We start from the raw sequence: 72089 nt of genomic DNA, 5'->3' as shown, positions 1-72089 counted from the left end.
GAGCTCCCCAGGGGTTCGTGCTCAGTTCCCTCCTGTACTCCCTGTTCACCCACGACTGCATGGCCAGGCATGACTCCAACACCATCATTAAGTTTGCAGACGACACAACACTGGTAGGTCTGATCACAAACAACGACGAGACAGCCTATAGGGAGGAGGACCGAGCACGCCCCCATTCTCATCGACGGGGCTGTAGTGGAGCAGGTTGAGAGCTTCAAGTTCCTTGGTGTCCACATCAACAACAAACTAGAATGGTCCAAACACATCAAGACAGTCGTGAAGAGGGCACGACAAAGCCTATTCCCCCTCAGGAAACTACATTTTTTTGGCATGGATCCTGAGATCATCAAAAGGTTCTACAGCTGCAACATCGAGAGCATCCTGACTGGTTGCATCACTGCCTGGTACGGCAATTGCTCGGCCTCTGACTGCAAGGCACTACAGAGGGTAGTGCGTATGGCCCAGTACATCACTGGGGCTAAGCTGCCTGCCATCCAGGACCTTTACACCAGGCGGTGTCAGAGGAAGGCCCTAAAAATTGTCAAAGACCCCAGCCACCCCAGTCATAGACTGTTCTCGCTACAACTGCATGGCAAGCGGTACCAGAGTGCCAAGTCTAGGACAAAAAGGCTTCTCAACAGTTTTTACCCCCAAGCCATAAGACTCCTGAACAGGTAATCAAATGGCTACCCGGACTATTTGCATTGTGTGCCCCCCCAACCCCTCTTTTTACGCTGCTGCTGCTCTCTGTTTATCATATATGCATAGTAACTTTAACTATACATTCATGTACATACTACCTCAATCAGCCTGACTAACCGGTGTATGTATGTAGCCTCGCTACTTTTATAGCCTCACTACTGTATATAGCCTGTCTTTTTACTATTGTTTTATTTCTTTACCTACCTATTGTTCACCTAATACCTTTTTTGCACTATTGGTTACAGCCTGTAGGTAAGCATTTCACTGTAAGGTCTACACCTGGTGTATTCTGCGCACAGTGACATATACACTTTGATTTGATTACCGGCACACTGGGAGTTAGGAGTCATGACCACATTCAAATTCCATGTGACCTTTGAGTCACGGTAACTAGGCTTCTCCAAAACTGTGCTCTGATGCCGCTGATCGTCATTAGTAGGCTATCAAACTTGCTAACAGCCAGTAGCTAATGGCCTGCTACTCAGCCCTCTCTTGTCCCTCTAAACATTCTGACATCAATGCAAATGCAATCAAAAATCAAACACTTCATGGACCCTCTTGCGCAGCGAGAGACAGCTCCTCATAGCTGGTTGACGCATTGAATGAAGTGCAACATTTCTATAGGCTATGCTATTAAAAAGAGGATCTGTTGATGACACAAGTTTACTGGAGAACTGAGACGAAGTAGAGACTCTGGACAGGGTGGATATTCGTATAATAAAAAGCAGTTTTATTCAGAGGTAAAGATATCTGACACAAGCATGCTTGGACTCGTTCATTCAGCTCGTAAGGAACCTGCAGACAGAGCCCAGATAACAGAAATACATAGTCATTTTATACAGCACAGAAAGTAGGTAGAGTCTGGTAGATCTGGTTTTCTGGTTGGTCCTGATCAGGTTGTTGTCTTCTCAGATTGGTCCTGATGAGCTGTGCGTCATCCTTCTGAGTCTTGTAGCAAAAGTTCTTTGTTACCAAATGTTCAGCTAAAACAGGAGATTAGGTGTGTGCGCAGATGTTCCTATTTAATCAGTGTTTATGAAAGGTTTATGTCAGCCCTCTGTCCTTGGTTATGTGTGTGTCTCATTATTTCGTGAAATGCAGACCCAAGCACTCTTTTCTTATCAGTGTTTATGGAAGGTCTGTGCCAGCCCTCTGTCCTTGGGTGTGTGTGGGTCTCAGGTTCTGCTCATGAGTTTGTAAGAAACCCTGCTTAGAAAGAAGTTAGTTATAACAACGTAATAGCAATATGCTTGTGTTATTTTAAATGGTATTTATTACAAATCCCCCTCTTCACGTCTCATAAGAGACCAGGGACCAGTCCACTCTCCTCCACACCTGCAAGACCCTTCATCTCCACTGATAACCTTGCCAACCCACTCAGAGCTTTTGAAATGCTCCCATCCGAACTAGTATTGTTAGGGACAAACGTGCAACACTGTTCTCCAAACATTTTACATACGCCTCCCTGGATGGCCAGAATCATGTCCAGTGCTAGTCTATTTTGTCTACTGGTTTGAGAGGTAGCATCCAATTGTTCAGCCATTCCCGTAAGTGCTGTGTGGGTGTATTTAACAAATCATTATTAATTATAGTAGATATAATTGATCCAGGCATTATGCTTAGCATCAACAATAGCTGGGCCAATGATGGGCATCAGATGCCACAGGCCATCATTCCTGTTTAATGTCTGGAATTCGTGGGGGACCCCTATTGGGACCCCCAACAGGTTGGTGTGAATGTTATCTGTTCCCTCGGACCAAGGAGCGTCACGTTTCTGCCGTCTCCTGGGTTGGTCCCAAGCCTCTGTCATGTGCAGCTCCCAAAAGTTGGTTAGCTGTAACCTCAATAATAGGCAATGGTGTTTATCAGACTGGCCAAAACACATGTTCCCTGACAATCTCCTTTCCAAATGGGGTCAACCGCCTGGCAGGTCCACACATCCACCATACATCAGCAACACCTCTAGTTAATAGTGACATTAGTGATGCAGGCAGTAGTAGGGAACCCCCCATAGTCTATACCTCTACCTATACCAGTGCTACAGCTGTAATATCCCCCATATGCCTTAACCCCCCATGGTGTCTTCTGGGGACGGACTTCTGGGAACACAAGACTCAGAGTTTTACACAGGGTTGAATTTGGCTTAAACTTTCCAATATGCACATCCAACCTTCCCCCTTACTTAGGGCAAATGGGTGAGCAGCCAGAATAGGTCTGGCATGTCCACATACGACACAGTCCTTTCTATTAAGTGTTTTATAGGCCAACCACATATTCTCCCTTCCCTCATAACCAGGATCAGTCCCCAATTGGTCACTATCTGAGATGTCTTTTACATTTATTACCTATACCAGATTGTAGAGTTTAGGTGATGGCGTGGGACTTGGTCTTGAAGTGGTGGAGGAGGCCGGCTGAACCTGGTCTGTTGGAACTGGTGGTGGTTCTGGCAGTACTGTGATGGTAACATCCCCATCGTATCCTAAACAGACAACTCAGGACCACAAGCAGTCCTGTAAAGCCCCATCCTCTCCCAGAGAACACATCATCAGCCAGAGACCAAGCAACACTTTCACTTCTATGAACAAACACAGTGAGGAAAGGTCGGGGGCAGGGAATTCTTCATTAAGGAGTTGATCCCCGAACTCTATTAGCAACGGTTCTTCTCCTTAACTCTGTGATCATTCGACAGTGTCAGTGTGTCTCACCCTCCAAGTGCGATATGCCCCCAGATCTAGTGAATCACCTTCTCCTTTAATTCACCTGCAATGCATAAAATCTTGGACATACAGGTTTGTTTAACAAACAGTTTCTAATTTGTTCTATCTGATTATATATTTAACTTCTATGCCTATTTTTTAGCTAGAATTTTTAATTTTAAATTCGTTTATTATCCAATAGGCCCCATCCTATCCTAGACCACAATGTACCCCTCCCCCGTTTGATACCTGGCTCTGCCCAGGTATCAACCTTACCTATTCTAAATAATGACTTAGTAAAATATTCTTATGTTCTACATTATTATGTAGGAGCGCCCCTTTCATTTTCCACATGTCCAATTCTCCCTTTTGTCTCCATTCCGTAACTGTTATCTACTCATTCTGTTATCTCTGTCCTGGCGCCCCTTCCAAAACTCCCTTCTCTGCTCTCAAACCTTCAAGGTCTCAGCAGTGCGGGGAGGGCCACTCTGTCTGCCCTTTCCCTTATCTGTCTGTAGCTTGGTCCCAAACATTAACTAAGTGTCTCACTGTTTTGACTTTATCTAAAATCATGGATTTAAAATTAACAACATGTCTTATAGTGTCAATCTCTAAAGTCCTTACATAACCTTAATAAACCTATCTCTATCTTCTTATGGCCAAAACAAATGCTAACCATATAAATTCCTTTCTTTACTAATAAGCTCTCTATCACTTTTATTTCCATGCCCTATAGGCTTAAAATATCTCCTGTTCAAACCAATTCAATAACAGCCCATTCAAAACCGTCATAGCCAATGTTTAAAAACAGAATCCTGACTCCTCTGTGGTTAAAACTACAATTATGGTCAAGAGTTATAAACTCTATTATATCAATTTACCTCAAAACTAGTATTCCCAAATGACCACAATTTCATTATTCTCACTACATCCCCCCGTGATTGATCCCCCCGTGATTGACAGGAAAATGCAACGAAAAGAGGTCAAAAAGGTTACACCTACATTCGTGTTCCATATCTAGACATACCAAAAGAACCCTTTATCTTAACAAAGTCCCTTGTCTAAATAAAACTCAGAAAGTAAAACACCTAATATTATCTTGTCTCTCGGAACACGGAAAACCCCTTAACCCAAAACGTTTACCACAAAAACAAAACCTAATAATTATGATAATACCCTTAAATCATTCGTTTTAAATTTCCCCGATGTTTCATGTACTAACCATACAACTGTGATAAACGTACACTGTCCCTTTAAAAACTCTCATGCCTGCCATACCAGGTTGCGAGTCGTTCTTTGTTCCCCATAATGAAAACAGATCACGTTTAGAATACGTTTACTTATTGTTCGAATTCTCTGGTGTTACCTAAACCAAAAACCAATAACTTTCAGCAACTTTTGAAAAGTATCTCAAAGCTATAATGTACACATTTTCCCTCTAAATGACACAACCAATTTTCTCTAGCATAATTTAATACGGCCACACCCGGTAAATCATTATCAAATGTTAAATATACAGGTTTAGTACTTTTATCAAATAGATTAGTATAGTTCAAATAAAGATATGCGTTTACTAGCGCTCAACCTGTATTCAGAACGCAGCAACTAGCCAATATAATACCAAAAATGACTGTCTTATTCATGCCTCTAGGCAAAACATCTAGTTACTCCAACTAAGTTTAGCAGCAAAACTATCGTATAAGTAAAATCAACTTCTCAACTCTTTCCATTCCAAAGTGTAAACTTACCATATACTTCGCTAAATTTATATCGCATGTCAGCCAATCCATAACAATAATATCATTAGTCTGTAAATTTAACCTAAATAAGTTATTAAATGTATTCTCTCTACTCCGAATTGGTTCTAAGTTTTTTCTGTCACCAGCATTCAAACAGGCTCTCCGTTTGCTGGGAGACCGTTGAGTGCTGCAATACTGCCATCTTCTGTCCATTCTCTGTACAGCTCTAAGAGTTATGAGTGTGTGAAGGAATATCACAAATAAGGGGCCAGATATCCCTAGCCTTGCCCAGGGAGGGAGAAATGTCCCTCTAACTGGGAGAGGTTCCTTCTTCAGGGGAGGCGAAGTTTGATGCCGCATCACCTGAATCAGGAGTGTCTTAATTTGGAATCGAATTTAGGCCGCTTAAATCAGCTCTGACTTCTGTCAGTGTTCTAGAAGGGATTGGGGCTGGAGTGCAATGTGTAAGGTGGTGCCAAGGTGCACCTGATTTACCTTTGACCTGGACTGAGTGTGAAGTAACCTCCTTCACTTCGTACGGTCCAGTCCACCTGGGTTCTAGCCACTTTCTCTTGTGGACTCTTACCCCACCCAGTCACCATTTTACATTCCGTGGTGGCGTGCCTCCTGGCAGCTTCCCCTCTCGGACCTTGCGAACCTGGGTAGAGAGTGCTACAGAGAGTTCCGTCAGTTGTTTCACATAATTACATCAAGAGCGGGCATATGACCTCCCTCTCTTGGTGGACCAGTCATTATCTCATGAGGAGAGAGATGGGTGCCTGCCCCTGGAGAGGCTCTCATGGCCATCAACGCCAGAGGCAGGGCTTCAACCCATATCAACTTCGAACCTGCACATACCTTAGCTATCTTAGCCTTAAGGGTTTGATTGGCGCGTTACACGAGACCCTCTCTGTCTTATAAATTAAGTACTATGTGTGTGTAATCTATCCACTATCTTTGTATACTTAGCCCGTCTCTGAGTATAAAACCCGAGATGAATTCTCGGTGCAAGTGCAGACTTATCTCTTGCACTTCACCCTCGCACACAAAGAATTATTTACAGCAGTTATTACTGTTAATCAGTTTTTCGATTTGTTATATATTTTCCCAGAAGGTGTCGGAATCGCCCTTCCGGAACAATATATTAACAAACCCAAGCGCTTCTGAACCAATTGTCAATTCAATTTTAAGAATTATTTTGCAATAGTTATTATCGCTTTTCAGTTTTTCGATTTGTTATATATTTTCCCAGAAGGTGTCGGAATCGCCCTTCCGGAACAATATATTAACAAATCCAAGCGCTTCTAAACCAATTGTCAATTCAATTTTAAGAATTATTTTGCAATAGTTATTATCGCTCTTCAGTTTTTCGATTTGTCATATATTTTCCCAGAAGGTGTCGGAATCGCCCTTCCGGAACAATATATTAACAAATCCAAGCGCTTCTAAACCAATTGTCAATTCAATTTTAAGAATTATTTTGCAATAGTTATTATCGCTTTTCAGTTTTTCGATTTGTTATATATTTTCCCAGAAGGTGTCGGAATCGCCCTTCCGGAACAATATATTAACAAACCCAAGCGCTTCTAAACCAATTATCAATTCAATTTTAGGAATTATGGAAATACCAACATCACAATAGAGGAAAAATACAAGTCAGTTTTCAGCTCGGCGGCTGTACCACGGGCCAAAAGAAGACTCAGCTGTCCTCCCAAAAGTTATCAACTAGTGAGTCTTGTGAAAAGGCCAATCTTACACAGCATTCAAATTAACATTTCCACATTTGTATTTTATTACATAACAACATTAATACATTGATCGCAAGTTAAGTTCTTCACAGTGCATCTAGTTAAGTGCCAAGTCAACCATTGCCCGCTATCTGAACTCGTATTTTTATTTTGTTGATTCCCCCTAGGTAACTTCCAAGTGTTTTAACCAATCAAATGTTGTTAAGTCTGGGGAACCTTTTCTAGACTTGGATTCTCACGGAATTCTCACTCAACCCGACTATCTGAATCTTTTTATCAAGTCAGTTACAATTATAACACAATTTCTTGGATTCTCACGGCTTCTACCCGACTATGAGAATCTTTTTACAACACACATTTACTTAGATTCTCACGGCTTCTACCCGACTATGTGAATCTGAGTCTCACGGCTTCTACCCGACTATGTGACTCTCTATAAGTTATTTGGATTCTCACGGCTTCTACCCGACTATGAGAATCTTTTTACAACACACATTTACTTAGATTCTCACGGCTTCTACCCGACTATGTGAATCTGAGTCTCACGGCTTCTACCCGACTATGTGACTCTCTATAAGTTATTTGGATTCTCACGGCTTCTATCCGACTATGTGAATCTCTTTTTAATTACTTTAGAGTCTCACGGCTTCTACCCGACTATGTGACTCTGAGTCTCACGGCTTCTACCCGACTATGTGACTCTCTATATCTCAGATATCTTTACATGTTTGCTTTTACATTTACAATAGACATTTATCATAAATTTAACAGTAATCCATACTCCACCTCAGTACTTCTGATCTTTAAATTTGGATTTTCCTATTATACAATATGCAGATTTTTGATTTAACAGGTACTGCTTACCTTTGTTTTGACGGCCGTCTAGATCAGTTTCCTGAGGCGAGCTGGATTCCCGGCTGCTCCGTCGGACCGGTCACCCTTCCTTTCTGATCCGTCTCTCACTTGTTTCTTTTCTCTGTCAACTTTGATGGATCGAATTCAGAGAAGAAAACCATCCTCTGCTACCATTTTGTTGATGACACAAGTTTACTGGAGAACTGAGACGAAGTAGAGACTCTGGACAGGGTGGATATTCGTATAATAAAAAGCAGTTTTATTCAGAGGTAAAGATATCTGACACAAGCATGCTTGGACTCGTTCATTCAGCTCGTAAGGAACCTGCAGACAGAGCCCAGATAACAGAAATACATAGTCATTTTATACAGCACAGAAAGTAGGTAGAGTCTGGTAGATCTGGTTTTCTGGTTGGTCCTGATCAGGTTGTTGTCTTCTCAGATTGGTCCTGATGAGCTGTGCGTCATCCTTCTGAGTCTTGTAGCAAAAGTTCTTTGTTACCAAATGTTCAGCTAAAACAGGAGATTAGGTGTGTGCGCAGATGTTCCTATTTAATCAGTGTTTATGAAAGGTTTATGTCAGCCCTCTGTCCTTGGTTATGTGTGTGTCTCATTATTTCGTGAAATGCAGACCCAAGCACTCTTTTCTTATCAGTGTTTATGGAAGGTCTGTGCCAGCCCTCTGTCCTTGGGTGTGTGTGGGTCTCAGGTTCTGATCATGAGTTTGTAAGAAACCCTGCTTAGAAAGAAGTTAGTTATAACAACGTAATAGCAATATGCTTGTGTTATTTTAAATGGTATTTATTACAAATCCCCCTCTTCACGTCTCATAAGAGACCAGGGACCAGTCCACTCTCCTCCACACCTGCAAGACCCTTCATCTCCACTGATAACCTTGCCAACCCACTCAGAGCTTTTGAAATGCTCCCATCCGAACTAGTATTGTTAGGGACAAACGTGCAACACTGTTCTCCAAACATTTTACATACGCCTCCCTGGATGGCCAGAATCATGTCCAGTGCTAGTCTATTTTGTCTACTGGTTTGAGAGGTAGCATCCAATTGTTCAGCCATTCCCGTAAGTGCTGTGTGGGTGTATTTAACAAATCATTATTAATTATAGTAGATATAATTGATCCAGGCATTATGCTTAGCATCAACAATAGCTGGGCCAATGATGGGCATCAGATGCCACAGGCCATCATTCCTGTTTAATGTCTGGAATTCGTGGGGGACCCCTATTGGGACCCCCAACAGGTTGGTGTGAATGTTATCTGTTCCCTCGGACCAAGGAGCGTCACGTTTCTGCCGTCTCCTGGGTTGGTCCCAAGCCTCTGTCATGTGCAGCTCCCAAAAGTTGGTTAGCTGTAACCTCAATAATAGGCAATGGTGTTTATCAGACTGGCCAAAACACATGTTCCCTGACAATCTCCTTTCCAAATGGGGTCAACCGCCTGGCAGGTCCACACATCCACCATACATCAGCAACACCTCTAGTTAATAGTGACATTAGTGATGCAGGCAGTAGTAGGGAACCCCCCATAGTCTATACCTCTACCTATACCAGTGCTACAGCTGTAATATCCCCCATATGCCTTAACCCCCCATGGTGTCTTCTGGGGACGGACTTCTGGGAACACAAGACTCAGAGTTTTACACAGGGTTGAATTTGGCTTAAACTTTCCAATATGCACATCCAACCTTCCCCCTTACTTAGGGCAAATGGGTGAGCAGCCAGAATAGGTCTGGCATGTCCACATACGACACAGTCCTTTCTATTAAGTGTTTTATAGGCCAACCACATATTCTCCCTTCCCTCATAACCAGAATCAGTCCCCAATTGGTCACTATCTGAGATGTCTTTTACATTTATTACCTATACCAGATTGTAGAGTTTAGGTGATGGCGTGGGACTTGGTCTTGAAGTGGTGGAGGAGGCCGGCTGAACCTGGTCTGTTGGAACTGGTGGTGGTTCTGGCAGTACTGTGATGGTAACATCCCCATCGTATCCTAAACAGACAACTCAGGACCACAAGCAGTCCTGTAAAGCCCCATCCTCTCCCAGAGAACACATCATCAGCCAGAGACCAAGCAACACTTTCACTTCTATGAACAAACACAGTGAGGAAAGGTCGGGGGCAGGGAATTCTTCATTAAGGAGTTGATCCCCGAACTCTATTAGCAACGGTTCTTCTCCTTAACTCTGTGATCATTCGACAGTGTCAGTGTGTCTCACCCTCCAAGTGCGATATGCCCCCAGATCTAGTGAATCACCTTCTCCTTTAATTCACCTGCAATGCATAAAATCTTGGACATACAGGTTTGTTTAACAAACAGTTTCTAATTTGTTCTATCTGATTATATATTTAACTTCTATGCCTATTTTTTAGCTAGAATTTTTAATTTTAAATTCGTTTATTATCCAATAGGCCCCATCCTATCCTAGACCACAATGTACCCCTCCCCCGTTTGATACCTGGCTCTGCCCAGGTATCAACCTTACCTATTCTAAATAATGACTTAGTAAAATATTCTTATGTTCTACATTATTATGTAGGAGCGCCCCTTTCATTTTCCACATGTCCAATTCTCCCTTTTGTCTCCATTCCGTAACTGTTATCTACTCATTCTGTTATCTCTGTCCTGGCGCCCCTTCCAAAACTCCCTTCTCTGCTCTCAAACCTTCAAGGTCTCAGCAGTGCGGGGAGGGCCACTCTGTCTGCCCTTTCCCTTATCTGTCTGTAGCTTGGTCCCAAACATTAACTAAGTGTCTCACTGTTTTGACTTTATCTAAAATCATGGATTTAAAATTAACAACATGTCTTATAGTGTCAATCTCTAAAGTCCTTACATAACCTTAATAAACCTATCTCTATCTTCTTATGGCCAAAACAAATGCTAACCATATAAATTCCTTTCTTTACTAATAAGCTCTCTATCACTTTTATTTCCATGCCCTATAGGCTTAAAATATCTCCTGTTCAAACCAATTCAATAACAGCCCATTCAAAACCGTCATAGCCAATGTTTAAAAACAGAATCCTGACTCCTCTGTGGTTAAAACTACAATTATGGTCAAGAGTTATAAACTCTATTATATCAATTTACCTCAAAACTAGTATTCCCAAATGACCACAATTTCATTATTCTCACTACATCCCCCCGTGATTGATCCCCCCGTGATTGACAGGAAAATGCAACGAAAAGAGGTCAAAAAGGTTACACCTACATTCGTGTTCCATATCTAGACATACCAAAAGAACCCTTTATCTTAACAAAGTCCCTTGTCTAAATAAAACTCAGAAAGTAAAACACCTAATATTATCTTGTCTCTCGGAACACGGAAAACCCCTTAACCCAAAACGTTTACCACAAAAACAAAACCTAATAATTATGATAATACCCTTAAATCATTCGTTTTAAATTTCCCCGATGTTTCATGTACTAACCATACAACTGTGATAAACGTACACTGTCCCTTTAAAAACTCTCATGCCTGCCATACCAGGTTGCGAGTCGTTCTTTGTTCCCCATAATGAAAACAGATCACGTTTAGAATACGTTTACTTATTGTTCGAATTCTCTGGTGTTACCTAAACCAAAAACCAATAACTTTCAGCAACTTTTGAAAAGTATCTCAAAGCTATAATGTACACATTTTCCCTCTAAATGACACAACCAATTTTCTCTAGCATAATTTAATACGGCCACACCCGGTAAATCATTATCAAATGTTAAATATACAGGTTTAGTACTTTTATCAAATAGATTAGTATAGTTCAAATAAAGATATGCGTTTACTAGCGCTCAACCTGTATTCAGAACGCAGCAACTAGCCAATATAATACCAAAAATGACTGTCTTATTCATGCCTCTAGGCAAAACATCTAGTTACTCCAACTAAGTTTAGCAGCAAAACTATCGTATAAGTAAAATCAACTTCTCAACTCTTTCCATTCCAAAGTGTAAACTTACCATATACTTCGCTAAATTTATATCGCATGTCAGCCAATCCATAACAATAATATCATTAGTCTGTAAATTTAACCTAAATAAGTTATTAAATGTATTCTCTCTACTCCGAATTGGTTCTAAGTTTTTTCTGTCACCAGCATTCAAACAGGCTCTCCGTTTGCTGGGAGACCGTTGAGTGCTGCAATACTGCCATCTTCTGTCCATTCTCTGTACAGCTCTAAGAGTTATGAGTGTGTGAAGGAATATCACAAATAAGGGGCCAGATATCCCTAGCCTTGCCCAGGGAGGGAGAAATGTCCCTCTAACTGGGAGAGGTTCCTTCTTCAGGGGAGGCGAAGTTTGATGCCGCATCACCTGAATCAGGAGTGTCTTAATTTGGAATCGAATTTAGGCCGCTTAAATCAGCTCTGACTTCTGTCAGTGTTCTAGAAGGGATTGGGGCTGGAGTGCAATGTGTAAGGTGGTGCCAAGGTGCGCCTGATTTACCTTTGACCTGGACTGAGTGTGAAGTAACCTCCTTCACTTCGTACGGTCCAGTCCACCTGGGTTCTAGCCACTTTCTCTTGTGGACTCTTACCCCACCCAGTCACCATTTTACATTCTGTGGTGGCGTGCCTCCTGGCAGCTTCCCCTCTCGGACCTTGCGAACCTGGGTAGAGAGTGCTACAGAGAGTTCCGTCAGTTGTTTCACATAATTACATCAAGAGCGGGCATATGACCTCCCTCTCTTGGTGGACCAGTCATTATCTCATGAGGAGAGAGATGGGTGCCTGCCCCTGGAGAGGCTCTCATGGCCATCAACGCCAGAGGCAGGGCTTCAACCCATATCAACTTCGAACCTGCACATACCTTAGCTATCTTAGCCTTAAGGGTTTGATTGGCGCGTTACACGAGACCCTCTCTGTCTTATAAATTAAGTACTATGTGTGTGTAATCTATCCACTATCTTTGTATACTTAGCCCGTCTCTGAGTATAAAACCCGAGATGAATTCTCGGTGCAAGTGCAGACTTATCTCTTGCACTTCACCCTCGCACACAAAGAATTATTTACAGCAGTTATTACTGTTAATCAGTTTTTCGATTTGTTATATATTTTCCCAGAAGGTGTCGGAATCGCCCTTCCGGAACAATATATTAACAAACCCAAGCGCTTCTGAACCAATTGTCAATTCAATTTTAAGAATTATTTTGCAATAGTTATTATCGCTTTTCAGTTTTTCGATTTGTTATATATTTTCCCAGAAGGTGTCGGAATCGCCCTTCCGGAACAATATATTAACAAATCCAAGCGCTTCTAAACCAATTGTCAATTCAATTTTAAGAATTATTTTGCAATAGTTATTATCGCTCTTCAGTTTTTCGATTTGTCATATATTTTCCCAGAAGGTGTCGGAATCGCCCTTCCGGAACAATATATTAACAAATCCAAGCGCTTCTAAACCAATTGTCAATTCAATTTTAAGAATTATTTTGCAATAGTTATTATCGCTTTTCAGTTTTTCGATTTGTTATATATTTTCCCAGAAGGTGTCGGAATCGCCCTTCCGGAACAATATATTAACAAACCCAAGCGCTTCTAAACCAATTATCAATTCAATTTTAGGAATTATGGAAATACCAACATCACAATAGAGGAAAAATACAAGTCAGTTTTCAGCTCGGCGGCTGTACCACGGGCCAAAAGAAGACTCAGCTGTCCTCCCAAAAGTTATCAACTAGTGAGTCTTGTGAAAAGGCCAATCTTACACAGCATTCAAATTAACATTTCCACATTTGTATTTTATTACATAACAACATTAATACATTGATCGCAAGTTAAGTTCTTCACAGTGCATCTAGTTAAGTGCCAAGTCAACCATTGCCCGCTATCTGAACTCGTATTTTTATTTTTATTTTGTTGATTCCCCCTAGGTAACTTCCAAGTGTTTTAACCAATCAAATGTTGTTAAGTCTGGGGAACCTTTTCTAGACTTGGATTCTCACGGAATTCTCACTCAACCCGACTATCTGAATCTTTTTATCAAGTCAGTTACAATTATAACACAATTTCTTGGATTCTCACGGCTTCTACCCGACTATGAGAATCTTTTTACAACACACATTTACTTAGATTCTCACGGCTTCTACCCGACTATGTGAATCTGAGTCTCACGGCTTCTACCCGACTATGTGACTCTCTATAAGTTATTTGGATTCTCACGGCTTCTACCCGACTATGAGAATCTTTTTACAACACACATTTACTTAGATTCTCACGGCTTCTACCCGACTATGTGAATCTGAGTCTCACGGCTTCTACCCGACTATGTGACTCTCTATAAGTTATTTGGATTCTCACGGCTTCTATCCGACTATGTGAATCTCTTTTTAATTACTTTAGAGTCTCACGGCTTCTACCCGACTATGTGACTCTGAGTCTCACGGCTTCTACCCGACTATGTGACTCTCTATATCTCAGATATCTTTACATGTTTGCTTTTACATTTACAATAGACATTTATCATAAATTTAACAGTAATCCATACTCCACCTCAGTACTTCTGATCTTTAAATTTGGATTTTCCTATTATACAATATGCAGATTTTTGATTTAACAGGTACTGCTTACCTTTGTTTTGACGGCCGTCTAGATCAGTTTCCTGAGGCGAGCTGGATTCCCGGCTGCTCCGTCGGACCGGTCACCCTTCCTTTCTGATCCGTCTCTCACTTGTTTCTTTTCTCTGTCAACTTTGATGGATCGAATTCAGAGAAGAAAACCATCCTCTGCTACCATTTTGTTGATGACACAAGTTTACTGGAGAACTGAGACGAAGTAGAGACTCTGGACAGGGTGGATATTCGTATAATAAAAAGCAGTTTTATTCAGAGGTAAAGATATCTGACACAAGCATGCTTGGACTCGTTCATTCAGCTCGTAAGGAACCTGCAGACAGAGCCCAGATAACAGAAATACATAGTCATTTTATACAGCACAGAAAGTAGGTAGAGTCTGGTAGATCTGGTTTTCTGGTTGGTCCTGATCAGGTTGTTGTCTTCTCAGATTGGTCCTGATGAGCTGTGCGTCATCCTTCTGAGTCTTGTAGCAAAAGTTCTTTGTTACCAAATGTTCAGCTAAAACAGGAGATTAGGTGTGTGCGCAGATGTTCCTATTTAATCAGTGTTTATGAAAGGTTTATGTCAGCCCTCTGTCCTTGGTTATGTGTGTGTCTCATTATTTCGTGAAATGCAGACCCAAGCACTCTTTTCTTATCAGTGTTTATGGAAGGTCTGTGCCAGCCCTCTGTCCTTGGGTGTGTGTGGGTCTCAGGTTCTGCTCATGAGTTTGTAAGAAACCCTGCTTAGAAAGAAGTTAGTTATAACAACGTAATAGCAATATGCTTGTGTTATTTTAAATGGTATTTATTACAGATCTCATCAACTTTTTATAGGCTAGGCCTACTATATTTATTTCTCAACTTTCCTAATATTAAGCACATTGCTATGCTTTACAACTGGAGTAGCCTACCTGGCTGGCATGAAAATGAACAACAGAAAAGTGTCCTCCATTCTCTGTTCAAGTGCGTACAGATCACGTCTTTTTTCCCCCTGCCCCGACAAGTGCATGATAATGGCCCATTCTAAATCAAAACTAATTTCACACATATTATTTAGTATATGTAAAGACAAAATCAAATTTAGAACAGTCTGATGAGGGAGAATGATGCCCAGCCTGTGCAGTATAAGGCAAAAAATAGCGCATACATTTTTTGCTACTTTTTCAAATCATAGTCACATGCATCATGTAGCCTGCCTAGACCATAGGCCTATATGTTTTAATAGGGTTTGTATAACAACTAAAGTGGCCAAATAACTCTAAAAGTAGCCTATAGACCTAGGGCTTTTGGAACTGGGTTGGAGAGCCCATAACCCAAAGAGCTTATAGTGAAACATCTGTTCTTATAAGCGCATTCGCGTGTGAAAACAAAGTTTTGACTGGCCACTATTTAAAAGAGGATCCCAGCTTTTCTCTGCTGTATTTATTGCTCAATTCTTAAAAATGAAGCACATTCACATTAATCTGCTTTACAGCCAGTGTAGCCTAACTGGCATATTAAAAACATAACCGCAGGAAGAGCTTCCTCCATTTACCTCCTCCATTAGCTATTCGAGTGCAGGCTACTGATAACGTTTTTTTTGTGGACCATTTTAAATAAAAAATAATTCCACACATACAGTACCAGTCAAAAGTTTGGACACACCTACTCAATCAAGGGTTTTTCTTAATTTTACTATTTTCTACATTGTAGAATAATAGTGAAGACATCAAAACTATGAAATAACACATATGGAATCATGTACTAACCAAAAAAGTGTTAACCTTTTCATACGTGAGTTCCAAATATCTCTAACGGTCGCTCCAGCATGAGTTGTTTTATGCACGTGATGTTAGAATGTTCTCTCCATTCCAGAATGGGATTGTTACGCAACAGTACATTTAATCCGCGCTTCCCTCAAACCAAGGCACGCAGCCTGTTTTTATTTATAGGCTGTTTCAACTGGTCAATTTAAATGATTTTCAAACAAGTTTTTATTTTCAATTAACAGTTTGAATTGAGGTGTGTTCCTCCTCCTCATTCATTCACATAAAAATTGTAATTTTTACTTTTTTTAGTTTTGCGGACAATTCCTTTTCTTGACATTTCTGAACCGAACAAAATTCCCCAAGCATTTCCCAATTGTTTGTGCAGTTCAAGTCTGCAGACATATGCACATCTCCAGTCAGAACAGGATCTGCAAACACGTGTTCATATTTTCCATCTGTTGCCCGCATCGCAGTCATTGTTGTTTTCATCAATAACAATAACTTTGGAAATGTGTGCATTTCTATCAAAGTAAGTGTCTTATTACGTTATATTACTTTATTTATGTCGTTTCTACTGTAGCTTACTGTATGTATGGAGCATAATATATTTGTGTATATTCCTTATAACCGCGGACACACGAGTTAACGTTACTTATTTCATAACCTTTATGGTGTTATATTCAATCATGCTTAGGTAGCTAGCTACATTCTTCTATTAGCTCTGTATAACAAAGCTAATTGTGGCAGAGAAGTATTAGCTTGTGTTGTATTTTGAAGCTACCCTGGCCTTGTGGCGCAGCGGTCTACGGCACTGCATCTCAGTGCTAGAGGCATCACTGCAGACACCCTGGTTTGAATCCAGGCTGTTTCACAACCGGCCATGATTGGGAGTCCCATAGGGCAGCGCACAATTGGCCTAGCGTTGTCCGAGTTTGACCGGTGTAGGCCATCGTTGTAAATAATAATTTGATGTTAATTGACTTGCCTAGTTAAATAATGGTTAAATAAATAAAAAATATATGACCGTGGTTTGTTTACATTTGGCCTATTTAGCATAGCTCTGTTCTGCCCTGCCCTGCCCCCTTGTGGAGCTCAAAAGTTACTTTTTCTTACGGTTAGAACTAAAATTTGTGATTTTGTCAATGCAGAGTTTATTATGTTATTGCTATATCCTTATTGTATTCTAATTACTAATAATTCCTCTTTATTCTGTACTTTCAGAATCCACAAACAGTATTTGCCAATATCATAACTGGAACTGGAGCTGGACATCTTTCGAGCTGAAGATTGAGGCCAGATTTTGTATGCTAGCGTACACTCCTTAAAGACAACCTGAGGATTGATTATAAAAAACATTTGAAATGTTTCTACGACCATTTCGGATACTTTTTGGGATTTGTCGAACGGAACACGGCTTTTGTTTTCTCAAAATAATGCACAACCCAAATGGCGTTTTTTGTGATAAAAGTAATATTTATCGAACAAAAAGAACATTTGTTGTGTAACTGGGAGTCTCGTGAGTGGAAACACCCGAAGATTATCAAAGGTAAGCGATTAATTGTATTGCTTTTCTTACTTTCGTGACCAAGCTAACCAAGCTAATATAAGGCTAAGCTGTTGTAGCATTGAAAGCTACACTCACAAAAGCTTGGATTTCTTTCGCTGTAAAATATATTTTCAAAATCTGACACGATAAGTGGATTAACAACAAGCTAAGCTGTGTTTTGGTATATTTCACTTGTGATTGCATGATTATAAATATTTTTTGTAATATTTTTTAATTTTGCGCCCTGCAATTCAGTGGTTGTTTAGGAAAGTGAACCCATATTCGGTATCCGTAGCGCAGTGAAGTTAACAGTTTTACTGGATGAAAACACATAGGCCAATATATAATAGTTGTCTATTTTTTTGCAGTTTTGGTGGTGGTTGGTTGAACAACAACAACAAAAACTTGTTTTACTAGAGGAAAAAAAATGAATATGCATAACCCATATTTCATATTCATGCAGTGACTGAACAACAACTGCATTTCCACCCCCACCTCTGAAAGGCATAGTATCATGGCAGGTCACCTGTTAAGTCACCTGTCAGTTCAGTCAGTCACTAATTGCTGCAGATGTGCTCAATGGTGCTTGAGCATATGATACTCCCCAAAGCATGGTGAAATACATAGAGGTGTATCACAAACTAAACACATGTATTTTGTCAACTTCCTCTGCTTACTTCTCCTGGTGCCAGACAGGCAGACATTGCAGTGCCTCCGTGTGCGAATACCTTGAGCAGCAGTTTGAGGGACTTTCCTGGGAAAAATGCCGTGCAGTGAAGCGTATGGGGATTGTTTGCAGCAGGACGACCCCCAGTGGATGGGCGCCGAGGGGTGTGGTGCTCTTCCAACAGCTCTCTCATGAGGTTCTCTCTGTACATTTGGTAGGTAATTACTTTACCTATGAGGGAGTGGGGAGGATGAGGGAAGGGATAGGATGATGAGGCAGTGGGTAGGTGGGTGAGATAGTCATTATAAATGCATAATGGAACTGTATGTGATGTGTGTGAGCTTTACGTCCAATTACAAAAAATACCTTATCAGTAATCACCTCACCTGTTAGTGGGCGGTGAACTATGTGGCCATTGAGGGCAGCAGTGTCGATCAGATGGAAAAATATCTTCTTACGTCACTTTGTCGTTTTCCAAGTGTATTCCACAAAGCTGTTCATCATGTCCGCCTTATCCACTGCCCCCATTTTGAGGTTATAGTCAAGCACACAGTCTGGTTTGATTTTTTTTCTCTCTCCTGTCAGGTGGTCCACTTTCCCTGTGGCTGACATGGTTGCTGTATGGACAGTGGAGAGGACATGGAAGTCTCGTTTGTCATGCCACTTTACTGCCAGCTGTTGACCGTTCTCCTTGAACTCCACCCCCCTCTCTGCATCTTCTTGCATCCGAATGCCGGCATCCCCTTCCTGTTCGACCTAACTGTGCCACAGGCCCCTGTGCTGTTGGAGAGCAGATGCTGGAAGAGTTTGGGACTGCTGTACCAATTGTCCACATACAAAGTGTGTCCCTTGCCGAGATGAGGAGCCAGCATGGTCATAACCACGGACCCGGACACCCCAAGCCCCTTATAATGTTGGATGTCAGTGGTGGACCTTGTGTAAACTATCTTCACGTCGCACATGAATGACAAAGAACTTGACCCCAATCCTGTGCCTTTTGGAGGGAATATATTGATGGAACACCAGCCTACCTTTGCATAACATCAGGGTCTCATCAATGCATAGGTCCTTGTATTGCACAAAGACCCGATCAAATGCTGATGTCAAGCTGGTAAGAACATTTCTTATTTTGTATAACGGGTCATTTAGGATGGCAGTAGCATTGTTGACGAAATGCAGGCATCGCAGCAGAACTATGAAGTGGTCTTGGGAAAAGAGGGTGGCAAAGAAGGGAGTTGCAAACATAGGATCTGTGCTCCAGTATTCTCTTAGGGAGTTCTTCTTTACTATCCCCATGAGAAGGACTGTCACCAGGAAGGTATACATTTCACTAATTGTGGTTTTCACCTATTTAGCGAGTTTCCCCCCACTCCTGTCTCTCTCTTCTCCTGTAGCTCCAAGGCATAGTTATTAGTCTCCTCTACTATGTCTCCCACCAGCTCCTCTGTCAGAAACAACTTGAAGCACTCTGCCTCAGATGGAAATGGCAAGGGGCGTTGCACTCCAGACTGGGACTCATCAAAGCAAACAGCAGGGCCAGGAGGAGTGAGATGGCTAGCGGCCTTCCAGCTACCACAGAACTCCTGTACTTCATCTTTTGTCGGTTTGCCTCCATCACATCAGCATCTTCAAAGGGACCTGGGACTTTGTCAGAGATCAAGGGGTCATCAGATTCAGGGTTCTCAATGGCTACAAGGTTGGGGGGCAGCTCCTCACTGTCACTTTCACTGTCAGAATTTTAAAAAATCTTCAGAACTTCCGCATTTGTGAGTTGTCTCCTTTTGAAAGACATTGCTAATGCTACAGCTTAGCTCACTTGCTACATACATGAACAACAACACTGAATGGCTCAGAGTGGGATTGAGAGGTTACATGATTGACTGCCGGCACGTGCTACTTGTATAAATAAATCACTATCAGAAAATGTTTTGTGTGGTAATTATTTACACATGTACTGTTTTATTTACATGTTTTCAAGTACTGGTCACAAATCATGCATTCCGATTCTTGCATAGATTGTAATGGGCACATATTATGTGTGTAAAATACTTTTTTGAAGGTTGTACTGATTATGATGAGCTAAGCTAATTCCAGCTGTGTGTGGAGCCATGTTTGTTGACATGCAATACATTCTGGGTTTCACGTAATCGTCTGTCAGACCGAAGATGTTATAACAAAATGAGGTGAGTAAGGGTTCACTCATTTTTTGAGAACTTCCGGAAGTGAATGGTGGGATGTGAACAATGATAGACGACATACCCCCTTCAACATGCATACTATAAACAGACCAAACTCATCTTGTCTTCTCTCATAATCTTTGGTTTCTGTGAGAAAAAAAGCATGGCAGCACGTAGAAACTACCCATCGTTGGATTACTTTCGATTTCTAGAGAATGTTTAACTCAATTATTTCGATCAATGGTGAGCTCACCCGTGATGTGATTAATTATAAATAGTAATAGCTAATTCATATTGTAGTTTCTGTCAGCCGAGAGTTATAAAAATAGGACTACTTGTGTTAGCCTCAGTTAGCGTTATGCTGTAGATACTTCTGTGAATGTCTGAACATTGCATCCAAAAATTATCTGTTCACATTCTGTACATAACTTTGTAAGGACTGTGTTTGTGCAAAATGTTTCTGATAAAACTGTGTGGCCAGCTCAAATGCTGATTGTTGCGTCATTCGAGTCTGGCCGTTTGTCACGGCCGTTAAAAGAAGAGGACCAAGGTGCAGCATGGTGAGCGTACATTTTATTTTATTAATAAAAATGACAAAACAATAAACACGACAAAAACAAACCGTGAAGCTAAAGGCTATGTGCCCTAAACAAAAGTCAACTTCCCACCAGGACAGCTGCCTCTGATTGAGAACCACACCCGGCCAAACACAAAGTAATAGAAAACATAGAAATAAAGAAACTAGAATGCCCACACTAGTCACACCCTGGCCTAAACAGAATAGAGAATAAAAGCCTCTCTATGGCCAGGGCGTGACAGTAACCCCCCCCCAAAGGTGCGGACTCCGGCCGCAAAACCTGACTCTAAAGGGGAGGGTCCGGATGGGCTTCCTTTACGGCGGCGGCTCTGGTGCGGGACGTAGACCCCCCTCCGCCTCTGGCTCCCCGCACTTTGGTGGCGCCTCTGGTGCGGGGACCCTCGCCGCCGACCCCGGGACCCTCGCCGGACTGTGGACCCTCGTTGGAGGCTCCGGACTGGAGGCCGTCGCTGGAGGCTCCGGACTGGAGGCCGTCGCTGGAGGCTCCGGACTGGAGGCCGTCGCTGGAGGCTCCGGACTGGAGGACGTCGCTGGAGACTCCGGACTGGAGGCCGTCGCTGGAGACTCCGGACTGGAGGCCGTCGCTGGAGACTCCGGACTGGAGGCCGTCGCTGGAGGCTCCGGACTGGAGAACGTCGCTGGAGGCTCCGGACTGGAGAACGACGCTGGAGGCTCCGGACTGGAGAACGTCGCTGGAGGCTCCGGACTGGAGAACGTCGCTGGAGGCTCCGGACTGGAGAACGTCGCAGAAGGCTCCGGACTGGAGGCCTTCGTTCCATGACTCCTCACTGGAGGCTTCGTGCCATGGATCACCACTGGAGGCTTCTTGCCATGGATCATCACTGGAGGCTTCGTGCCATGATCATCACTGAAGGCTTCTTGCCATGGATCATCACTGGAGGCTTCTTGCCATGAATCATCACTGGAGCCTTCGTGCCATGGATCATCACTGGAGGCTTCGTGCCATGGATCATCACTGGAGGCTCGTGCCATGGATCATCACTGGAGGCTTCTTGCCATGGATCATCACTGGAGGCTTCTTGCCATGGATCATCACAGGAGGCTTCGTGCCATGGATCACCACTGGAGGCTTCTTGCCATGGATCATCACTGGAGGCTTCGTGCCATGATCATCACTGAAGGCTTCTTGCCATGGATCATCACTGGAGGCTTCGTGCCATGGATCATCACTGAAGGCTTCGTGCCATGGATCATCACTGAAGGCTTCTAGCCATGGATCATCACTGGAGGCTTCTTGCCATGGATCATCACTGGAGGCTTCGTGCCATGGATCATTACTGGAGGCAAATTATAATTAGCAACAGAGCAATCAGTAATATTAGACCATAGATGCACCCGACGCTGGAGGCTCCGGACTGGAGAACGTCGCAGAAGGCTCCGGACTGGAGGCCTTCGTTCCATGACTCCTCACTGGATGCTTCGTGCCATGGATCACCACTGGAGGCTTCTTGCCATGGATCATCACTGGAGGCTTCTTGCCATGAATCATCACTGGAGCCTTCGTGCCATGGATCATCACTGGAGGCTTCGTGCCATGGATCATCACTGGAGGCTTCGTGCCATGGATCATCACTGGAGGCTTCTTGCCATGGATCATCACTGGAGGCTTCGTGCCATGATCATCACTGAAGGCTTCTTGCCATGGATCATCACTGGAGGCTTCTTGCCATGAATCATCACTGGAGCCTTCGTGCCATGGATCATCACTGGAGGCTTCGTGCCATGGATCATCACTGGAGGCTTCGTGCCATGGATCATCACTGGAGGCTTCTTGCCATGGATCATCACTGGAGGCTTCGTGCCATGATCATCACTGAAGGCTTCTTGCCATGGATCATCACTGGAGGCTTCTTGCCATGGATCATCACAGGAGGCTTTGTGCCATGGATCACCACTGGAGGCTTCTTGCCATGGATCATCACTGGAGGCTTCGTGCCATGATCATCACTGAAGGCTTCTTGCCATGGATCATCACTGGAGGCTTCGTGCCATGGATCATCACTGAAGGCTTCGTGCCATGGATCATCACTGAAGGCTTCTAGCCATGGATCATCACTGGAGGCTTCTTGCCATGGATCATCACTGGAGGCTTCGTGCCATGGATCATTACTGGAGGCAAATTATAATTAGCAACAGAGCAATCAGTAATATTAGACCATAGATGCACCCGACGCTGGAGGCTCCGGACTGGAGAACGTCGCTGGAGGCTCCGGACTGGAGAACGTCGCAGAAGGCTCCGGACTGGAGGCCTTCGTTCCATGACTCCTCACTGGAGGCTTCGTGCCACGGATCACCACTGGAGGCTTCGTGCCATGGATCATCACTGGAGGCTTCTTGCCATGGATCATCACTGGAGGCTTCTTGCCATGAATCATCACTGGAGCCTTCGTGCCACGGATCATCACTGGAGGCTTCGTGCCATGGATCATCACTGGAGGCTTCGTGCCATGGATCATCACTGGAGGCTTCTTGCCATGGATCATCACTGGAGGCTTCTTGCCATGGATCATCACTGGAGGCTTCTTGCCATGGATCATCACTGGAGGCTTCGTGCCATGGATCATTACTGGAGACAAATTATAATTAGCAACAGAGCAATCAGTAATATTAGACCATAGATGCACCCATCCTAACGGATTCCAGTCGATGTCAGGCTGGTGTTCCCTTTTGAGAACACCACTAAGCTCTTTCAAATGTTCCACTACAATAGTCAAATTGTCATCTCCCTGGGGTATGAATGTACAACAGTGATCTCCTATCATTTGACACACCCCTCCTTCACGTGCTAGCAACATGTCAAGTGCCACCCTATTTTGTGTTGCCATGAGTCGAGTGGCTTGCAACTCTGGTCTTATCATAGAAAACCCTGCAGTGGTCAAATTTACCAGGGATTCCAGATGATATCCTAGCCTATCCAACTCATGTGCATTCTCCGATGCCCCATACCAGGGGAATAAACCACGCCAGAACTTTTCCAATTTCGAGGATCGTCGCGAGTCACTGGGGACATAATTGGATTGCGAGATGTCCCTCTTAATTAGTCTTAACCTGCTTGGAATGGAGGAAATCTTTTTTTGCATTACCACAAGGGATATGTTTAGTTTACCAAAAATACAGCACCCTGTCCAATTTGTGGGTAGATAGAGATAGGCTTTATCACCACAAATCCAATAATGATCAGTAAATGTTGCCGAGCCAAATTGATGAGGAGAACAATCGTCAGTTTCCGCATCAATAATGGTGTGCCCCACCCTCAGTCTAATGGGGTATCCAGAGCTGCATGTTCCCTTCTTCCAGCTACATCCTATTGGGAAAACACTATAATTGACACATGTTGACATTCCCAGATAGGATTCATTAAATTGTGGTATGGAAATATTGCTTGGGTTGTGACAATGACAGGTCCTAAATGGGGTTCGCCGGGGTTGTACTTGAATAGGTTCTGGTACACGGGATCTAGGTTCTAAGATGATTCTACTGCACCAATGTGAACAATCAAATCCCCCTCTTAAATCTTTTGTTGATGACAAATTACCATTAATAACCTCTCTGGGATATGTGGGACGGTAGCGTCCCACTTGGCCAATAGCCAGGGGAAATGTAGAGCGCCAAATTCAAAAAAAAATTATAAAATCAAACTTTCATTAAATCACACATGTAAGATACCAAATTAAAGCTAGACTCGTTGTGAATCCAGCCGACCTGTCAGATTTCAAAAAGGCTTTTCGGCGAAAGCATAAGATGCTATTATCTGATGATAGCACAACAGTAAACAAAGAGAGTGTAGCATATTTCAACCCTGCAGGCACGACACAGAATGCAGAAATAAAATATAAATCATGCCTTACCTTTGATGAGATTCTTTTGTTGGCACTCCAATATGTCCCATAAACATCACAAATGGTCCTTTTGTTCGATTAATTCTGTCCATATATATCCAAATTGTCCATTTATTTGGCGAGTTTGATCCAGAAAAAAACAGCTTCCAATTTGCGCAACGTCACTACAAAATATCTCAAAAATTACCTCTAAACTTTGCCAAAACATTTCAAACTGCTTTTGTAATACAACTTAAGGTATTTGTAAACGTTAATAATCAATCAAATTGAAGACGGGTCTATCTGTTTTCAATACAGGAGATCAACAAACTAACGCTACTTTTCTAGTCTTGCGCAACTCTCAAACAGTACACATGACGTTACACTGTTTCCAGGTGGCCTTACTTCTTCATTGCACAAAGGAATAACCTCAACCTATTTCCAAAGACTGGTGACATCCAGTGGAAGCGGTAGGAACTGAAAACAGGGTGATTAGAAATCCAGTATCCCAAAGAAATCTCCTTGAACAGACAGTGACCTAAAAAAAATAAAAAAATGAATGGTGTTCATTTGTGTTCTCATTGGACAAGAGCACTTCTAGTGCACATAGAGTGTCATTAATGCTGACCTCTACTGAATACTGTAAGAATGGGGAGATCGCTGAATGTGGAAACAAGCTACATACATAACAGGAGGTATTTCCTAACATCAGTTCAGTCTTTACTGTATAGTTAACCTCTAATTCCTCCCAATCCCGGATCCGGGAGCACCCCCATCAGTAAAAAAGCTGACTAGCATAGCCTAGCATAGCGTCACAAGTAAATACTAGCATCTAAATATCATTAAATCACAAGTCCAAGACACCAGATGAAAGATACACATCTTGTGAATCCAGACATCATTTCTGATTTTTTAAATGTTTTACAGGGAAGACACAATATGTAAATCTATTAGCTAACCACGTTAGCAAAAGACACCACTTTTTTTACTCCACCATTTTTTTCCTGCATAGGTAGCTATCACAAATTCGACCAAATAAAGATATAAATAGCCACTAACCAAGAAACAACTTCATCAGATGACAGTCTGATAACATATTTATTGTATAGCATATGTTTTGTTAGAAAAATGTGCATATTTCAGGTATAAATCATAGTTTACCATTGCAGCCACCATCACAACTCTCACCAAAGCGACTAGAATAACTACAGAGAGCAATGTGAATTACCTAAATACTCATCATAAAACATTTCTGAAAAATACACAGTCTACAGCAAATGAAAGACAAACATCTTGTGAATCCAGCCAATATTTCAGATTTTTTAAGTGTTTTACAGCGAAAACACAATATAGCATTATATTAGCTCACCACAATAGCAAACCACACAACAGCATTGATTCAAGCCAAAAATAGCGATAACGTATAACCCAGCAAAAGATATAAATTTTTTCACTGACCTGCTCAGAATTCTTCAGATGACAGTCCTATAACATCATATTACACAATACATATAGAGTTTGTTCGAAAATGTGCATATTTAGCGGTACAAATCGTGGTTATACAATGAGAAAAGTAGCCAAGCTGCAAAGAAAATGTCAGGAGAAATCTTGGGAGAGGCACCTATTCTAATCGATAACTAATCATAAACTTGACTAAAAAATACAGGTTGGACAGCAAATGAAAGATACATTAGTTCTTAATGCAATCGCTGTGTCACATTTTTAAAATTAACGTTACTACGACATACAGCGTGCGTTAAAGCGAGACCGCACGGAAATTAATGGCGGAATATGCATTTTACATTTTTCAACAGAACAACGAATTAACAGCATAAATAGTTCTTACTTTTTGATGTGCTTGCATCAGAATCTTGGGAAAGTTGTATTTTGTCCAAAAGAATCGTTGCTCGGTTGTAGAATGTAGTCTTCAACGTTGCAATTAGCAGTAAACATTAGCCATGTGAGCCAGAGATACCCAACTCCCTAGAACGCCACACAAATAAATACCCGAAAATCGCAATATACTGACATAAACTGATATAACTCGGTTTAAAATAACAACATTATGATGTCTTTAACGCCTATATCGAATAAAAACACAGCCGGATATATCTAAGAGCTATAACCGGACCTTCTAGTACGATATGCCAAGGTCCTTCCTGCGTCAGAGCGAAGAGGGCAAAGACCGGACCTTTCCTTCCCAAGTCATTTATAACCTTTCAGATCTGCCTAGAGACTCCATTTCAAGTCTCACTATTCGCTGACATCCAGGGGAAGGCGTATGCAGTGCATCTCAACCAATAGAAGACAGGCAAATTAATAAACTGATCTGGGAACAGCTTGCAGAATTCTGCATTCTCACATCCACATAGGAAAATTGCTCTAAGTCCAGTTCTGTTTCACTCACAGATATAATTCAAACGGTTTTAGAAACTAGAGTGTTTTCTATCCAATAGTAATAATAATATGCATATTGTACGAGCAAGAATTGAGTACGAGGCAGTTTAATTTGGGAACGAAATTATTACAAAGTGCAAACAGCACCCCCTATTGAGAAGAAGTTTTTAAGCAGTGACCACCAAGTGTTTCCCTCGTGATTCCTACTGTGATGCTCATCCAGTGGATGCATCGACCTTCTTCTTCTTTCGATATGGGAGCGGCTATTGTTTGCTGGACTCCTGTCCTGAGCCTGCCGTTGGCTCGAGCTGGAGTGGCTGTTATTTAAGTCCCGCCATGGGACTGAACGGTCATTAGTCGAGTCAGTACCATGTTGTCTTTCCAGGACCGGTTGTCCTTGAGTCACTGTCCATATGGCAACTGTAATAAGAAGGCTCAAGACAAGAGCAAGAAACATTATGCGTAGAGTCTGGGCCTGATCCTCCCATGGCCATCTAGGCGGTGACTTCCGGCGTCTCTGGTCCTCCATCCTCAGGGTCTGGTGGGCAGTATGGCACCTTCCTGCAGTGGCTGGCGTGGATTTAAGTAGACCTCTCAGCTACGCGAACAGCAGTGGGGGTAATCAGCATCACCTGGTATGGTCCAGTCCACCTCTGCTGGTTCCAATGCTTTCGTCTCAGGTCTTTCACCACCACCCAGTCACCTGGTTGCAGTTTGTGTAGGATCCCCACCAGAGGCTGGGGTAGAGCCGCTTTCACCCTGGGGAAAATAGACTTCAGAACATTGTTTAGAGCAGTACAATAACTTACCATGTCATCGTCACAGCCCATCAGTGTCAGCTTGTTCTGTGGGAAAGGAGAATTAATCATCGTCATTGGTCTACCTGTCAGAACCTCATGAGGAGCCAATCCAGTGGTTCTGTGGGGCCGCCCTCGTATGTACATCAGAGCCAGGGGCATCACAGTGACCCAGGAAAGCCCTGTCTCTGCCATAAGCTTCACCATCTTAGATTTTAGGGTCTGATTAGCGCGTTCAACTAAACCGCCGGATTGCGGCCTATAGCTACAATGGGTCCTGAGGTCTATCTGCAGACAAGTTCTGTATCACCAGGTTTACAAAGTGGGAGCCATTGTCGCTAGTTAATTTAGATGGTAACCCCCACCTTGGGATGATCTCCCTAAGGAGATTCTTGGCTACTGCTATAGCAGTGGAATGTCGACATGGGAATGCCTCTACCCACTTGGAGAAGGCATCCACTATCACCAGACAATATTTGTAACCTTGACAATCATTATGTGTTCAAATGGTCCTTCAGGGGTTGGATGAGCCGACAGTGGCATCGGAATCCCTCTTCCCATGTTGTTAGTCATACAAATCACACATTTTGCACAAAATTGTGCAGCAAACAGAAAACAGCAAACAGAAAACCCAGGTGCAAACCAAAATGTATTTACAAAATCAACAACTCCCCCCTTTGACACATGATCCTTACCATGTGACAACTTAGCTAAGTAGAGAAAACATGAACTTGGTAAGACCTGTAGCCCAGCCGGGCCCAGCCAGAGTTTCTGCACCTGGTCATATGTACATAGTCGTTTCCACTTCCTCAACTAAACAGGACCTACAGAGCATTGCAAGTCAGAGATATCAGTGGGAGAGAAGAGGTTATGATCAGGAAGTAAAACCATCTGTAACACAGGTCCCTCCATGGAGACAGCTGCTGCCTTAGCTGCCAAGTCAGCCATAGCATTACCTTTGGAGACAGGGTCGGAAGAGTTAGCATGAGCAAGGCACTTACAAACAGCAATTTCAGAAGGGAGCAAAATAGCTTTTAGCAAGTTATCAACAAGTTTTGAATGAGAGATTGTCTTACCAGAGGAGGTCAGGAAGCCGCGCTGTTTCCACAGAGTACCAAAATCATGTACCACACCAAAGGCATATCTGCTATCTGTATAGATAGTAGCAGACTGGCCTTTAGCTAATATGCAAGCTCTAGTGAGTGCAAAGAGTTCTGCTGCTTGAGCAGAAAGGTGGGAGGGTAATTTAGCACTTTCCAGTGTGGTTGAGGCAGTAGTAACCGCATACGCAACCAATGGTTCTCCTTTCTCAGAACGCTGAGCAGAGCCATCTACAAACAGTTCCAAATGTGCATTTTGCAAAGGGACATCAGTTAAATCCGACCTTGGTTTAGAGACAAGCTCCACCAGGGCAGCACAGTCATGCGGCTCTCCATCATCTTCGGTGGGCAACAAAGTAGTAGGATTTAACACAGTGCACCTCTTCAGGGTCACATGACACATTGTCAGAAGAACATTCTGATAATGGAGCAGTCGAGCTGGTGTTAGATGGGCCGTCTTTGCCTGTGAAATAAGAGCATGTACAGCATGAGGAACGTGTAGTGAGTTCACACATGGCAACAATGTCTGCACAAGCCAACACAGCTTCAGTAGCAGCAGCCACAGCTCTCAAGGTTTAGGATGGTCAGGGAGTCCCAAACAGGGAGAAGTAGTCATGAGTGGTTTCAGTCAGGTCAGAGCAGTCAGTCCCTCTGATGTCCACTTAATTTTGTCAATCATAGCCATTTTGTGGCCATAAATAAGGTCAGCAAGCGGCTGCACCACCTCAGCATAGTCAGGTAACCACACCCTACAATACCCTGCCATACCAGTCAATGACATCATGTGTCGTTTAGTAACCGGCTGTGGGACAGAGAGAATATGGTGTATCCTCTCTTTACCCAGCTGCCTGCCATTGGGAGAGATGTCATGACCCAAATACCTCACTGTCTGTGAAACCAACTGTAACTTCTTCTTTGAAACTTTGTGGCCATTCTCAGCGAGAAATATCAACAGAGCTCGAGTATCAGTTTCACAAGTTTCCATTGAGCTGGAGCACTACAACAAATCATCCACATACTGAATCAGAGTGCTGCCCTCAGGGGGAATAAAACCCTCCAGATTTTGTGCCAAAGCCGCTGAAAAAATAGCGGGGGATTCCACGTACCCCATTGGAGCCCCAGTCCACGTAAATCGCTTTCCTAGAAACGTGAAAGCAAACCAGAACTGAAATTCTCAGAATAAAAGGCTCAGCTTCCTTTATTCTCCCAAAATCATACTTGTCCCTTGCCCATAGGCATTCAGAGACCCCTCTCAGGAGGGGTGAGTCTTCACGCAACAACATGATATTGGTAGAAAAATAAATCTAATCAACACCATGCACACCCCTTTCAGTTGGAGTTTCCCAACTGAGTGGGTAACAACTTGTCAGTGTGCTGGGTGAATAAGTTGACACATCAGGGCGCATCTCCCAGTCTGTAGCAGCAACCAAGCATTTCATCCAAATTCCAGTATCCACCCATTCTACTCTGTCTGATTTTGCCAGGGACACATGTGGTGCGCTATCCTCAAACAGGTAGAGCTCTTTCTGTGCAGGGGTTAGATTAACCCCTAAAGCACAGAAATCACTGCTACAGTATAAACCCTCACACTGCACTGGCTCATTCTGTAATGTATCACACAGCCATTGTTTCTCATAATAGAGATCTCTTGTCAATGGTGAAAAATGGGAGGTGCAATGTAAGCCTGCTTCAGACATGAAACTGCCCTCGTGGCCCCAATGGGTTTTGGCCATTGAGAAAACACGAGCAATATTGGGCACCTCATCATCAACATCCCATGCATAATACCAGTCACAAAACTCTGACATTAACATCAATTGCTCCCCTCCCTCCTCCTCTTCCTCATGAATAACAGTTAAACCGGTTCGGCCACATGTTATGTTGATGCCAAGTTTACACAGGAGGTCCCTGCCCATCAGATTGACAGGACAGTGGTCAGAGTAGAGAAATTGATGTTGACACTTCTCCTCACAAAAGGAGACAGGCAGAGGCATAGTTACCTGCTCTCTGAGTGGGAGGCCTGAAGCCCCTACAGTTTTGACTATTTCATTAGACATGGGAGGTTTTGTCATAGCCTTGCAGTTAATCACAGACATAGCAGCCCCAGTATCAACAATAAATATTAGTGACTCACCATTGACGCAAGCCTCCACGGTTGGCTCTACTCTCGGAAGGGTATGACACTTTAATATGGCTGCAGTCCCGTTAACGGGATCGATATGACAACAGCCAGTCGAAGTGCAGGGCGCCAAATTCAAAAAACAGAAATCTCATAATTAAAATTCCTCAGACATTCATGTGTCTTATATCATTTTAAAGGTAATCTTGTTGTTAATCCCACCAAAGTGTCCGATTTCAAATAGGCTTTTCAGCGAAAGCACTACAAACGATTATGTTAGGTCACCACAAAATCACAACCACAGCCATTTTTTCCAGCTAAAGATAGCTTTCACAAAAACCAGAATAGAGATAAAATGAATCACTAACCTTCGATTATTTTCATCAGATGACACTCATAGGACTTCATGTTACACAATACATGCATGTTTTGTTTGATTAAGTTCATATTTATATAAAAAAATCTGAGTTTACATTGAGGCGTTAGATTCACTAGTTGCAAAAACATCAAGTGACTTTGCATAGCCACATCGTTTCAACAGAAATACTCAACATAAATATAAATGATAATACAAGTAATACACATAGAATTATAGATATACCTCTTCTTAATGCAACCGCTGTGTCAGATTTCAAAAAAACTTTACGGAAATATAAACCATGCAATAATCTGAGACGGAGCTCAGATGATTAGCCAAATTAGCCACCATGTTGGACTCAACAGAAACCAGAAAATACATGATAAATGTTTCCTTACCTTTGATGAATTCATCAGAATGCAGTCCTAGGAATCCCAGGTCCACAATAAATGCTTGATTTGTTCGTTCATGTCCGTTATTTATGTCAAATTAGCTTCTTTCGAATTGTTTACCAAATACCCTAACCAAAGTCTCAAACCGCGACCACTATAACGTGACGAAATGTGCAAACGTTCCGTTACAGTCAGTAGAAACATGTCAAACGATGTACTGAATCAATTTTTAGAATGTTGTTAACATACATCTTGAATAACGTTCCAACCGGAGAATTAAATCGACTTCAATTGAGAGAAGGAACGGAGCTCACTCTCACGTGAACGCGCCAGTTCAATGCGTGGGCACCTCATGGAAGTGATTACTCATTCCTGTCTCCTTCGAATCCCCTTCAAATTAGTCATCAGACTAAGTTCTATTGACTGTTGACATCTAGTGGAAGCCGTAGGAAGTGAAAACCCATCCATATCTCTCTTTATATTCAATAAGAGCTTGGTTGAAAATATGGCACCCCCAGAAAAAATCCAAACAGGAAGTGGAACTTCTCAGGTTTTTGCCTGCCATATGAGTTCTGTTAATCTCACAGACTTAATTCAAACAGTTTTAGAAACTTTAGAGTGTTTTCTATCCAATACGAATAATAATATGCATATATTAGCAACTGAGACTGAGGAGCTGGCCGTTTACAATGGGCACCTTTCATCCAAGCTACTCAATACTGCCCCTTCAGCCATAAGAAGTTAAAAACAAATGCTCTTGTTGCTCTGAGGATTTTAGCACAACTGTCCCTGTCTTCTCATCATGTCAATACACCTCCTCCTGTCCCTGTCCTGGATTGTACAGGGTCGTCTGTGCCGGCGGCCCCGTCTGCCAGGCTCCAGGTTGTCCTCTGTCTGGAGGGACTCCTTGTGGGCCCCACTGTTGCTGTTGCTGGACCCCGTGAGGTTGCCCGACCTGCCATTGGTTGGGAGGTGGCTGCCACGGCTGTTGTTGGAATGGGGCTGTCCATGCATGTGCTCCTTTTCCTCCACTTCTTGCCCCCTCCCTTTGGGCCCCTCTTCTCGGTCCGCCCCTGCCTTTGTTCCTCTGTGGATTCGTTGGCTCGGAGCAGTCAGCAGCAAAATGACCCGGCTTCCCACAGCTGTAACACTTGCGCACTCCACCCCCTTGTCCTGTCCCTGCTGGGGCTGCTCCCTGGTAAAACGTCATCTGGGCAGCCTGTAGTTTCTGTGTCTTCACTTTTTCTCCCTTTATTTTTTCTTCCTTCTGAGTATTTTGTTGTCTCTCAGCATTCTTGCAGTGCTGTACCACCGTTGCTAATGGCTCAGTCTCCCAACTGATGCAGGTAGTCCTCACAGCTTTCTCCAGGCCCGGTGTCAGACCCCTCACCAGGGCGTCTTTCAGCAGATCCCCATATGCATGTTCGTTTGGTCTGATACCACTGTGTAGCCTGAAACAGGTCTCAAGTCTCCTTCTGAAAGCCTTCAGGCCCTAAACTTTCTTCATAGTGCATTCTCTGATGGCAGTCCAGTCGGTCTTAGTTGGATACATCTCCAAAATCCTGGCCAGCAGCGCCGTTATCTGGTCCTGATATGCGCCATTCACAGTCCACAGATAGTTGCAATCAAACTGTCCCTGTACATCCGCCCACCTGAGTCCCAGTTTCTTTTATCAGATATGGGCTATCTCAGCAGCAGATGGTTTGTATTGACCCACCAATACCCTCATTTCTGCTGAATATTTCACAGTGTCCTTACTTGGGTCTGGTAGGTCTTCTACAATGTCTTTGATTTCATCATGTCTCCACGTCCTCTGGACATACACAATGGGGTTCCATGCTGCGGCGGCAGCAGCATTAGCATCATCAGGTCGAGGCTGAGGGTTGGGACAGGCCATCAGAGGGTATTGTCGATACATGTCTGATGCTGGGTCGTATGTGGAGGGGGTAGAGACACGCCTCTCCGTCCTGGCCCGTAGACGGTCCTTCAATGGGGGAGTCAGCTGGGGTGCCTCTCCGTCCTCACTTTCCTCACTGGAGCTGAGTGGAGGAGCCTTGAGAAAAGGATTGTTGATCTTTTTTCCCTTCTGGCGTGCTCCCCCCACTGCGCTTCCAGTGGGACTGGCCGGAGTCACTCCAGACCCTTTCAGGACTTCAGCCAGGCTCCGTGCCAGACGATCAATCACCGTGGTGTTGGGAGAGACAGGGGTGGGGCTGCAGGCTGTAGTGGTCTTGCATCCAGCGGATCAGCAGGAGGCGGCTGAGGAGGAGGGAGGTCCGGCAACACTGGGTAGAGAGTTTGAGGAGTACAGTAGGGAGGGGGACAGTCTCTGTCATCATCATCCTTCCTATTCCTTCTCACTGTTTCATCTTTCCCCTTATTTTCTCCTTCATCAGTCTGAACTACCATATTCTGACAGGGTTGTCCCCGAAATGGGTCCTGTCTCTTCTTTCGTTTGTCAGCTTCCCTTTCCCATTTTCTGAATTTCACCCAGTCAATTTGATCCTTTTTCCCTAGTTTACCTTCCTTCTCTACCAATCTGTCTTATCTCGTCTAACAGCGTCACACTTAGTGTCCCTGTCAAAGGAAAACCACCCTCTCTATGCCATAGAAGTACCTGTTCCAGAATATCCCTACCCCATTTATCTACCATAACCTTCAAGGCTCCAGTAGGAGGGTCCAGAATGCCTGGTTCTTTGCTCCCGCGCGCACCCATGGCTACTTAGTCACACACACACACAAACACAAAATCTCACTCACACACACACACACACACACACACACACACACACACACACACACACACACACACACACACACACACACACACACACACACACACACACACACACACACACACACATACATCTCACTCACACACACACACACACACACACACACACACACACACACACACACACACACACACACACACACACACACACACACACACACAGGGAGAGAAAAACAGTTTTAACAGAAATTCCTTAAGTACTCACACAGAACTTTAATGATCACCCACACAGGATGGTCAGATGCTCACACAGAACTGGTCAGATGTCCACACAGAACATCATTGAAAGGTTACTCACACAGAGTCAACCTACCGCGCCCACACAGAACGCTCCTACAAAACAAAACACTCACACAGAGTAACCCAGGGCATACCTGGCTAGCACATTTAAAATAATTGGAATTCACCACTTCTGAGGGTAACTTAGACAGTCACACAGACACTTTCAGAATGAGGTCCTTCTTCCAATAGGGCTTCACCAAGTACCGTGTTTCACACAGAACACACAGTCACCCTGGCCCCTCACCCCCACAGACTGCACCAATCCCCACTGTGATCAATTCAGTGTCAGGACGGCTCTAGTCGCCCGCAACCGAACAATAGCAGAGTATCTTTGAGTCCACAAACTCTCAGATTACTCTCCTCTGACTCGGCCCTGCTTACGCCTCCAAGGTGCCCCCCTCACACAGGAACACACTCAGAGCCCACGTAACAGAGGCTTTTGTTAAAAAACTCAACTTCAAGTGTGGTTTGCTCACCTCACCTTTTTTATTTTTTACTATGTTCGGGATGTGGTATCCACTCGGCTCGCTTCCTCTCAGATTTTAGGTTGGTCCATCTGCTCCGTTCCCGAAGTGTGGTCTCCCTGAGATCCCAAATTTGAGGGATCCCTTGTGCACGATTTACCAGGTCATCAGGAGCGGTCACCGAGTGAAGATTCACATCTCATCCTCGTCGCCAAATGTCGTGGCAATTTCCTGTATTACCAAATGATGAGAGAGCAAACCACACACCAGTCAGAGTTATACTTAAACTTCAACTTTAATAATCATTAAGCTTTTGCAATAGCATTTGACTTTCAACATTTCAGTATCTCTAATGAAATAGTTGAGAGTGTCAACATAATGGCAACTGAGATCTTTTATAGCAAAGATCCACCCCCTAGTCGACATGACAAACCACAGATAATAGGAACTGCTTCACAAAGAAAGACTTTTACTTTAGAGAGGAGTATCCCATAGCTAGACGGCATTCGCTATAAATTATCGTTCAGTTTGGTCTCCTAAACAAGGTTCTAATCTCATCCTTGGTACTTCACTGTCTACCAAAACATTACCTCATCCAATGGCATATATCAATTGTCAATCCTAGATACTCCCAAACCTGTACAAACTCAAAATCAGACAGTGAGCCTCTTAGGTCAAATACTAGGTCAAGATAATGGCAACCTCAGAGGGGACATACAATGGTTCCATTCTGTCCTCCTCCCCTTCTGATATTCTACATAGCACCACATGGTTTAACAGATACATTGACATATGAAGACAAGCCTGACCTCTCCCCTCTCTGGGCCCCGAGTGACTAAGCCCTAGCTGAGAAGTGATAACTGCAACTACCAACCCTATAGACAAAGGGAAATATTTTAATGACAAGTATCTCACAAGCATATGATGAAAATAAAACATCTTATCTATATTACCCAACTCATTCTGATTCATCCCCAACAAACTTTAGGTATTTTTTTATGTTAATAATTGATAAAATTGAAGACGGGATGATATGTGTTCAATACAGGATTAAAACGAAATGTTGCATGCCTTCTGTTTGATTGAAGCGCATGTCCAGGACACCTGGAGTGCTTCGACTTCAAGATGGCCGTATTTCTTCATTACACAAAGGAATAACCTCAACCTATTTCTCATGACTGTTGACATCTAGTGGAAGCCGTAGGAACTGCAAGCAATTCGCTTAGAAATCTGGTTTCCCAATGAAACCTCATTGAAAAGACAGTGACCTCAAAAAAACGAATCTGAATGGTTTGTCCTCGGGGTTTCGCCTGCTAAATAAGTTCTGTTATACTCACAGACATGATTCAAACAGTTTTAGAAACTTCAGAGTGTTTTCTATCCAAATCTACTAATAATATGCATATCTTATCTCCTGGGGATGAGTAACTGGCAGTTGAATTTGGGTATGCTTTTCATCCAAACGTGAAAATGCTGCCCCCTACCCTAGAGAAGTTAATGAAGAATAATTTAAAAATCCAAGATAATTATTCCACTTAAAAATTTTGCCGACTGAACTCAGCAGGTGTGGGGAAGAAAAATCGACATAGGAAACTGCATTACTGATTACTTCGGCCTCTTCTTTCTAATGCTGCTTTTTCTCCCTTTGGAGGAGTCTAAACATGTCCACTGATGCACAGCACTCTCTAAGTGGTAAGCAGAAAGTTTGAATAAAGGCTGAGTCATGTAAAACATCTTGTCATGCATGAGTGCAAAGTATACCATTAGCACATCAGAGATTTTTTTTACCAATGCCGATGCGAGGCTAGGGATATCAAAGGAATTTTGAGTGCTCCTCGAAATTCCTTGAGACAAAAACCCATACAATGAGGCCAGGGATATCAAAGGAATTTTGAGTGCTCCTCGAAATTCCTTGAGACGAAAACCCATACAATGCTATTCAGAGACATATTGAACAAAAAAAAGGATGACGTCACTGCAACGGCGGAGGGGAAAATAAACAATGAAGTTGGTGAATCACTCTCCTGCTTGTAGTTCAACATGTTGTGGAGGTTTTTGGAGGCGAAGTCAACTTGATGATTGGCGCCTTATCCTTGATACTCAGCTTACAACTACAGGAAAGGGTCACCCTTTTACTCTGACCCTTATGTTTGTTCCACACATGCAACCTCAATCTTCCTTCCTTTGTGGAAGGAGCTCACTGAAGTCATTTTCACACCCTCCGCTCTGAGTATACTGTCAAAGACTCTCTGACATCAGTGCTTTGCAAGACCTATTTTGAAACACCTTCCTACATTTCTTCCATAGCCTTACAAAATGTCAGTCACATACTTCAGATCATGGTCTCCTTCGTTGAAACAACAAAAGGAAACCGGCGTCAGCCAGCCAGCTAGCAAGCAGGATGGATTCATTAACACAGCCTAATAACCATCACTGTCCCGTTGCCAAAGTGATTCATATTAAAATGGATGCTCTGCATATGAATAATTCATGGTGGAAGGTGGGGAACAAAGGGAGAGCGCTGTGGAGAAAGTTTGGTATGTGTTGATCAGGCAGACTCACCGTTCTTTAAATCCTTGTTTGACTCTTCCCTTGAGGACATTGACAGCAGTATATTTCCTGTCTCCGTTGGCAAAGCGCAGTCTCTGGCATCAGCGCGGGATACGTAAAGCACAGAGACAGCTTCACGACCCTAACAAGTTTTTACGAGAAACAACAATGTTTCTCACATCATTTGTGTTGTCTCCGCAAAGCGTTTCAAAAATCATTCTTGATGACAATGTGAATGCATTTTCAGAATTTTTTGACACTATTTGAGACTAACAGCTCTTGGTGTCAAAGTACTTTCATCCCATCAAAGCTTGACACTTTGTAAACACGTTTTTAATCTCAGAGCAAGTGCTTCTTCCATGTTGTCAAATGTAATTGGCTGGCATAGTGCTCGGTGCTTACGTAATTTCCATTAAGTGCCCTGCCTTGTTGACATTCAAAGTAATGTGTAGTGATTTGATCTAAAATTCTATCAGCATGACAATACATCCTCCGTGAGAGAAACATCCTTGCATTGTTTCTTAGAATTTATTGATGTCAGACATGTTTCAATACTAAATGTAGTATTTTCTATTTTATTCAAATGTTTACCTGGGCATAGTTGATCTCACAGCATAAGCCATTGAGTCCTGAAGAACAGGATTGCACTGAAATTGATTCTTCTGATTATTTGAATTTGAAGACGTCCATTGAGTTTGTACATTATGTTGCTGGTGTTTGTCTCCTAATTGCGGAATGCTTGAACCGTAGCTTATGAGATATGAAACCATAAAAAGCATCTTGACATCCTGACATGTCAACACTGATTATATTTCCCAACCTTGAATGTTCCCTTTTGATAATCATTGGCGGAATGATGTTTACATTTACTCCGAGGGTTCAAATTCCTTGGCTTCGGAGACATGATTGAGTGTCATGTTACGTCCTCGTGAGTCGTTGGTCATTGCAGACACCAAAACAAATCAATGGAGACATATTTACCGTGATTCACTATCTGAAACTGTAGCCATAGTGATATGATCAATAGAAAACAGGGAGTGAGGCAGCCAACTGTATGTTAGAGCATAGCTGAGTATTAGCATGTAGTTAATTTGCTTTAGTTTTAGCATATAGCTGAAGGTACCTGTGTGTTAGCATATAGCTAATGCTAACCAAGTGTTGCCATGTAGTTGATTTGCTATAGAAATGATGAGTTCACCACAGGGACATGTCCATGTTTTATTACAGGGGGAACCAGAAAGGAAGGCTGAGCAGATTCACTTAGTCTTTTTTTATCTTTAAAGTTTTTTAAAATAATCTTGGCCAACAACTTTAAATGCTGTGTGACCCTCAGTACTGTATTTCATTTTTATTTAACCTTTATTTAACTATAAGCTCATTAATTATGTTGAAAGCACACATTGAAGGATTTACTCTTTAGTTGCTGCCTCAATCCTTTGCTCGCCTTACTGTACTATCAGTGCTTGCTTAAGATGAGGACAGAGGGCGCTGTTTTCACTTTGGGGGAAAAACGTGCCCAATTTAAACGGCCTCGTACTCAATTCTTGCTCGTACAATATGCATATTATTATTACTATTGGATAGAAAACACTTTCTAGTTTCTAAAACCGTTTGAATTATATCTGTGAGTAAAACAGAACTCATTTGGCACAAACTTCCTGACCAGGAAGTGGAAAATCTGAAATCGATGCTCTCTTCTGGGTCCTGCCTATAAATGGGCATGATACCTATTAGTATACATGCACGTCATACACCTTCCCCTGGATGTCAAGATGCAGTGAGAGAAGAAATGGAGTGTTTATCTTGGTCTGAGATGGAATACGTCCTCTTGGAATGACGTGTCACCCATTTCCTGTTTTCAGGAAGGCGCGAGGTTGGACCTGGATTTGCCTTCTGAATAGCTTTCGTTATAGGCGACTACTATCTCCGGCTTTGATTTTATTTGATACATGTGACAATATCATCGTAAAGTATGTTTTTTCAATATAGTTTTATTAGATTTTTGAAATTTATTCGGGACGTTAGGCGTGTTGCGTTGTGTGCCTTTGTTCAGAAAGGAGAGCTTCGCGCCACTTGGCTAGTGCGCTTGCTAATTCAAGAGGGAAAATGGACGTTCTAAATCCAAACAACGATTGTTCTTGACAAAGGACACCTTGTACAACATTCTGATGGAAGATCAGCAAAAGTAGGACCCATTTTATGATGTTATTTCATATATCTGTCGAACTGTGTACTATTAGTTTTGCGCCCAGGTTTTGGCCACTCGGTCGACATAACGTAAGCCTTATGTGGTAATGAAGTTATTTTTAGAATTCTAACACGGCGATTGCATTAAGAACTAGTGTATCTATCATTTCCTATACAACATGTATTTTTTAGTTATGTTTATGAATAGCTATTTGGTCAGAATATGTGTGTCAGAAAAAGTGTCAGAAAAAAATCCGGACGTTGTGGGAAAAAGTAGCTACGTTAGCACAATGTATAACCACTGATTTCAGCTCTAAATATGCACATTTTCGAACAAAACATAAGTGTATGTATAACCTGATGTTATAGAACTGTCATCTGATGAACCTTATCAAGGTTAGTCAAAAATTATATATCTTTTGTGTCACGTTCCTGACCTGTTTTCTGTTGTTTTGTATGTGTTTAATTGGTCAGGGAGTGAGTTGGGGTGGGTAGTCTATGTTATGTGTTTTCTATGTTGGGTTAATGGTTTGCCTGGTATGGTTCTCAATTAGAGGCAGGTGTGTGTCGTTTCCTCTGATTGAGAGCCATATTAAGGTAGGTTGTTCTCACTGTTTGTTTGTGGGTGATTGTTCCTGTGTCTGTGTATACCACATGGGACTGTTTCGTTTGTTCGTTCATTTTAGTTAGTCTGTTCCTGTTCGTGCGTTCTTCGTCTATATGTAAGTTCGTTTGTTTCAGGTCTGTTGCCTTCGTTTATTGTTTTGTAGTTTGTTCTAGTGTTTTGTCAGTGTTTCGTCTGTTAACCTTTCACGAACCTCAACCCCGTATCCGGGATCACCCCCCACCCCCCCCACACTGATTAGCATCGCTAGCATAGCGTCACAATTAAATAGTAGCATCTAAATATCATTAAATCACAAGTCCAAGACACCAAATGAAAGATACAGATCTTGTGAATAAAGCCACCATTTCAGATTTTTAAAATGTTTTACAGGGAAGACAAAATATGTAAATCTATTAGCTAACCACGTTAGCAAAAGACACCACTTTTCTAACTCCATCAGTTTCTTACTCCATCAGGTGCTATCACCAATTCGGCCAAATAAAGATATTGATAGCCACTAACCAAGAAAAAACCTCATCAGATGACAGTCTGATAACATATTTATTGTATAGGATAGGTTTTGTTAGAAAAATGTGCATATTTCAGGTAGAAATCATAGTTTACAATTGCACCCACCATCACAACTCGACTAGAATAAATACAGAGAGCAACGTGTATTACCTAATTACTAATCATAAAACATTTCTTAAAAATACACAGCTCACAGCAATGGAAAGACACAGATCTTGTGAATTCAGACAATATTTCAGATGTTCTAAGTGTTTTACAGCGAAAACACAATAAATCGTTATATTAGCATACCACATGTGCAAACGTTACCCGAGCATTGATTCAAGCCAAAGAGAGCGATAACGTAATCATCGCCAAAATATATTAATTTTTTCACTAACCTTCTCAGAATTCTTCCGATGACACTCCTGTAACATCATATTACAACATACATATAGAGTTTGTTCGAAAATGTGCATATTTAGCCACAAAAAACCGTGGTTATACAATGACAATACTAGCAAAACTAGCCTGAAAATGTCGGGCGCCATTTTGGACAGTGATCTGGCGTAATGAATAACTAATCGTAAACTTTACTAAAAAATATAGGGTGGACAGCAATCGAAAGACAAATTAGTTCTTAACTTCTTGCGAATATAGGGGGTGCTGTTTCGACTTAGCATAAATCGGGCTCCAGATTAAACGGCTTCCTACTCAATTCTTGCTCGTACAATATGCATATTATTATTATTATTGGATAGAAAACACTCTCTAGTTTCTATAGCCGTTGGAATTTTGTCTCTGAGTGAAACAGAACTCCTTCTACAGCACTTTTCATGACAGGGAGTGAGATTTCAGACATCTTGGCCCCTGTTCCCAGGTCGGTTGTAATGTCCCTGTAAATGCTATGGAGAAACAGACACTGCCTACGTCTTCCTCTGGATGTCAGTACGTGGTGACGCTTTGAATGGAGTCGATTGCGCAATCAGGGCCTGTATAAAACACCAAATACCGGAAGTAGCTTTCTTTTGCTGCCTGCGCCTGACGCACGAAGGACGTCGGACTTGCCTCCTTCCAAGCGGTTGTTTAGCCAGTAATATTTCTCCGGTCATGTTTTTACTCGTTATAGGTGTTAAAAACATCATAAGGTAGTTAATTTGAACCGTTTTATAGCAATTTATATCCGTTTAGGGCGATTTTATGGCATTTCTGTGTAATACACTTTGAAGCGCTGGGCACTTTTCGAGTGCATGGTGAACGTTAGTGACCATTTCGACCGGACAAGAGGAGATCTTTCGACCAAAAGACGATTAGACCGGAGAAAGGATTCATTGCCCAAGATTCTGATGGAAGAACAGCTCATAGTAAGAACAATTTATGATGATAAATCGTGTTTCTGTCGAAAAATGTTAAACGCTTATGCCGCCATTTTGTTTGGTATAGCTTCGCTTGGCGCAACCTGTATTGAAAAGTAAGGATAATTTAAAAAATGTAATTCAGCGATTGTATTAAGAATTAAATTGTCTATCAATCGCTGTCCACCCTGTATTTTTTAGTCAAGTTTGAGTATTTATGTATAAGACTAGATCACTGTCTAATATGGCGCCCGACATTTTCTGACCAGCTGGGCTACTTTTCTCATTGTCTAACCATGATTTTGGTGGCTAAATATGCACATTTTCGAACAAACTCTATATGTATGTTGTAATATGATGTTACAGGAGTGTCATCTGAAGAATTCTGAGAAGGTTAGTGAAAAAATTAATACATTTTGGTGGTGATAATGCTAACGCTCTTTTTGCCGTGAATCAATGCTGGTGTAATGTTTGCACATGTGCTATGCTAATATAACGATTTATTGTGTTTTCGCTGTAAGACACTTAGAAAATCTGAAATATTGTCTGGATTCACAGGATCTGTGTCTTTCAATTAGTGTACGCTGTGTATTTTTAAGAAATGTTTTATGATTAGTAATTAGGTAATACACGTTGCTCTGTGTATTTATTCTAGTCGAGTTGTGATGGTGGGTGCAATTGTAAACTATGATTTATACCTGAAATATGCACATTTTTCTAACAAAACCTATCCTATACCATAAATATGTTATCAGACTGTCATCTGATGAGGTTTTTTCTTGGTTAGTGGCTATCAATATCTTTATTTGGCCGAATTGGTGATAGCTACTGATGCAGTAAGAAAATGGTGGAGTAAGAAAATTGTTGTCTTTTGCTAACAGTGGTTAGCTAATAGATTTACATATTGTGTCTTCCCTGTAAAACATTTTACAAATCAGAGATGATGGCTTGAATCACAAGATCTGTATCTTTCATTTGGTGTCTTGGACTTGTGATTTCATGAACATTTTTTTTTATGATATCCCTGTAACTTTAGGCTAGGCTATGCTAGTCAGCTTTTGTGTTGGGGGGGATCCCGGATCCGGGTTTGGTAGGCGTTAGAGGTTAATGCAATCGCTGAATTACATTTCTAAAATTATCCTTACTGTGCAATACAGGGTTCGCCAAGCGAAGCTATACCAAAAAAAATGGCGGAATATGCGTTTAAAATTTTTCGACAGAACAACGATTTATCATCTTAAATATTTCTTACTATGAGGTGATCTTCCATCAGAATCTTGGGCAATGTATCCTTTCTTGGGTCTAATCTTCTTTTGGTCGAAAGATGTCCTCTTGTCCGTCGAAATGCCCACTAACGTTCGACCGGGACCCCGAAACGTGCCCGGCGCTTCAAAGTGCATCACAAAGCAATGCCTCAAAATCGCACTAAACGGATATAAATTGCTATAAAACGGTTTAAATTAACTACCTTATGATGTTTTTAACACCTATAACGAGTAAAAACATGACCGGCGATATATTACTGGCTAAACAACAGCTTGGAAAGAGAGCAGGTCCGACGTCCATCGTGCGTCAGGCGCAGGGAGCAAAAGAACGGTACATCCGGTCTTTGGCCTTTTATACAGGCCCTGATTGCGCAATCGACTCCATTCAAATTGTCACCACTTACTGACATCTAGAGGAAGGCGTGGGCAGTGTTTGTATCCTCATAGCATTTACAGGGACATTAAAACTGACCTGGGACCAGAGGCCAAGATTTCTGAAATCTCACTCCATATCAGGAAAAGTGCTGTAGAATGAGTTCTGTTCCACTCAGAGACATAATTCAAACGGCTATAGAAACTAGAGTGTTTTCTATCCAATAATAACAATAATATGCATATTGTACGAGCAAGAATTGAGTACTAGGCAGTTTAATCTGTAGAGCAAATTATGCTAATGCGAAACAGCACCCCCTATAGTGGCAAGAGGTTAAATAAATTCAGTATGTATTCATCACCCGCTGCGCCTTGGTCCGTTCAATCACCACAAGACGAAATTTACAGAATCACCCACCAAACCCGGATCAAGCAGCGGGTTAACGGGCAACAGCAACAGCAGCAGTGGTTAAAGGAGGAATGGACATGGGAGGAGATTCTGGACGGAGAAGGACCCTGGGCAGAGCCAGAGGAGTGTCGCCGCCCAAAAGCGGAGCTGGAGGCATCTAAAGCGGAGAGGCGGCATTATGAGGCGCTTGCAAGGCAGAGCGGCTGGAAGCCCGAGAGGCTCACCCAAAAATTTCTTGGGGGGGGGGGGGGGGCTAAAGGGTAGTGTGGCGAGGGCAGGTAGGAAACCTGCGCCCACTTCCCATGCTTACCGTGGAGAGCGAGAGTACGGGCAGACACCGTGTTACGCAGTAGAGCGCATGGTGTCTCCTGTACGTGTTCATAGCCCGGTGCGGGTTATTCCACCTCCCCATACTAGCCGGGCTAGATTGAGCATTGAGCCAAGTGCCATGAAGCCGGCTCTACATATCTGGCCTCCAGTACGTCTCCTCGGGCCGGTGTACATGGCACCAGCCTTACGCATGGTGTCCCCGGTTCGCCAACACAGCCCAGTGCGGGTTATTCCACCTCCCCGCACTGGACGGGCTACGGGGAGCATTCAACCAGGTAAGGTTGGGCAGGCTCAGTGCTCAAGGGAGCCAGTACGCCTGCACGGTCCGGTATATCCGGCGCCACCTTCCCGCCCCAGCCCAGTACCTCCAGTTCCAGCACCCCGCACTCGCCTTATGGTGCGTGGCCCCAGCCCAGTACCACCAGTGCCTACACCACGCACCAGGCTTCCAGTGCGTCTCCAGAGCCCTGTTCCTCCTCCACGCACTCTCCCTGTGGTGCGTGTCTCCAGCCCAGTGCCTCCAGTTCCGGCACCACGCACCAAGCCTCCTGTGCGTCCTCAGAGCCCTGTACGCACTGTTCCTTCTCCCCGCACTCGCCCTGAGGTGCGTGCCCTCAGCCCGGTACCACCAGTGCCGGCACCACGCACCAGGCCTACTGTGCGCCTCAGCAGGTCAGAGTCGGCCGTCTGCCCAACGCCGCCTGCACTGCTCGTCTGTCCAGCGCCGTCTGAGCTGCCTGCCTGCCCAGCGCCGTCTGAACTGCCTGCACTGCTCGTCTGCCCAGCGCCGTCTGAGCTGCCTGCACTGCCTGCCTGCCCAGCGCCGTCTGAACTGCCTGCACTGCTCGTCTGCTCAACGCCGCCTGCACTGCTCGTCTGTCCAGCGCCGTCTGAGCTGCCTGCCTGCCCAGCGCCGTCTGAACTGCCTGCGCTGCTCGTCTGCTCAACGCCGCCTGCACTGCTCGTCTGCCCAGCGCTGTCTGAGCTGCCTGCACTGCCTGTCTGCCCAGCGCCGTCTGAGCCATCCGTCTGCCCAGCGCCGTCTGAGCCATCCGTCTGCCCAGCGCCGTCTGAGCCATCCGTCTGCCTAGCGCCATCTGAGTCATCCGTCTGCCCAGCGCCATCTGAGTCATCCGTCTGCCACGAGCCATTAGAGCCGCCCGTCTGTCCCGAGCCATTAGAGCCGCCCGTCAGTCAGGAGCTGCCAGAGCCGCCAGCCAGTCAGGAGCTGCCAGAGCCGCCAGCCAGTCAGGAGCTGCCAGAGCCGCCAGCCAGTCAGGAGCTGCCAGAGACGCCAGCCAGTCAGGAGCTGCCAGAGCCGCCAGCCAGTCAGGAGCTGCCAGAGCCGCCAGCCAGTCATGAGCTGCCCTACAGTCATGAGCTGCCCTCCAGTCATGAGCTGCCCTCCAGTCATGAGCTACCCTACAGTCATGAGCTGCCCTACAGTCATGAGCTGCCCTACAGTCATGAGCTGCCCTACAGTCATGAGCTGCCCTCCAGTCATGAGCTGCCCTCCAGTCATGAGCTGCCCTCCAGTCATGAGCTGCCCTCCAGTCATGAGCTGCCACTCAGTCCGGAGCTGCCACCCAGTCCGGAGCTGCCACCCAGTCCGGAGCTGCCACCCAGTCCGGAGCTGCCACCCAGTCCGGAGCTGCCACCCAGTCCGGAGCGGCCACTCAGTCCGGAGCGGCCACTCAGTCCGGAGCGGCCACTCAGTCCGGAGCGGCCACTCAGTCCGGAGCGTCCACTCAGTCCTGAGTTGTCCCTCTGTCCTGAGCTACCTCTTTGTCCTGAGCTACCTCTTTGTCCTGCGCTACCTCTTTGTCCTGAGCTACCTCTCTGTCCTGAGTTATCTCCTCTATTTTAGAGGGGCGTTGGTGAAGGTTCCTGGACCATGGTCGGGGGCGAGGTTCGCCACTCAAAGGACGCTAAGGAGGGGGACAAAGACAGTAGTGGAGTGGTGTCCTCGTCCACCGCCGGAGCCGCCACCGCGGACAGATGCCCACCCAGACCCTCCCCTTGAGTTTTAGGGGTGTGCCCGGAGTTCGCACCTTGAGGGGGGGGTTCTGTCACGTTCCTGACCTGTTTTCTGTTGTTTTGTATGTGTTTAACCTTTCACGAGTATCAACCCCGTATCCGGGATCACCCCCCACCCCCCCCACACTGATTAGCATCGCTAGCATAGCTTCACAAGTAAATAGTAGCATCTAAATATCATTAAATCACAAGTCCAAGACACCAGATGAAAGATACAGATCTTGTGAATAAACCCATCATTTCTGTTTTTTAAAATGTTTTACAGGGAAGACACAATATGTAAATCTATTAGCTAACCACGTTAGCAAAATACACCATCTTTCTTTGTCCACCATTTTCTCTCTCCACCACTAGCTATCACCAATTCGGCTAAACTAAGATATTGATAGCAACAAACCAAGAAAAAAACTCATCAGATGACAGTCTGATAACATATTTATGGTATAGGATAGGTGTTGTTAGAAAAAAGTGCATATTTCAGGTAGAAATCACAGTTTACAATTGCACCGACCATCACAAATCGACTAGAATTACTAGATAGAGCAACGTGTATGACCAATTTACTCATCATAAAACATTTCATAAAAATAGACAAAGCATAGCAATGGAAAGACACAGTTCTTGTGATTTCAGACCATATTTCAGATTTTCTAAGCGTTTTTCAGCGAAAACACAATAAATCGATAAGTTAGCATACCACATGTACAAACGTTAGTAGAGCATGAATTCAAGGCAAAGGGAGCTATAACGTTATCATCGCCAAAATATATTAATTTTTTCACTAACCTTCTCAGAATTCTTCCGATGACACTCCTGTAACATCATTTTACAACATACATATACAGTTTGTTCGAAAAGGTGCATATTTAGCCATACAAAACCGTGGTTACACAATAAAAATACTAGGAAATCAAGCCTCAATATGTCTGACGTCATCTATCAGAGTGATCTAGTTTAATTGAAAGCTAATCATATACTTGACTAAAAAATACAGGGTTGACAGGAATCGAAAGACAAATTAGTTCTTAATGCAACCGCTGACTTACATTTTTAAAATTATCCTTACTTTTCAATACAGGGTTCGCCAAGTGAAGCTATACCAAACAAAATGGCGAAATATGCGTTTAAAATATTTCGACAGAACAACGATTTATCATATTAAATATTGCTTACTTTGAGCTGTTCTTCCATCAGATTCTTGGGCAATGTATTCTTTCTTGGGTTTAATCTTCTTTTGGTCGAAAGATGTCCTTTGTCCGTCTAAATGCCCGCTAACGTTCGACCGGGACCCCGAAATGTGCCCGGTGCTTCACATAGAAATGCATCAAAATCGCACTAAACGGATATAAATTGCTATAAAACGGTTTAAATTAACTACCTTATGATGTTTCTAAGTCCTATATCGAATTAAATTACAGACGGATACATTTTACGTTGATAACCGAGCCTTTGAAAATGGCATCCGGAGGTGTCTTCCTGCGTAAAGGCGAGCGTCGAAAGGGGGGCTACCCTCACTCCTTGGTCCTTTATAACCTCTGAGAGCTACGCAGAAGGCCCATTCCACTTCTCATTGGTTACTGACATCCAGGGGAAGGCGGGTGCAGTTCGTGTCGTTCCATAGGATAGACACAGACTTTTAAAACTGATCTGAAATCAGAGCTTCGCTCTCAGACCTTTCACTGTCTGTCATGGATTTCGCTGTAGAAAGAGTTCTGGGTCACCCACAGACATCATTCCAACTTTGTATGAAACTAGAAAGTGTTTTCTATCCAATAGAATTAATAATATGCATATTGTACGAGCAAGAATTGAGTACTAGGCAGTTTAATTTGGAGACGACAAAATGCTAATTCGGAACAGCACCCCCTGTAGTCGCAAGAAGTTAATTGGTCAGGGCGTGAGTTGGGGTGGGTAGTCTATGTTATGTGTTTTCTATGTTGGGTTAATGGTTTGCCTGGTATGGTTCTCAATTAGAGGCAGGTGTGTGTCGTTTCCTCTGATTGAGAGCCATATTAAGGTAGGTTGTTCTCACTGTTTGTTTGTGGGTGATTGTTCCTGTGTCTGTGTATAGCACATGGGACTGTTTCGTTTGTTCGTTCATTTTAGGTAGTCTGTTCCTGTTCGTGTGTTCTTCGTCTATATGTAAGTTCGTTTGTTTCAGGTCTGTTGCCTTCGTTTATTGTTTTGTAGTTTGTTCTAGTGTTTTGTCAGTGTTTCGTCTGTTAAATAAATTCAGTATGTATTCATCACCCGCTGCGCCTTGGTCCGTTCAATCACCACAAGACGAACGTTACATTTTGCTGGTGTGTCACGATCGCTAACTTTTACTGCTGGGAAATCGCTTGTGTTTCTGGCTATTGTGGTAAGCTAATATAACGCTATATTGTGTTTTCGCTGTAAAACACTTAAGAAATCGGAAATATTTGCTGGATTCACAAGATGCTTGTCTTTCATTTGCTGTACACTATGTATTTTTCAGAAATGTTTTATGATGAGTATTTAGGTATTTGACGTTGGTGTCTGTAATTATTCTGGCTGCTTTCGGTGCAATTTCTGATTGTAGCTGCAATGTAAACTATGATTTATACCTGAAATATGCACATTTTTCGAACAAAACATAGATTTATTGAATAACATGTTATAAGACTGTCATCTGATGAAGTTTTTTGTTGGTTAGTTTGGTTGGTTCTTGGTTAGTTAGGTTGGCTTTGTGCATGCTACCTGTGCTGTGAAAAATGTCTGTCCTTTTTTGTATTTGGTGGTGAGCTAACATAAATATACGTGCTGTTTTCGCTGTAAAACATTTTAAAAATCGGACATGTTGGCTGGATTCACAAGATGTGTACCTTTCATTTGCTGTATTGGACTTGTTATTAATGTGTGAAAGTTAAATATTTCAAAAAAATATATTTTGAATTTCGCGCTCTGCCTTTTCAGTGGAATGTGGGAGGAGTTCCGATGGCGGAACGCCTGAGCAGTAAAGGTTAATGGCATGGATGTGTGGATTTTTATGTCAAATCTAATTGGGGACAATATTTAATACTGAATTTGTCTGCAGCTAATAAGTCATTTATTACCACCACACCACAATTACTTGATTATGCCTATAGTTCATGTCCAATATCAGGATCTTAAGCAACCAGGGACCAGGTTGCCCTTAATAACTGGTATCTTGCTGCCTGCTCAATAGTGTCATTTTTTATGAGCTATTCCACTTCACAGAACTGGCACAGCATCTGGCATTTATGCATGACTGTTACCGAATATAGCACAATTTTACTAGCACAGATGTTGGTCATATCTCTCATTAAGCACATAAAGACATGTCTGCATGGAGACATACAGTAGATGAATTGCTCAGCCTTGTACAAACATATTGAAGTGTGACATTGAACATCAATATGTTGCATGTAAGGGTGTGAAGCATCAAGGTCTCTTCGTTGGCCTACTCACTCAGTCATTCAAATTCTCCCTAAAAAACACATTTGAGCAGTCCACAAACTTTGTCACTTAATCTCGCGGCCCACTTTACAACTGCATCAACAAAGAGCGAGTAATGAATACACCCATTCCTCACATTCTCCTCTGGCAGCCTGTCCATTACATGTTGCTTCAGTGGTATCCCCATAAGAGACTTAATAAAGCAATGGAATCTTTGGCAGGATAAGTACATTTTGGAAATCCATAGAGGCAATTTAGATTGAGTGAGAGTGCCAGCGCTAAGACCCCTTCGTCCATATGGGAGTTATGGGGTAATGCATCTGGTAAAGGAGAACTGTCCCTTTTGTTGTTGTCTTTATTATAAAGGATCAGTGCAGATACGCTTGGATACTCGTGTCCAGTATGAGGTTAACATCAATAGATTGTCTTGGCCCATTAGTGTCTACAACGCTGTAATTTTTACGTTCCTTACATTGCAAAGGCAGAATGTTAGCGGACTTCTTCCATTTGGAATTTGTTGGAATTCCTGAAGGCCTATCATCATCATCTCTGTGGGGCATAAGTGCATGTATCAATTAATAATTAACAAATTGCACTTTCAATCAAAACAGCATTGTCAATGAGGACTTGGAAGCATTTCCTGAAACTGGTGAAAGAATGAGCTTCATGAATATATAAGGTGAGGTGGGCTGACATTTAAACTACTGTAGGTTAATGACGGACGGACATAATTTTCACATTTGGATGAAAGGCATGCCCAGAGTAAACTGCCTCCTACTCAGTTCCAGATGCTAATATATGCATATTATTATTAGTATTGGATAGAAAAGTTTCTAAAACTGTTTGAATGATGTCTGTGAGTGTAACAGAACTCATATGGCAGGCAAAAACCTGAGAAAAAGTCCAACCAGGAAGTGGGGGAAATCTAAGGTTTGTAGGTTTTCAACTCAGCCCATATTGAATATACAGTGGAATATGGGTCACCTTGCACTTCCTAAGGCTTCCACTAGATGTCAACAGTCTTTAGAACGTTGTTTCACGCTTCTACTGTGAAGGGGGGCTGAATGAGAGGGGAATGAGTCAGAGGTCTGCCAGCAGCCTCTGTCTCGTGATGTGCGGTCATGAGGAAGTTACCTCTTGTTCCATTGCTTTTCTACAGACAAATGAATTCTCCGGTTGGAACATTATTGAACATTTATGATAAAAACATCCTAAAGATTGATTCTATACATCGTTTGATTTGTTTCTACGACCAGTAATATAACTTTTTGGAATTTTCGTCCGACATTTCCGCTGGACTTGCCCACGCCTCGTGAGTTTCGATTTGTTTACTAAACTCCCTAACAAAAAGAGGAATTTGGACATAAATGATGGACTTTGTGGAACAAATCAAACATTTATTGTGGAACTGGGATTCCTGGGAGTGCATTCTGACGAAGATCATCAAAGGTAAGTGAAAATTTATAATGCTATTTCTGACTTATGTTGACTCCAACATGGCGGATATATTCTTAGGTTGTGTATGTCGTCTGAGTGCCGTACTCAGATTATTGTATGATTTGCTTTATCCGTAAAGTTTTTTTGAAGTCTGACACTGCGGTTGCATTAAGGAGAAGTATATCTTTAAATCTGTGAATAACATTTGTATCTTTTATCAATGTTTATTATGAGTATTTCTGTGATTTGATGTGGCTCTGTGCAAATTCACGGGATGTTTTGGAGGCAAAGCCAAATGTAAACTGAGGTTTTTGGATATAAATATGAACTTGATCGAACAAAACATACATGTATTGTGTAACATGTTGTCCCGGGAGTGTCATCTGATGAAGAGTATCAAAGGTTAGTGATTAACTTCTACTTCATCACAATACCGGATCCGGGAGCACCCCCATCAGTAAAAAAGCTGACTAGCATAGCCTAGCATAGCGTCACAAGTAAATACTAGCATCTAAATATCATTAAATCACAAGTCCAAGACACCAGATGAAAGATACACATCTTGTGAATCCAGCCATCATTTCTGATTTTTAAAATGTTTTACAGGGAAGACACAATATGTAAATCTATTAGCTAACCACGTTAGCAAAAGACACCACTTTTTTTACTCCACCATTTTTTTCCTGCATAGGTAGCTATCACAATTTCGACCAAATAAAGATATAGTCACTAACCAAGAAACAACTTCATCAGATGACAGTCTGATAACATATTTATTGTATAGCATATGTTTTGTTGTGCATGTGCATATTTCAGGTATAAATCATAGTTTACCTGTCACACCCTGGCCTTAGTTATCTTTGTTTTCATTATTATTTTAGTTAGGTCAGGGTGTGACATGGGGAAGTTTGTGTGTTTTTGTATTGTCTAGGGTGTTGTATGGTTTAGGGGGTTTAGTAGAGTAGATGGTTTAGTGTTCAGTGTAGGTGTCTAGGAAAGTCTATGGTTGCCTGAATTGGGTCTCAATTAGAGACAGCTGGTTATTGTTGTCTCTGATTGGGAGCCATATTTAAGGCAACCATAGGCTTTAGCTGTTTTGTGGGTAATTGTCTATGTGTAGTGTTTGTGTCAGCACTATCTGTATTTATAGCTTCACGGTCGTCTGTTTGTTGTTTTGTTTCGTTTTTCCTTCTTATAATAAAAAGAAGATGTATTTTTCACGCGCTGCGCCTTGGTCCTCTCTCTCTCCCTTTGACGATCGTGACAGAATTACCCACCAAACCCGGATCAAGCAGCGTGACAAGCGGCAACAGGATCAAGGCATCAAGGATTCATGGACATGGGAGGAGATATTAGATGGAAAGGGACCTTGGGCACAACCGGGAGAATATCGCCTCCCTCGTGAAGAGCTGGAGGCAGCGAAAGCCGAGAGGAGGCGATATGAGGAGGCAGCACGGAGGCAAGGCTGGAAGCCCGCGAGTACTACCCAAAAATTTCTTGGGGGGGGGGGCTAAGAGGTAGTGGGCCGAGGGCAGGTAGGAGACCTGCGCCCACTTCCCAGGCTAACCGTGGAGAGCGGGAGTACGGGCGGACACCGTGTTACGCAATAGAGCGCACGGTGTCTCCTGTACATGTTCATAGCCCGGTGCGGGTTATTCCACCTCCCCGCACTGGTAGGGCTAGATTGGGCATTGAGCCAGGTGCCATGATGCCGGCTCAACGCGTCTGGTCTCCAGTGCGTCTCCTCGGGCCGGCATACATGGCACCAGCCTTACGCATGGTGTCCCCGGTTCGCCTACATAGCCCGGTGCGGGTTATTCCACCTCCCCGCACTGGTCGGGCGACGGGGAGCATTCAACCAGGTAAGGTTGGGCAGGCTCGGTGTTCAAGGGAACCAGTACGCCTGCACGGTCCGGTATTTCCGGCGCCACCTCCCCGCCCCAGTCCAGTACCACCAGTGCCTCCTCCACGCACTAGCCCTATGGTGCGTGTCTCCAGCCCTTTACCACCAGTGCCTAAACCACGCACCAAGCCTCCTGTGTGTCCCCAGAGTCCTGTGCGTCCTGTTGCTGCTCCCCGCACTAGCCCTGAGATGCGTGTCCCCAGTCCGGTACCACCAGTTCCGGCACCACGCACTAGGCCTAATGTGCGCTCCCAGGGTCCAGTATGCCCTGTTCCTTCTCCCCGCACTAGCCTGAAGGTGCGTGTCCTTAGCCCGGTGACTCCAGTTCCGGCACCACGCACCAGGCCTACAGTGCGCCTCATCCGGCCAGAGCCATCCGTCTGCCCAGTGCCATCTGAGCCATCCGTCTCCCCAGTGCCATCTGAGCCATCCGTCTCCCCAGCGCCATCTGAGCCATCCGTCTCCCCAGCGCCATCTGAGCCATCCGTCTCCCCAGCGCCATCTGAGCCATCCGTCTCCCCAGCGCCATCTGAGCCATCCGTCTGCCCAGTGCCGTCTGAGCCATCCGTCTGTCCCGAGCCGTTAGAGCCGCCCGTCTGTCCCGAGCCGTCAGAGCCGTTAGTCAGTCAGGAGCCGCTAGAGCCATTCGTCAGTCAGGATCTGCCAGAGCCGCCAACCAGACAGGATCTGCCAGAGCCGCCAACCAGACAGGATCTGCCAGAGCCGCCAACCAGACAGGATCTGCCAGAGCCGCCAACCAGACAGGATCCGCCAGAGCCGCCAACCAGACAGGATCCGCCAGAGCCGCCAACCAGACAGGATCCGCCAGAGCCGCCAACCAGACAGGATCCGCCAGAGCCGCCAGCCAGCCATGAGCAGCCAGATCCGCCAGCCAGCCATGAGCAGCCAGATCCGTCAGCCAGCCATGAGCAGCCAGATCCGTCAGCCAGCCATGAGCAGCCAGATCCGTCAGCCAGCCATGAGCAGCCAGATCCGTCAGCCAGCCATGAGCAGCCAGATCCGTCAGCCAGCCATGAGCAGCCAGATCCGTCAGCCAGCCATGAGCCGTCCAGCCAGGATCCGCCAGAGCCGTCCAGCCAGGATCCGCCAGAGCCGTCCAGCCAGGATCCGCCAGAGCCGTCCAGCCAGGATCCGCCAGAGCCGTCCAGCCAGGATCCGCCAGAGCCGTCCAGCCAGGATCCGCCAGATCCGTCCAGCCAGGATCCGCCAGAGCCAGCCAGCCAGGATCCGCCAGCCAGCCAGGATCCGCCAGAGCCAGCCAGCCAGGATCCGCCATTCAGTCCGGTGCTGCCCCTCAGTCCGGAGCTGCCGTCCCTCAGTCCGGAGCTGCCCCTTATCCTGGTGCTGCCCCTTATCCTGGTGCTGCCCCTTATCCTGGTGCTGCCCCTTATCCTGGTACTGCCCCTTATCCGGTGCTGCCACTTAGTCCGGTGCTGCCCCTTATTCCAGTGGGGTTAAGAAAGTGGGTAGTGACTATGGTGGGGTGGGGACCACGACCAGTGCCAGAGCCGCCACCGTGGACAGACGCCCACCCAGACCCTCCCCTAGACTTTATGCTGGTGCGCCCGGAGTTCGCACCTTAAGGGGGGGGGTTATGTCACACCCTGGCCTTAGTTATCTTTGTTTTCATTATTATTTTAGTTAGGTCAGGGTGTGACATGGGGAAGTTTGTGTGTTTTTGTATTGTCTAGGGTGTTGTATGGTTTAGGGGGTTTAGTAGAGTAGATGGTTTAGTGTTCAGTGTAGGTGTCTAGGAAAGTCTATGGTTGCCTGAATTGGGTCTCAATTAGAGACAGCTGGTTATTGTTGTCTCTGATTGGGAGCCATATTTAAGGCAACCATAGGCTTTAGCTGTTTTGTGGGTAATTGTCTATGTGTAGTGTTTGTGTCAGCACTATCTGTATTTATAGCTTCACGGTCGTCTGTTTGTTGTTTTGTTTCGTTTTTCCTTCTTATAATAAAAAGAAGATGTATTTTTCACGCGCTGCGCCTTGGTCCTCTCTCTCTCCCTTTGACGATCGTGATATTACCATTGCAGCCACCATCACAACTCTCACCAAAAGAACTAGAATAACTACAGAGACCAACGTGAATTACCTAAATACTCATCATAAAACATTTCTGAAAAATACACAGCATACAGCAAATGAAAGACAAAGATCTTGTGAATCCAGCCAATATTTCAGATTTTTTAAGTGTTTTACAGCGAAAACACAATATAGCATTATATTAGCTTACTACAATAGCCAACCACACAACAGCATTGATTCAAGCCAACAATAGCGATAACGTATAAACCAGCAAAAGATATTAATTTTTTCACTAACCTTCTCAAACTTCTTCAGATGACAGTCCTATAACATCATATTACACAATACATATAGAGTTTATTCGAAAATGTGCATATTTAGCGGCACAAATTGTGGTTATACAATGACAATAGTAGCCAAGCTGCCAACAATATGTCGGGAGAAATCTTGGGAGAGGCACCTATTCTAAACAGTAACTAATCATAAACTTGACTAAAAAATACAGGTTGGACAGCAAATGAAAGATACATTAGTTCTTAATGCAATCGCTGTGTTAGATTTTAAAAATTAACGTTACTACGACATACAGCGTGCGTTAAAGCGAGACCGCACCGAGATTAATGGCGGAATATGAGTTTTACATTTTTCAACAGAACAACGAATTAACATCATATATAGTTCTTACTATTTGATGAGCTTCCATCAGAATCTTGGGCAAGTTGTCCTTTGTCCAAAAGAATCGTTGCTCGGTTGTAGAATGTAGTCTTCAACGTTAGAATTAGCAGTAAACATTAGCCATGTGGGCCAGACGTGCCCAAGTCCCTAGAACGCAGCACCAATAAATACGCGAAAATCGCAATATACTGATATAAACTGATATAACTCGGTTTAAAATAACAACATTATGATGTCTTTAACACCTATATCGAATAAAAACAGAGCCGGATATATCTAAGGGCTATAACGGCAGCTTTCTAGAACGACTTCCAGAGGTCCTTTTTGCGTCAGGGCGAAGAGCAGAAAGGGGGAACCCCACGTTGCCAGCCCATTTATAAGCTCTCAGATCTGCCTAGCAACTCCATTTCAATTCTCACTATTCGCTGACATCCAGGGGAAGGCGTATGCAGTGCATCTCAACCAATAGAAGACAGGCAAATTTATAAACCGACCTCAGAACAGCCAGCAGAATTCAGCATTCTCACATCCTCATAGGAAAATTGCTCTAACTCCAGTTCTGTTTTACTCACAGATATAATTCAAACGGTTTTAGAAACTAGAGAGTGTTTTCTATCCAATAGTAATAATAATATGCATATTGTACGAGCAAGAATTGAGTACGAGGCAGTTTAATTTGGGAACGAAATTATTACAGTGCCAACAGCACCCCCTATTGAGAAAAGGTTAAGTCAGGATTCCTATTTGACTCAGTCATGCCTCATTGCCCATCCAATATTTCCTCATCTCCCACCCCTTCTAATGGGACAAGCCCAGATGCTCCTCCCTCTTTTTCCCCTGCCCCGCTAAAAAGTTTCTCCCTGTAGGCAGTCACTGTCTGAGGTGCAAAAGGAGCTCCTTAAACTTGACCCCGCAAAACCATCTGGGTCAGATGGTTTCGGTCCTTTCTTCTTTAAGGTTGCAGCCCCTATCATCGCCAAGCCTATCTCTGACCTTATTAACTTATCTCTCCTCTGGGGAGGTTCCGATTGCTTGAAAGGCTGACACGGTCCATTCTTTATTTAAAGGGGGAGATCAAGCTGATCCTAACTGTTATAGGCCAATTTCTATTTTGCCCTGTTTATCAAAAGTGTTGGAAAAACGTGGCAATAATCAACTGACTGGCTTTCTTGATGTCTATAGTATTCTCTCTGGTATGCAATCTGGTTTCTGCTCAGGTTATGGATGTGTCACTGCAACCTTAAATGTCCTAAATGATGTCACCATTGCCCTTGATTCTAAGCAATGTTGTGATGCTATTTTTATTGACTTGGCCAAAGCTGTTGATACGGTAGACCATTCCATTCTTGTGGGCCGGCTAAGGAGTATTGGTGTCTCTGAGGGGTCTTTGGCCTGGTTTGCTAACTACCTCTCTCAAAGAGTGCAGTGTATAAAGTCAGTACATGTGCTGTCTCAGCCACTGCCTGTCACCAATGGAGTACCCCAAGGCTCGATTCTAGGCCCCACACGCTTCTCAATTTACATCAACAACATAGCTCAGGCAGTAGGAAGCTCTCTTATCCGCAGATGATACGGTCCTATACTCAGCTGGCCCCTCCCTGGATTTTGTGTTAAACGCTCTACAACAAAGCTTTCTTAGTGTCCAACAAGCTTTCTCTGCCCTTAACCCTGTTCTGAACACCTCCAAAACAAAGGTCATGTAGTTTGGTAAGAAGAATGCCCCTCTCCCCACCGGTGTGAACCTCTGAGGGTTTAGTGCTTGAGGTAGTAACCTCATACAAGTACTTGGGAGTATGGCTAGACCGTACACTGTCCTTCTCTCAGCACATATCAAAGCTGCAGGCTAAGGTTAAATCTAAACTTGGTTTCCTCTATCGTAATCGCTCCTCTTTCACCCCAGCTGCAAACTAACACTGATTCAGATGACCATCCTACCCATGCTAGATTATGGAGACGTAATTTATAGATCGGCAGGTAAGGGTGCTCTCGAGCGGCTAGATGTTCTTTACCATTCGGCCATCAGATTTGCCACCAATGCTTCTTATAGGACACATCGCTGCACTCTATACTCCCCTGTAAACTGGTCATCTCTGTATATCCGTCGCAATATTCACTGGTTGATGCTTATTTATAAAACCCTCTTAGGCTTCACTCCCCCCTATCTGAGATGCCTACTGCAGCCCTCATCCTCCACATTCAACATCCGGTCTGCCAGTCACATTCTGTTAAAGGTCCCCAAAGCACACACATCCCTGGGTCGCTCCTCTTTTCAGTTCGCTGCAGCTAGGGATTGGAACAAGCTGCAAAAAACACTCAAACTGGACAGTTTAATCTCCATCTCTTCATTCAAAGACTCAATCATGGACACTCTTACTGACCGTTGTGGCTGTTTTGCTGCTTCTTGCCTTTGTGCTGTTGTCTGTGCCCAATAATGTCTGTACCATGTTTTGTGCTGCTACCATTTTGTGCTGCTGCCATGTTGTGTTGCTACCATGCTGTGTTGTTATGTGTTGCTGCCATGCTATGTTGTTGTCTTATGTCTCTCTTTATGTAGTGTTGTGGTGTCTCTCTTGTCGTGATGTATGTTTTGTCCTATATTTTATTTTTATTCCCAGCCCCCATCCCCGCAGGAGGCCTTTTGCCTTTTGGTAGGCCATCATTGTAAATAAGAATTTGTTCTTAACTGACTTGCTTAGTTAAATAAAGGTTAAATAAATCAAATACATAAAAATTCCATATGAACGCTATTGAAATCGTAGGAATATGGATAATAGAATAGACATTCCCATTTAAGTTGACTTTTGATTGTTGGTTGACTAGTGGCTATCTTTGTGGTAGTAATTGGAAGTGAATACTTAAATTATATATACATTTCAATGATGTACCAGCTAAATTGCAGTGGTCTGAAACAGGGGAGAATGACTGCCACCTCTCCTTGATGCCACTGAAGTTCAAGGCTGACTGCGATACTGCAGGCATTGTTTACAGAAAACAGGATCCCCCATTATAGTGAATGGAAAAATGGAAATCTTTGTGGTGAATTTTCATGTAAATATATATATATTTTACTGCACTGTTGGTGCTAGAAATATAATAATTTCGCTGCACTTGCAATAACATCTGCAAAATATTGGTACGCGAACAATAACATTTGATTTGATTAGTTATTAGCAGCCTGCAGTACCCCGGTCGGCCTTCAACTAGAGTTAGTCAATGAGAGGGGGCAGCACTGAGCTAGCCTGCAAACATCACTTCCTGGAGTAGCTCAAACTGCGCATGTTATGTCTCCATGAGACGCCATCTAAATCAACTTAATATGGATTCATGTGCTATTGATTCTTCACAAAGGAATGAATAGTGTTATTTGGTCGATGGCTTTGTCCACTCGTATATACAGTCATTGGTCTGACGGGATAGGCCCATTCTATGAATTATATTTCTATGATTGAAATTAAACCCACCGTGTATTCAAGCATATGCTGTGTCTCAATCGATGGTGGGCACAACACATACACCTCAGATGATATAAGTTAGGGTTTAAAATTACAACGTATGAGAAAATGAAAGTTTACACATTTTTAGATAAGTGATGTCAAAGGTTACATTTTTGTACAAATTGTAAAAAAATAAAATAAAAAAATAAAAAAAATAATAAATTGTTTGACACCCCTGTTTGTAAGCTTTTAAAAGATATCAAACTCAACCGTCACTTTCTGACCACTTCTACCAATGGAAAAAATGCATGAAAAGTTTTGTTCAAATCAAAAGGGGTGCAGTCAAATGGAACGACCCAGTAGTTATAAGTTCCCAGCCAGGCAGTTGGTTCTCCATACAGTCAGCCCTGGTATTGTAGCTAGTAGCGACAATGTGCTGACAAATTGTTCTCCCTGATCATATTCCCCATAAATCCTAGCTAAGCAGGGTGTCTTGCTTCCCTGGTCATTCCCACTCTGTTATCATGCCCGGGGTGCAGCAGTTACATATCTAGCTTGTCCGGGCAGTTGAATCTGGGGCCTGATTAAAATGTACCATCATAAACCGCACAGCATGTCCCGTAGCCAGCGTCACTGGGGGAGTAAATGCCAGGGCTCTAGATCATAACAGCCATAATAGTGGTTTCCTATAATGGCGGGAACAGGGAGCCATTGAATGGACCTATAAAGGGCTCCATTCAGGGCCCTTGGCAGTCCCTATGTGCCCCTGAATGCACCTGCGGCTGCCATGGGGACCCGGGGACCAGAGAGAAGAGAAAGAGAGAGAGGATAAAAGTACAAAAAGAAGAAGAAAAGGGCAAAAAAGGCGAGATAGATGGGGTTTAGCATGTTGAATGAATCGCCAGCAGGGAGGGAAAGTCAGTCAGTCCACTGGGGTTAGGAGAAGAAGACTGCTGCCAGAGCTGCAGGGATACAGTATATGGATTGTAATTCAACCAGAGTGAAACGTTTCCACTGTAGAATTCCCATTACAAATGTGTTGAAACTGGCCGATGAGCCGGGAGTAAGAGATCAGCGTCAAGCAGGAGAGCCTGATTAGAAATGTCTCCATTAGCTTCCTCAGTTAATGTCCACCCGCAGGTTTAGTGGACAGACTGTCAGCCTGTGTTTACCTCTAATAACCCTTCATTTAGGCAGTGGGGCTAAAATTCTAGCACAGCTCCTCCATCCACAATGGTCTGCACCTCTGCCATTGTCATGAAGGGGAGATCCTAAGGGCAAGGGAGCTACAGTAAATGCTAATGTGAATGAGGGAGAGGTCAAGGATTTTCCTTTTTGCCAAAAACATCTAAATGTTTACTCCATAGTGGTTAAACAATAGCTTCGTTCAATAATGGTTTTGTAACGCTGATGTACAATGCATTTGACACATCAGTTGTGATACAACAGATCATGTTCATTAGTTTGTCTGCACAAAGCTGTTTAACCCCCTTTGTTTTTACACTGCTGCTACTCGCTGTTTATTATCTATGCATAGTCACTTTACCCTTACCTACATGTACAAATGACCTCGACTAACCTGTACCCCCGCACATTGACTCGGGTACCTGTACCCCCTGTATATATAGTGTTAGGTTCTAATTCTCAGAGTAAATAAGGACAGTATGAAAGCTTAAACTTCTTGTCAATAGGGGGCGCTGTTTTCACTTTGGAAAAAATCGTGCCCAAATGAAACGGCCTCGTACTCTTTTCTAGATCATACAATATATATATTATTATTACTATTGGATAGAAAACACTCAGAAGTTTCTAAAACTGTTTGAATTATTCCTGTGATTAAAACAGAACTCATTTTGCAGCAAACTTCCATGCAGGAAGTGAAAAATCTGAAAACGAGGCTCTGTTTCAGGGCCTGCCTATTCAATTGCCTTATATTTATCGATATGCATGCACTTCATACGCCTTCCACTAGATGTCAACAGGCAGTGGAAGGTGGAATGGGGTGTCTAGCTTGATCTGAGGCCGAACAAGAGCTTTTGGAGTGGCAGGTCAGGAATTTCTTTGTCTACCAAGGCGCGCCGCGGAGTTCGACATTGGCTTCTGAAAAGCGTTACGTATACACGGCGAATATCTCCGGATCTGATTTTATTTGATACATGTGATAATAACAAGATAAAGTCGTTTTTTTCAACCAAGTTTTATCAGTTTATTCAACGTTTATTGGGACTTTTGGAATTTTCCGTTCTTTGCGCCAAGAGTTGATGGGCATGTTCGCGCCACATGGCTAGCCAAGGTTGCTAATTCGACAGAAGAAATGGACGTTCCAACCGGAGAATTAAATCGACTTCAATTGAGAGAAGGAACGGAGCTCACTCTCACGTGAACGAGCCAGTTCAATGCGTGGGCACCTCATGGCAGTGATTACTCATTCCTGTCTCCTTCGAATCCCCTTCAAATTAGAGTCATCAGACTAAGTTCTATTGACTGTTGACATCTAGTGGAAGCCGTAGGAAGTGAAAACCCATCCATATCTCTCTTTATATTCAATAAGAGCTTGGTTGAAAATATGGCACCCCCAGAAAAAATCCAAACAGGAAGTGGAACTTCTCAGGTTTCTGCCTGCCATATGAGTTCTGTTAATCTCACAGACTTAACTTCTTATGGCTGCAAGGGGCAGTATTGAGTAGCCTGATAAAATGTGTCCATTTCAAACGGCCTCGTACTCAATTCTTGCTCGTACAATATGCATATTATTATTACTATTGGATAGAAAACACTCTCTAGTTTCTAAAACCGTTTGAATTATTTCTCTGAGTGAAACAGAACTCATTCTGCAGCACACTTCCTGACCAGGAAGTAGAATGTCTGAAACCGAGGCTCTCTTCTACTCCCTGCCTATACATGGGCATGATACGTAAGAGTCTACGTGCACTTCATACACCTTCCCCTGGGTGTCAAGAGGCAGTGAGAGAAGAAATTTCGTGTTTATCTTGGTCTGAGGTGGAATAACAGCTCTTTGTATGACGTGACCGTCCATTTTCTGTTTTCTGGAGCGCGCGAAAGGGACATGGATTTGCCTTCTGTTTAGCTGTCGTTATGGACGACTAATATCTCCGGCTATGATTTTATTTGATACATGTGACCATATCATCGTAAAGTATGTTTTTTCAATATAGTTTCATCAGATTATTGAAAATTTTTCGGGAGTTTTGCCGTGTTCCGTTCTCTGACTTTGTTGACGATGGAGCGATTCGTGCCACCCGGCTAGCGCGCGTGCTAAATGAAGAGGGAAAATGAACGTTCTAATTCCAAACAACGACTGTTCTGGACAAAGGACACCTTGTCCAACATTCTGATGAAAGATCAGCAAAAGTAAGAAACATTTTATGATGCTATTTCATATATCTGTCGTGCATGTGAACTAGTCGTGGGCGGCCAACGTTTGGGTACTCTAGCTATACCGAAGCTGCATATCATAATGAAGTTATTTTTTAGAATTCTAACACTGCGATTTCATTAAGAACTAATGGATCTATCATTTCCTATACAACATGTATTTTTTTGTTATGTTTATGAATAGCTATTTGGTCAGAATATGTGTGTCAGAAAAAGTGTCAGGAAAAATCCGGACGTAGTGGGGAAAAGTAGCTAAGTTAGCACACGGTGTAACCATTGATTTCAGCTCTAAATATGCACATTTTCGAACAAAACATAAGTGTATGTATAACCTGATGTTATAGGACTGTCATCTGAGGAAGAAAATCAAGGTTAGTCAAAAATTATATATATTTTGCTTGTTTGTTACGATCGCTTACTTTTGCTACTGGGAAATGGCTTGTCTTTCTGGCTATTGTGGTAAGCTAATATAACGCTATATTGTGTTTTCGCTGTAAAACACTTGATAAATCGGAAATATTGTCTGGAAACACAAGATGCCTGTCTTTCAATTGCTGTACACTATGTATTTTTCAGAAATGTTTTATGATGAGTAATTAGGTATTTGACGTTGGTGTCTGTAATTATTCTGTCTGCTTTCGGTGCAACTTCTGATTGTAGCTGCAATGTAAACTATGATTTATACCTGAAATATGCACATTTTTCGAACAAAACATAGATTTATTGAATAACATGTTATAAGACTGTCATCTGATGAAGTTGTTTCTTGGTTAGTTTGGTTGGTTCTTGGTTAGTTAGATTGGCTTTGTGCATGCTACCTGTGCTGTGAAAAATGTCTGTCCTCTTTTGTATTTGGTGGTGAGCTAACATAAATATACGTGGTGTTTTCGCTGTAAAACATTAAAAAAATCGGACATGTTGGCTGGATTCACAAGATGTGTACCTTTCATATGCTGTATTGGACTTGTTAATGTGTGAAAGTTAAATATTTAAAAAAAATATCTTTTGAATTTCGCGCCCTGCACTTTGAGCTGGCTGTTGTCATAAGTGTACCGACGTCGGGCTGCAGCCATAAGAAGTTAAGACAAAGGGTTCTAATATCCCATAACTCTTTGTAATTCATGAAACCAGCTTTGCTAATTAAAAACTGCCCTCGTAGTCATTATATTTCTATAGGCGGTAGGCTACACTCTTCTGGGCAGATCACGCTAGAACCCTGTATGGAAGGTATCCATTTTACAGGGATTTCCACTAGAGCTATCCCTCAACAGGCCTACAATCCCTGGCCTAAAATGGACACTTTCTCCACGCCAAATACAATAACGTTACTCCGCAGAGAATGACAATATGTTTCAATTTGATGTGTGACATGAGAGATACGCAAGTGTTGCACACCAACAGATGGAGAAAACCTAGACATTCATTTCAACAATAATCTTCATATTAATTTGACTTTACAAACAACAAGAGGGCTTTATTGGAGTCTAACTTAACTGGCTGAGGTAGGCTATGAGGCTCAACAGCCTAATAGAAGTAGGATTTGTTTTATTAGGCCTACTTACAATTGCAACTGGTAAAAAATGTATCATCCTACATGAAACAATAATTTAAAGAAAAAAAGTCTGCATGTTCGAACTAAAACAATGTAACCAATAATTAAAGGCGCACATTTGTAAATCCCAAAGTAATTGGAAAGGTAGATACAAAATGTGTGACATTGTGCTTACAATAAAGAATGTAGCCCATCATCCAAATGTTTTCTATTAGCAGGACAATATATTTTTTACAGCCCGGCTACTGCTACGAAAATCCCTCAACTTGCAATGTATTCAATGCTTAAGTACTCTACAGTGTTACATTTCTAACTCAAAACAGTATTTATTCATTAACATCTTTATGCTTTCGTTTATCTTCTTGATCTTCTTCCTTTTTTTCTGTAGCAATTTTGAGCAAATTGCTCAAGGGACACGGTTGATTCGTCTGTGAAGATGACATTATTGAATGTTTCGCCAGCTTTGATCCATGCCTGGGCCTGCAGGATGCAATGTACTTCGTTTGTCAGACGAATCATTGGAATCATTGACTCACTCACGCATTGAAAAGGGCAAGGACCGAGATGGAGTCACAATCCATGCCAGGCACACCTGTGAGCTCTGGAACTCCACCTCCGACAGGCAGAGTCAATATATGTGGCCAGTTCCCGCTGTTCTGAAACAAGCATGGAGAAACGAAAATGTTAAATTCTTAATATATGTTTTGACTGAATATAAGCAAGTGATGTCTGCTAAATAATCAGGTTAGGTTTCTCCAGAAAAAAACTATTCTATATAACAAACTGGCTTTATTTACAAATTAGTGAGAAAGTCTCACCCATGTTCAAGAATTGCCTTTTACTCGCTCACACTAGATTAAAGGAAAACGAAATCTCCAAAATATTTTTACTTTTTAAACAAAGCGATTATTATTATTAACTCATTTAGAATTATATAAAAGCAACTTAGATATTCTCACAGATCCTAACGGAAAATGCCCCTTAGATATTAATTTAGAGTCCTCCAATCCTCTAAATGTAATTATTGGCAGGGAGTCACGTCATTGAAAAAAAATGTTTTGATATACTGTAGGTCTACCATAGGCGAAATGAGTTGAGTAATGAATTAGGCACTTTTCCATGTTTACTACTGTCATGTTCGTCGTATATATAATGAGCGGACCAAGGCGCAGTGTGAGTAGAGTTCCACATATTTATTAAAGTGAACCTTCAAAAAAACAACAAAGAATAAACGAACGTGCAGTTCGTAGCGCACATAGCACTAAACCAAAACAAAACAATATCCCACAAACGCAGGTGGGAAAAGGACCACACGGAGTATGATCCCCAATTAGAAGCAACGATCATCAGCTGCCTCCAATTGGGAACCATACTCACACCAACATAGAAATTCAAGACTAGAACACCCCCTAGTCTTGCTCTGACCTATTGCACCATAGGGAACCCCAAGGGCTCTCTATGGTCAGTGCGTGACAAATACGGTATGTATTGTAGACTGCACAGTAGCCTAATAAACAAATAAACACATTTCGTTAATAAAATAATGATCAAAAATACTCTTTCAAAATGCAGATGTTTATTTAGCTATGGATCCATAACGAATTACTATGGGAATAAATATCACTGATTTACAGAAATATTGGAACAGTTGTCTAATGAAGGCAATCAATTTAGCCTACTCCTTCCTCCCCATCGGGGATTTGAACCCCGGTCTCTCGTCCGCACGACACAGGGATTCTTTAGCTAAATAGCCCAGTACTGTACTGCCAACTGTCACGCTGGACAGTGCCATATTTTCCGTTCCATTCTAACAGAAACCCAGAGGGTTTTTATTTTTTCATGGAATAGAAACACCATAATATTAATCACATTTGACACACTTACTCATTCAAGGATTTTTCTTTACTTTGACTATTTTCTACATTGTAGAATAATAGTGAAGACATCACAACTATGAAATAACACCGGTCTCCCGCGTGCCCTGCATTCTGTAGTACAGTCATGGCCTGCTCTCCCTTATGTAAGGAATTAGGCACTTTCCCATGTTTACTACAGTATGTATTGTAGACACGACAGTTGTCTAATAAACAAATGAACACAGTTCGTTAATAAAAAAGGATAAAAAAATACTCTTTCAAAATGCAGATGTTGATTTAGTTATGGATCCATAATAAATTTCACTGATTTACAGAAATATTGGAACAAACTTGTCTAATGAAGGCAAACAATTTAGAATCCTCCAATCCTGTAGCCTACTCCCGACGTCACGTTTTCCATTCCTGTCACGATCGTCTTGAGGATAATGAGTGGACCAAGGCGCAGCGTGTGAAAAATACATCTTCTTTTATTTGGAAGACAAAACGAACGAAAACAAAACAACAAACAGACGAACGTGAAGCTATAAAAGACTAAGTGCACACATGCAACCTAGAACATAGACAATTACCCACAAACACCTAAAGCCCATGGCTGCCTTAAATATGGCTCCCAATCAGAGACAACAATAAACAGCTGTCTCTGATTGAGAACCAAACCAGGCAACCATAGACTTTCCTAAACACCTACACTGAACACAACCCCATACATTCTACAAAACCCCCTAAACAATACACACACCCTAAACTAGACAAAACACACAAACATCCCCCATGTCACACCCTGACCTAACTAAACTAATAAAGAAAATCAATATAACAAAGGCCAGGGTGTGACAATTCCATCCTAATGAGGGTTTCGTTTTTCGTTTTTCTCTGAATAGAAACAACATAATATTAATCAAATTAATTAAGCCACATTTCTTAAAATCAATCCCTAATACTATGTTATTACAAAAAAGGTTTTAAATTCTCTGGTAATGCCAATACGGAATACTATCAAATGCCTCTCAAAGATGCCCTCTGGTGGTCAAACTAGCAATAACCTGCAGTAACTGAAAACATTTCTGACAATTAAATGACGTGCCACAGAATGCTGCGGCAGCACGCAAGGTGCGCCACAGTATGACACAACTTTTAAAGGAGGAACCACTGTAACTACATGTTACCTTCATGTAAAGCGTGATCTCAAGTCTTTCCATATAGCAGTCAGACAGATGATTAATAGGGGCACCCATAGGTGCAGAGCAATCACAGAGTGGCCTGACGTCTGGGCTACCAGGGTTCAGAGGTGTTGACCCTAGCGGTGGGACAGTGTGCCACCCCCCCCCTCTCTCGTCTCGCTCTCAATCTCTCTCTTTCTGTCCTTTCTGTCTCTCTCTCTCTATACACACTCATGCAGCTCCTCTAAAAGCACCGCTATTCTAGGAGCAAGGTAACAATCAACATGGCCAAGATCATTAGCCTCAGTTTTCCCCGCGGGCCAGGCACAGAAAATAACTTTCCCTTTTTCCTGGCATCTGCAGATACTAGGGTAAATGAAGACATACAGCCCCCGGGTCCAGCGGCTGGCTCAAGGTAACCTCTGCTGTCAGCACACATTTACTAATGCCGGCTGCAAGGGGCCCGGAGAAATAATACGCCACCAATGTAATAACCCTGACAAAAATAAATAAATAGGGCCCATTTCATTTCCATGAGTGAATTTACAAAGCTGAAATTTACCTTGAGATTTTTCAGAACTGATTTTCGTATTATTATTCTGCTTCTCGCCTCGCTTCTCTGTTTGGGTGGCACAAACGATGGGCCACCCAGGCCTAAGCAGTCCACAGGAAAGAGACTTCCTACACTTTATAAATATGCAGGACTACCTGTATTGAAATTGAGAGTAGGAAAAACATGTTCTGGAGGGACATGAATGAATTGAGTTGTTCCCGTTCAGTCAGTCCCTCGGTATAACATACTATAAGGAGTCAACAACCAATCATATTCACCAGAAGAAAACTGAAATCACGCCCAACGGGCCAATGGATGCAGAGCCCGCCCTCGGAAGCCCCGCCTTCCTAGCTATAATAGCGGGGCTCACATTCATTTCCTAAATTCTTCTCTCTTTAGCTCACCTGAAGGAAGAACTTGTCACACAATTTATAAACTTTTCAAGCACACGAAGACTACAAGATTCGGATCTGACTTAGGTGTCTGTTAGTGGGGAGAGAGTACTCGTCCCCTAGATGTTGCGAGTTTTGGGTCTTGGTACCTGTTTTTGTGTTTGCTAATTACTTTCTGCTCTACTTGTGTAGCTAATGCTTCCTTGCTTGGGTAGGATTTGTATTTTCTGAAAACCCACTACTTTCTGCTCTGCTAGTGTAGTCTGTGGCCAGTGGTAAAATTAAGTTCAAAAAGGCTAACCATCTCATTCCAGTTTCTCTGAAAGTGTTTAGAGTCCGGATTCTGGGGATGATATACTATCTCTGGTTGGCTCTGGAGGGTCTTCAGAGTATTAATTGGATGACATCAGTCTGGGGCAGCCTAAAGCCCCGGCTTTGGAATTAGCGGGAGAGATGGATCTCTGTCGTAGGGCCGTCTTTTCCCCCGCAACCAAGTTCCTCCAGGATCGGTATTTACCTCCTGTCCCAGCAGCGGTGAGGTGTCGCTAACCCCTGTTTTAAAGATTTCACCCGATGTGCTAAAGTCGACCTGGGATTCCCCTCATTCAGCCAGGCTGGTGCTACCAGGTTATGGAGAGTTCATGAATGTAGAGGGTATGGAGGAGGCGGAGCTCATTTGCACACGAAAGCCGGAGTGTTACTTAGCTCCAGAGGCTAACAAGGGGCTAATGCATGGTGCATCTGAATAAACAGTGCCGGTTCTTGGCGGATCAGCTGGACAAAGTGTACTAGCCTACGGGTGTGGCGATCTGGTAGTTAAATGTTGTCACAATGCTGCAGATGTATCATATTGATTTGCTGAAGGAATGGAATAAGACCCTGGAGCCGGGGAAGCCCCAAGCATTTACTGTGGCAACAGTGTTTCCAAGTTTCTCGGTCAATGGGGGCAAGTTAGTGGTTGCCGAAGTCCCCAAACCCAGTATGGACCGGGTATCAGAACAGCGGTACAACGAAAGCAAATTGTTTCTACCCAAAGTCCCTCGGTGTTCAGGGGTATTAAGAGGGTGGTATCGTCAAGGTGTGGGAATAATAAACACAGTTCCTTCCCCACACTGACACACAGTTGTCAAGAGTGTTGGATATGAAAACATGCATGAAAAAACACCTAATTAACCCAGTCCTCATGGTGACCCTCTGACCCTTCAGGAGATAATGTATGGGAGACTGGCAGTGTGCTATTTTCAAAAGCAGGCCATTCGGGTGGTCCCTGTGTCTGAAGTACAGGGTGGTTATTACAGCCAGTAGTTCTTAGTTCCCAAGAGCAATGAAACGTTGCGTCCCATACTGGACTTGCGTGTTTTAAACAAGCACCTCAAGGTTTGCAAGTTAAAAATGCTCACACTTCGCCGGCTATAGCAGTCGGTGCGTGCCAACGATTGGTGTCTGTCCATAGATCTGAAGGATGCGTATTTTCATGTGGCTCTACATCCTCCCCACAGAAAGTTTCGCAGGGATCTTTTCAAGGGTGTGGCCTATGAGTTTATGGTCCTGCTTTTTGGGCTCTCCCTGTCACCCTGCACATTTTGGTGCTGTGCCAGGGGATCAGACTATTATCTGGAAGATTGGCTGGTCTTAGCGGAGTCGAGGGAACAGGTGGAGTTCCACAATGCTACGCTGGTTTCCCATATTCAGTCTCTGGGGTTCATAGTGAATCACAAGAAAGTTGTTTGACTCAAGCTAAGCGCATTCAGTTTCTAAGCCTCGTTCTGGACTCAGTTCTGAGTCATGCGTTTTTGTCCCAACAGAGGAGGGACGCATTCCTGCTCTGTCTGGCACGGATTCAGCTGGGGCATTGTTTGCCTTTTCGCTTGTGCCTGCAGTTATTGGGTCTGATAGCCTATATGATAGCTGTGGTGCCTCTGGGACTTCTGTTGACGCTTCTGTTTCAACGCTGGGTGATTGCTACTCATTTGAGCGCATCTCTCCAACTCCTAAGGGCGTTGACCTCTTGGAGGGGGCCGCGATTGCTGTTGCAGGAGGTTCTCATGGGCGGGGTAGTGTTCCGCAGGGTGATCACGACAGACGCATCCTTACTGGGATGGGGAGCACTGTGTGTGGGCTACTCGGAATGGGAGATTTGGTCAACAGTGCGAAGGGCGCTGCATATCAATTACCTAGAGCTACGGACTGTTTTGCTAGCACTGAGGCATTTCTAAAGTTGGGGAGTAATGGATTACATGTAATTTAGAAATGATGGTTGCGAAAAAGAAATCTTTGACACTTCTCTGTTTTCTCAATGACATTCAAATCAGCATTGAAAAAAGGCGCAAATTTAAATTTGTTCCACCTGAGCGAGTCTGACCACAAGTCAGAGACCACTATGATGACACATCAAATGTGTTTGATGGATCGTGGGAAAAGAGCAGGAATAGGCTTTTGTAGGCTACAGCTATTGGCATACCAACTTGAATATACGCTTAGAGGTAAGGGTGACAGCAGTGTTGTAGTCTAGGTCGATACGGATATCACTTATTATTGTTATCTGCTGCTCTCTCATTTAGCTATTTGCACCTTACAGATTGTGGTTGTTGTGGATGTCTGTTCACAAATCTAAATGTGTATTTGAAGCCAATAATGGTTGAATTCAAGAAGTTTAAGCTGCCTATCAACCATTGTTTTTGAAACCAGTGAACAGCCAGTGGAAAATTCGCTCTTGCAACAGCTGTATAGTGCAGATCCCAGCCTATGGAATAAAAGTGGGGCTTTTATTGCTCAATCTTATTCATGCTGATAAGAAAAAAGATTAATGTGCCTAATGGACACATGCTCAAACTCGCACACTTTTGATAGACTTAACAATCTGTAGTTGCTACATCCATATTTGGACTTAGAAATTAAAATATATACACTACCGTTCAGAAGTTTGGGGTCACTTAGAAATGTCCTTGTTTTTGAAAGAAAAGTGATTTTTTTGTCCATTAAAATAACATAAAATTGATCAGAAATAGAG

This window comes from Salvelinus namaycush, chromosome 14, assembly GCF_016432855.1.
Source record: "Salvelinus namaycush isolate Seneca chromosome 14, SaNama_1.0, whole genome shotgun sequence".
Taxonomy (NCBI): domain Eukaryota; kingdom Metazoa; phylum Chordata; class Actinopteri; order Salmoniformes; family Salmonidae; genus Salvelinus; species Salvelinus namaycush.
This window is presented reverse-complemented; position numbering follows the sequence as displayed.